Genomic DNA, 72,089 nt, shown 5'->3' with positions numbered 1-72,089 from the left:
TCTTCTCTTCTGATCACTGCTGTTTTGCTTTGCTCAGGAGAGATTAACCTGTTTTCGCTGGCCTTGGCTGAGCTGTTTAGTCAAGTCTAACCCACTGCTTTCTCTCTGCTTCTCTGTTGTGGGTTTGGTGGGGTGGGAGGGGAAAGGCACACAGTGGACCAGCTACCCTGGTCTCCGATCAGGGGGATTTTTGTGTTTGCCAATTGTAAATACCTGTACAATATTGTAACTCCTGTATATTTTGTACACATTCATTGCATTCCAGTGTAGAGTGTAGCTCCTGCTTGTAAATACAGCTTCATTTGCTTCTGAGTTGGTCTTGCAAAGTTAATGTTGGGGGGGGGTAGGGGGGAGGGGCAGAACTTCAACCCACCACACCACATCATAAATAGAATAGAATAGACCAGGTTGGAAGAGACCTTTAAGATCATCGCATCTAACCCATCATCCAACACCACCTGATCAACTAAACCATGCAACCAAGCACCCTGTCAAGTCTCCTCCTAAACACCTCCAATGATGGTGACTCCACCACCACCCTGGGCAGCACATTCCAATGGCCAATCACTCTTTCTAACATCCAGCCTAAACCTCCCCTGGCACAGCTTGAGACTGTGTCCTCTTGTTCTGGTGCTGGTTGCCTGGGAGAAGAGACCAACCCCCACCTGGCTACAACCTCCCTTCAGGGACTTGTAGACAGCAATAAGCTCTCCCCTGAGCCTCCTCTTCCTTCTTGTGCTCCCTATCCTTCCCCAGCTTTGTTGCCCTTCTCTGGACACCTTCCAGCAACTCAACATCTTTCCTAAACTGAGGGGCCCAGAACTGGACACAGGACTCCAGGTGAACTGCTACAATAAAAGTATGAGGTGATAACATCACAGATGTTCGAGTCTTTGGAAAAGGAAGACATGGAGGTTTAGAAATGTGCTACGTTCAGGGTACACAGACTGAATTACTCAGGTGTTTAGGCTTGTGGCTCAGTCCTCTGTTCTCAATGCATCACCACCATAGTTCTTAAGAACATCACCCTAAGAGGATGAAGAGTGTTTGACATCAATACCTGCTGCTGAAAACAGACTATGTTTGTTTCCAGATGTTCTTATACAAGTGACTATTTCTGAAATACACTGACTTCTTGGGAAATACTGATTGTTAATAGGTCAGCATTTTGCCAGATCATAGAATCAATAAGGTTGGAAAAGACCTCAAAGATCATCAAGTCCAATCTGTCACCCAACACCTCATGACTACTAAACTATGGCACCAAGTGCCACGTCCAGTCCCCTCTTGAAGTCCTTCTTGGTGAAGAACGGAGAAAGACCTGATAAAAATTCTGTCAGACTGCTACAGATTACAAAACTCAGCTAAAGAATTCCTAATTTTAGGCAACAGAAAATGCTAAACACTATTTTCCTTAACTATTTCAGCTCAAATGTAACTCTTTGTATGAAAGGCTACTTTGTGTCTACCAATTTGCCCAGCACCATCACACATTTCAAAGATGTATTTGTTCCTGAGGTTGTTCACACCAATATGGTTTATCACAGTATCGCCAAAGTTGGAAGAGACCTTGACGATCAAGTCCAACCTGTAACCACAGACCTCACGACTAGACCATGGCACCAAGTGCCACATCCAATCTCCTCTTGAACACCTCCAGGGACAGTGACTCCACCACCTCCCTGGGCAGTACATTCCAATGGCCAACAACTCTCTCAGTGAAGAACTTTCTCCTCACCTCCAGCCTAAACTTCCCCTGGCGCAGCTTGAGACTGTGTCCCCTATGTAACAGTATTGCCAATTATAATCACCTCCAGCTGAATAACTTTAGAATAGATAGCTTGGATACCAGTAAAACACTTGCTAAAGAAGCACAGAACATGCAAACTCCTCAACAGGGTAAGTTATCTTTAGCCTTACTTGATGATACTGCCATTAAAATTGCTTTTTTGTTAACTTAGTTTTTAATGAGCTTGGGCCAGGGGAATTCAGGGGACCAGCACTCTTTGAACTAGCCACTCCAAAGAAAGGAGTCAGAAGATATATTTGAAAATGTATATATACACACATACACATACACATACCTACCAGTAAGAAGAGACATCAGCAGAAGCCATAAAGCAATAAACATGGAGCAGAAGCAATAGAAATTAAGGCGTATTTTCAGGCTGGAGAAAGCAGGCACATAAAAATAAAGACGACCACCGTAAGAGGATAAGGAACTACAGGAGCAGCTTATTTCCCACCAGGCCTACAACGCTTAGTACTCCCAGAATGGAAATACTAAAGTTGGTTGAAGTCATATGTGGACAATTTTCATGCAAAATAAAAGCCAGTCTTACTGAAACAAGGCGTAGGCAACAAACACAGCACACCACTTGTGTTTTTCCTATAGGGAAATGAATACAAACAATTGTCTTTCAAGTGTTCTTTCAGAGTAGAATTTTGAGTAGTTGCCAGTAAAAGCTAGCAGTAGGCTCAAATGCCTACTTTCAAAGAAGCGTGTGTATCATGTAGGCAACCAGCAACAGAACAAGGGGACACAGTCTCAAACTGTGCCAGGGGAAGTTTAGGCTGGAGGTGAGGAGAAAGTTCTTCACTGAGAGAGTTGTTGGCCATTGGAATGTGCTGCCCAGGGAGGTGGTGGAGTCACCGTCCCTGGAGGTGTTCAAGAGGGGGTTGGACATGGCACTGGAAGCCATGGTTTAGTAGTCATGAGGTGTTGGGTGACAGGTTGGACTTGATCTCTGAGGTATTTTCCAACCTTACTGATTCTGTGATCATTCCAGTTCTCTCCATTTAAAAGTTCCTGTTCTTCCTGCAAGTTGTACAGGATGATGTGTGCTGTGTCTTACATGGACAGATGTACAATGACATCATCACAGGCTAATGCTTTGTAAATTCAAGTATACATCACTGCTTTTCTGAGAAATGGGACACATTAAACCAATGCAAGGCTAGGTTTCAAAGGATTATAGTTACTTGAAGTTTGTTGACAAGAACAGCATGAAGCATCTTGTGAGGTTTCAGAAGTCTAACTCCTCCTGGACAACATGTTAACTTGGGATAGCCCACAGCTGTGAGTAGGTTACTGACAAATAGCTCCAACAAGGACAACACAGGCAGATGCTTTTGTCCTTAGGCTTTGTAAAATAATCTCTTCAAAGGGATAACAAGAGATCACTGCAGCATACCATACAATTATCCCAGCATAGCACAGGTCATCCTGTGGTATGTGCTAGTAACCAACTTCTTCCTCATCTCATAATGGTACTGCTTCTTCCTCTGCTGAACTGATTGCAAGATCTGCGGGCATTAGTTCAAAGTACAAAGAGAAGAGGTTAATGCCTAGTAGCAATCAGGTAGGAGAGGAACAGCTAACAATCTAGGGCAATTAGAACATTGCACATGAACCCTATAGTAGGTCAGTGCTACTATCAATACAATAACCACCATGGGGAAGGAGGGACGACTGCAGTGTTTTCAGTGTTTTCTTCAGCTACTGCTTGAAGTTATTTCTGGGTCAGAAAGAACCAAAAGACCAAAGCAGGATCTCTGATGTTGGTGGAGTTAACATTTTTCTTATTGCTCATTCTTTGAAAATAATACAACGAAGACCAAAAAAAGGATAATATAAATACTGAGGAAGAACCAAAGCTTGGGAATAGTTCCAAGCAAAACCATACAATCCTTCATTAGGAAATGGTGGCCAGTGCTGGCAGTGTTGCACACAGGACAATAACTGCTTTTAAATAGGAATCTAACCCTCACTGCAGGCTGGAGTCAAGAACTCCTATGTCTTCACTCTAGCTCTCACAAGCACTTTATTGTCAAAAAGCCCTTTTAATATTTTTTTTCCTGCCATCATGCTTACCTACCCTAAAAAGATTGTGAGATAGACTTTTTTGCTTGGATACTTGTGGATTACAGACTAGCTTCAGATGAAAGGGGATAGGGATGCATTATGTTTGCAGCACACAGCAACCATTTGTTGTTCACAAAGCATTAAGATTATACATTTCAGCCACTCAACTTTTCTTCACTTTGAAGACTAGGACACTAAAAGCAGAGACTGAGGTCAGCAACCTATAAAAAACACTACAAGCATAAAGTGGTAACCACACAAACACAGACTGAGTAATTATGTACAAAAATGACCACATACAGTCACATATTTAGGATGACTGGAACTGTCTGCAAACAATTAGCTCTTTATCTAAATCAAGAGTTACATGAAAATACTTCGTTTCACCTACTTAACAAAGCATACTTGTACAGACACGGATGACTAAGCAAGCACTGAAAAAATGTTCAGAGTTAACCGTCTCCTTGAAGCGCAAATGCGAAGCTCAAATGCATATTTGTGGTAGACTGATGCCACCTCCTGGCCATTTTGATAACTCAGACAAGCTTCTGTATCTAGGCCTCAATCTTTTTGTTTTTAAAAAAGTTCCTTTTATTGTTGAAAGTCCTCAATTTTTTTGTTTAAAAGGCAGAGGCAGCAGCTCATTGGCGTGCAAAAAATACGTACCCATTAAGTTTCTCTATTGTCAGCTAATACAAAGAATATGCCTGACAAGCATCAGCATGTAACAATCAAGTTCTTCCAAGACGGCCAGAGGTACCCAAAAGAGTATAGAATAAGCCAGGTTGGAAGAGACCTTCAAGATCATCATGTCCAACCTATTATCCAACACCACCTAATCAACTAAACCATGCAACCAAGCACCCTATCAAGTCTCCTCCTGATTACCTCCAATGACGGTGACTCCACCACCTCCCCAGGCAGCCCATTCCAATGGGCAATCACTCTTTCTGTATAGAACTTCTTCCTAACCTCCAGCCTAAACCTCCCCTGGTGCAGCCTGAGACTGTGTCCTCTTGTTCTGGTGCTGGCTGCCTGGGAGAAGAGACCAACCTCTGCCTGTCTACAACATCCCTTCAGGTAGTTGTAGAGAGCAATAAGGTCACCCCTAAATCTCCTCTTTTCCAGGCTAAGCAACCCCAGCTCCTTCAGCCTCTCCTCATAGGGCTTGTGCTCCAAACCCCTCCCCAGCTTTGTTGCCCTTCTCTGGACACCTTCCAGCAACTCAGCATCTTTCTTAAACTGAGGGGCCCAGAACTGGACACAGGACTCAAGGTGTGGCCTAACCAGTGCAGTGCACAGGGGCAGAATGACCTCCCTGCTCCTGCTGGCCACACTGTTCCTGATGCAGGCCAGGAAGCCATTGGCCCTGCTGGCTGCCTGGGCACACTGCAGGCTCATGTTCAGCCTACCATCGACCAGTACCCCCAGGTCCCTCTCTGCCTGGCTGTTCTCCAGCCACTCTGACCCCAGTCTGTAGCTCAATCCCACCTCCACAACCTGGCCAGGAATTCCAAAACTTCTCTACTTCCTCCTGTTTTGCTGCAGAGCCTCAGGTCAGCTTTGCAGAGCTCTGAGGCCATAAGCTGTTATTTGTTCCCCACTACCAGCCATGTACCGCTGCTGATCCTGTGCGGATATAGGAGCCAGTAATTCAGCAGAAGGCTGAAGGCATCTGTTTATTCTGAGCCACATCCTTGCTGAAGCACCCTTTTCAGAGTTAGCACCCCCTTCAGCTTTACACATGGCTCAGCCTGTACCACAAAGTAGGAAGTCTTAAATTATAGACTAGAAAAGAATTAACCGGGTTGGAAAAGACCTTCGAGATCATCGAGTCAAACCTATCACCCAACATCATCTAATTGACTAAACCATGGCACCAAGCACCCCATCAGTCTCTTCCTAAACACCTCCAGTGATGGTGACTCCACCACCTCCCTGGGCAGCACATTCCAATGGCCAATCTCTCTTTCTGTGAAGAACTTCTTCCTAACATTCAGCCTAAACCTTGGCCAGAACATCCAAATTGAACTGGAATGGCTCTGCAAGTGTCCAAATTATATTCCCTGTAATACCTACGTGAATGAGTAGCCACAGGGCACTGAGGAAGCCAGCAGGCCCTGGCACTTCAGGAATAGGAAATGAAATAGGAATAAGTGGGACAACACAAACTTCTCTTAAAAGTTCAGTACGGCTGACTAGAGATTAATAGCCTTAGTGTGGCCTAACCAAAAAGGGGCAAGTATCACACCTCCATTTTTGAAGAAGGCTAGAAGACCAGTAAGATTTCTGTACAGTGTACTTCCATGCCACATTACCTCATGCTCACCTACATGAGTAAGGAGAGTGTCCGGTAACCAGAATTGTATGAAAGCTGATAGATAAATCATGAGGACCATTACCACCCCTTTTTCATGCAGCTGGCCTGTGACTCGTGAGCAAAGAGCATGTGGGAAGGCCTTTGGAAGGAAATCAACTGCCTCTTGAAGATCTTTGTCTTTCCATGATCTTCTCAGTGTTTCCTGCCCCTGAGCTTTAAGTCTGGTGCACAGGCTGCCCAAGAACTGCTGTCAGGCCTGTGACAAGCTTTAAGTAACTGACCAGGGCTGTCTCCAAGTTCTTCCTTCTCCATTCCCTTCTCACTTTTGATTTAGACCACAGTTATAAACAACGTGCCTTTCAGCAAGGCCTCCCATTAGTAATCAGCTAGCTGAAGTTCTGGTGACACAAGCTTGCCTACCTCTCATTAGGCTGCTATACATTTGGAATTAAATCATGCCAGCAAGCAGAACATATCCTTTCTCTCCCACCACCCTGGAGGCTCTTGGCCTGCAACCAATCTCTGCACACTGCCTACTGAAATAGCAGCTCTGTATCTGACATCCAAGCCTCTAATCCTAAAGGGGGACACAGTGGTGCGGGACATCTCCTCTAGGACAAACCTCATGCTGCTGTTCCCTGGGCTTGACTAAGGGCAGGCAGACATGAAAACCTTTCAGGCTTGCTGAAATGTGAAGGGGAAGGCCATTACTGCAATGTCAGCAGGTAACTGTCTCTCATTCCAAGTAAACTACACTTTGACCAGTATTTGCCATCACTACTGTTCACAGGGCTGTGTGCAGTGTCATTAGATCACACCCTGCAGGATTTATGGAGGAGAAGAGGTTGAATTGCCTCTTGAAGGTTACAGAAGCATATGATCTTTATGAGCAGTGTGCTTAGCTCTTCAGACAGGCCTCACATGGCAGGAAGTCAGCACTTCCAAACTGTTCCATGGCAGATTTCTCCTATATTTTCCAGCCATATATAGCTGCTTTTAAAGGCCTAAACCAGCCATCATGCTCTGATTGCAACTCACCGTCTCTCCACACGCTTGGACCCTTGCATGCCTGTAAGTCCCCCTCTACCCTAACAACATACATAGGGAAGCACTATATACATTTGGGTTGATTTCTCAGCTGCTACAAGCCCAGGAGGCTATATTGCTTCCCAAAAGAACTGTTCAGTATCATTGTAGCATGAACATGTGCTATGACACCTATAAATCTGTTTGCTGCCCTGATCTTCAAGAATACTTCTTCCACCTTCTCAAACTGCACATGTATCCGAATTGCTGGACTTCTAGTAGCCAGTGACTATTGAGGTACACAGACTCCTCTTAGTGATACTAGGTTATCCAGACATCAAATGTTTTAGTCCTCTCATGGCAGACTGTTTGTAGCCTAGAGGTGCTACCATGTCAAAATTCCTGGGAAGCCAGAATGGACTTTAACACCACTAGACAGAAAAGCAGTCAAGAGAGAGACACCAAAAACAAATTTTAAAAAAATCAGAGCAACAGGAAAGAAAAGGATAGCAAGGAAAATGTTGGCTAGATTGTGGAAGAGTAGGCTAACACACTTCAGTGAGACACCTGACAGTATAAGAAGCGCAGATACCAGTCTGACTCTACACAGCACACTTTGGTTTGGTCGCTTAGATCATTGGTGCACTTTGGTCACAATAATCCCGTGCAGTGCTACAGGCTAGGGGCAGAGTGGCTGGAGAGCTACCAGGCAGAAAGGGACCTGGGGGTACTGATTGAGAGCTGGCTGAACACGAGCCAGCAGTGTGCCCAGGTGGACAAGAAGGCCAATGGCATCCTGGCCTGCATCAGAAATAGTGTGGCCATCAGGAGCAGGGAAGTCATTGTGCCCTGTACTCAGCCCTGGTTAGGCCACACCTTGACTCCTGTGTCCAGTTCTGGGACCCTCAATTTAAGAAGGACATTGAGACTCTTGAACGTGTCCAGAGAAGGGCAGTGAGGCTGGGGAGAGGCCTCGAGCACAAGCCCTACAAGGAGAGGCTGAGGGAGCTGGGGTTGTTTAGCCTGGAGAAGGAGGTGGCTCAGGGGAGACCTACTTGCTGTCTACAACTCCCTGAAGGGAGGTTGTAGCCAGGTGGGGGTTGGTCTCTTCTCCCAGGCAACCAACACCAGAACAAGAGGACACAGTCTCAAGCTGTGCCAGGGGAAGTTTAGGTTGGATGTTAGGAGGAAGTTCTTCATAGAAAGATAGATTAGCCATTGGAATGTGCTGCCCAGGGAGGTGGTGGAGTCACCATTACTGGAGATGTTTAGCAAGAGACCGGACGGGGTGCTTGGTGCCATGGTTCAGCTGATTAGATGCTGTTGGATGATAGGTTGGACTTGATCTCAAAGGTCTTTTTCAACCTGGTTAATTCTATTTCAGAGCAAGGAAGAAACACTGAAAATTTTCCCTATAGCAAAATGTGACTTTTCTACATTTTGCTTGGCAGCTCTGAGCTCAATTCAGTCTGCCAAGTTTAAGAGAAATAAATTTGCACATGTAACTGAGGTAAGCCTAGTTTCAGTTAAGCAAGTTCTGAGTTATTATGAAGCCACGCACTACGCATGTACTCCAGTACTGATCAAGGGATAAGGTTTCCACATCAAACAAGTGCAGGATAAACACGTATCAGTTCTGTTGCAACAGCTTTCATCCACTGGCCTTCAACCACTAGATGTCATCTGCACACTAGACCAGATCTAAACATGAAGAAAATTCTGTCAGCTGGACTGCAACTTTTTCTGTTAAATTCTATAGCATTAATGTAAACAAGGCATATTAAGGAAAACAGCAGGTCCTCTTACTCTAAATAGTAAAAGCAAAGCAAAAGCCTCTAGGACTACCACATCAGTTGTTTGTTCTTGTACCCATAAGGCAATAGCTTTGACTAGGAAAAAATTAAGTAAGGTGCTTGTTCTCCCATCATTGCTTCAACAGAATGTGCCTGAAATCTTACAGCTCATTCTCTTAACCCAGCCTCCTGGAAACAAGATGCAATCAAGATGCAGTTATGATGCCCATTAAAATGTAATTCTCATAACACATTCCCTCTCCCAGCATTCCACTGAACTCATGCATGTTCTGTCTTTGTGGAAGGTACAAGAAGCTGCTCGGGAAGAGCAACCTGAAATGCAAACAAAATATTCTGGAGTAGTTAACGGCAAATTGCTAATTTATACATGCCCAGAACCTTGACTTACACAGGAACTGCAGACACGCTGCAAGAAAGCAGCCGCAGGGAACAATCTGAAATGCTTGTAACTATTTTCACATTAGGCTATGTTGGTGGGTGTTGATAGGACTTCAAAGTGATGAAGAGAAACATCTCATCAGTACATACTTACTTGCCAGGGTTGCCCTCTGCATTCACCAATGTTGCACGCTCCTGTGCTTCATGAGCTGCACCCATTTGTCAACAAGATACACCATGTCTTTCTTGATACACTTTTCCAGTAATTCATCAGATAGATCCATGGCATTCTTTCTTGCCCCCTGAAGATTCAAACCTTTACAGCCACGTGAGCAGGCAGACCTGCCTACCAAGGGGAAAATCTGCAGCTTTCATTAGGTTTGCAGAAGGCAAAATAACTATTGCTATATGTAAGAGAGTAGAGCAACTGCAATGCTGCTCATTTACTTTACTTTCTCCACTGAACAGTAACTCAGGTTAAAGTAAAACACTGAAAGTTAGCATATGGGCATGCCTATCTTATTTCAAGTGGTGCTTGTTTCTAGAGCCCTGTCTGAGACTTTTTTAATCTTTAACATAAAGCTTGTATCTACAGCTCAATATACAGATTGGCTTTGGTTGATCTTTGTTAGCAGCTGGATCTAGTTAGCATCTGCTTTCTGAAAAAGTGATTTGCCCAGGGAGGTGGTGGAGACACCATCACTGGAGGTGTTTAGAGACTGGATGGGGCACTTGGTGCCATGGTTTAGTTGATTAGATGCTGTTGGGTGATAGGTTGGACTCTATGACTTCAAAGGACTCTTCCAAGTTCTTCACCAAGAGAGTAATTCGTCATTGGAATGTGCTGCCCAGGGAGGTGGTGGAGTCACCATCCCTGGAGGCGTTCAAGAGGAGACTGGACGTGGCACTTGGTGCCATGGTCTAGTCATGGGGTCTGTGTTGATAGGTTGGACTCGATGATCCTCGAGGTCCTTTCCAACCTAAGTTATACTGTGATACTGTTAATTCTATTCTGATAGAGTTTCTTCTAAGACTGACTCCACAGTAGGCCAGTGGGCTACAGATTGTGTTAACCAATGCAGCAGAAGTCAGGAAGAGGGCTGTGCTAGGCCATATGCAGGGCATATACTCTGCTAGAGCTCCACCTATTCAGACTTCAAGGCAGCAGTACATGTACTATGGAGCCTCTATAGAGCCACTACAGAACCCTAATGAGCCTCTATAGTCCTATGTATCCTCTATAATGCTCCATGGAGCCCAAAGGAGCCTCTACAGAGCCCAGTGGAGCTCTGTGGAGCCTCTACTGTGATGAAGGCACATTATGCCCAAATATTGAATCTTGTCCCAGCATGTGGACAAGTTCCCCTTCCTTCAGGAGGAAGACAAAAGCCAAGGCATTAGCCAGGCTTGCACGCACCCAGCGCATGCAGTGCTTATGCTGACACCAAGTATGGGCATAACTCTAGCTTCATGCTTTCTATAGGCTGAAGCCAGTTGCTTATGAGAGTGCCCATTGGTCGAACCCAGCCTTGAGGAATCTATAAGTATCGCCCTAGTTGGTAAACAAGTTGCCCCCTCTTTCACTTTGTCTCTGTGCTTGCTCGAGAGAACAACTCTCGAGCCATAGCCTCTGCCATTAAGCTTACTGTCGTTAGCTTCTGTCATACATGCACGCATACTGAAAGCCTCTGCATCATGAGAAGCAATCGTGAGGATCATCTCCACAGGGAGGACCTTCGCTGTGCCTGAGAAGCCCAGCATCGTCACAGCCAGTCATACCGACCAGGAGAGCCCACCGTGCCACCAGACGACTGGACCAACCCCTGAGGGTAAGATCTGCCCAGTTGCCGGGGAGAAAGGACTTGATCAAGACTGAGTCTACATATGCCCGGACCCGCCGTAGCGGGAGAGGAGCTGCCACGTGTGCCACTCTGAGCCCTGTGAACCTCAGGGAAGACTAAAGCATTGTTCGTGCCTATACTGCACCGAACCCAGGACCACTCCGAGAGTCCCGCTATTCTTTTAAACCCAGTAAACGATAAGCCACTGCCTAACGCAGCCTCACTCTCTCCCCGAGGCTGTTTGCATCAGCCCCGAGAATCGTCGTGGTTGGGCTGACCCCCGTAGCTTTGCCTGCTGCCGTGTCCTCCGAGCCCGCCTACCGGCAACCGTCGCCCTGCCCTGTTGTGCGGACCGACTCCGAGAGCCGACCCCACGGGCCGACCCCGACCAGGACCGATCCCTGTTGTCTGGAGGGAATCGACTGAGTTCTGAAGGGAACCTGCTCCCGAGCTAAGCCCAGGTTCCATTATTCCCTCTCCACTGCTGTGGAGAGAGGAGACAGTAACCCAACACCACAGCCCAACTTGACTAGGAACCAGTCCAGCGACAGTAGTCCGCCAGCCCCCCACCTTGCTACAAACAACAGCTACAGAGTATCTTCCACGTGCTTTCCACCCACTCGCACTCAGTTCAAAGTATCCGCGTCTAGCAGAGCAAGCGCTGACGCATAGAAAGATTATAATACTGCTGTATACAACCAGAAGCCACCCGCGTCCCGCCGAGTCGCCATCTAGTGGCCAAGCGGCAGAACTGCACCCTTTGTTATACAAGTATAGAAATGGTCCATAGATAGTTTAATTAAGTTCTAATCATAACACTGAGCCACTTACAGAATGTATTTCACGAACGTGCACTCGAACGTGTATATGAGGTGGTGATTCAACGGTTATTAATGATTTGATAATAAAAATAATATTTTCGTAACTCGTATTTCATATTCATAAATTTAATAACCTCTTCACAACACTACAGAGCCTCTGGCAAGCCACTACAGAGCCCTAAGGAGCCCTACAGAAACTCTATAGATCCCTATGGAGCCACTTTAGAGCCTCTATAGAGCACTATGGAGCTTCTATAGAACCCTAAGTAGCCCTAAGGAGCCTCTATAGAGCCCTGTGGAGCCTTTATACAGATTCTATAGACCCCTATGGAGCCTCTATAGAGCCTCTCTGGAGCCCAAAGCAGCCTCTATAATGCCCTATGCAACCTCTATAGAGCCTCTACAGAGATTCTATAGAGCCCTAAGGGGCCTCTGTAAAGCCCTATAGAGCCTCTATAATGCCTAATGGAGCCTCTATAGATCCCTGAGGAGCCCTATGGAGCCTCTGTAACATGCTAGGGAGCCTCTATAGATGCCTGTGTTGACAGACAGAGCCTACCCTACTCTAGCATAGACTACCACACTCTAGCCTGCCCCACCCAAGACTAGCCTAGCCTACCCCACCCTAACCTAGCCCTCAGGAGCCTCCATGGAGCCTCTCTAGAGCATCTACAGAGCCCTGTGGAGCCTCTCTAGAGGTCTAAGGAGCCTCTATACAGATTCTATGGAGCCTCCACAGAGCCCAGTGCAGCCCCTATAGTGGCCTATGGAGCCTCTATATTGCCCTATGGATCCTCTATAGAGCCCTAAGAAGCCTCTATAGTGCCTAATGGAGCCTCTGTAGCATCCTATGGAGCCTCTATAGAGCCCAATGAAGCTTCCATAAAACTCTATGGAGCCCTTTTAAAGTCTCTATAGAGCCCAATGCACCCTCTATAATGTCCTGTGGAGCCCCATGGAGCCTCTATAGAGCCCCATGCAGCCTCTATGTAGCCTTATGGAGTACTATGGAGCCTCTTTTCCCTGAATAAGGTGACTGTAAGCACATTTTTGGCAAGGTTTGTGACAAACTTATTTTGCATTATGGTTTTAAATTATCATTTCTTAGGAGACATAGGTGCAGAGATTGAGTTTGAATAGAACACTGAGCAAAAGAATGATGTTTTGTCTTTACTACCTATTAACATGTTGAGATTATGATTATCTTAACAAGGCACACTAAGATATACAGAACAAATAACAGCTTTGAGGGATCTGCAAGGAAGATGCTCAGGTACTACCAGTTCCAGAAATTCAGGAAAGATGAGAACCTGGCAGATCCATAACACCACAAAGTACCCAAATGTTTGTCTTGTCTTGGTAATTTATTTACTGTCCCAACACGTGATTTTCCAACATGGCCTGAGGCTTCTTCAGCTTTGATCATCTGATATATGCAGTGAGAATAATACTTTTAAGCCCACAAGTTGGATGCAGCCACCTGGTTAGATACTCTCATCAAAACCTCGATCAACATTGGGAATAAAGCAAGCAAAATCAATGTATGACCCAAGAGCAAAAAGTATACAGCTGTAGTGAGGGTGAGCTTGAACGCTGCTACTGCTCATTAGCAGGAGCAAACATATGATGGTAGAGGAAAAAAGAATCTAGGGCTATGCCTGAGCACCCCAAGCCTGTTACTGATTTACTGTATTCCTTTTTATTGACAAGAATGACTGTGTGCATGAATCTCATCTTAACTCTGTTTTGTATTAAAACCCCCCCACTGGTCTTGAAAGCTTATTATTAGCCCACATGGACTCAGAGACAATACACTGTGCAGTGGTCATCTCTGCTCCAGCACAAGGGCACAGTCTCTTGGACTTGCTTTTTCACCAGCCTATTTGAAGACAAGTATTTATGTTTATCCTCATACACATTACAAAATAGACAGATGCCAATCACAAATCAAGTTACAGCTCAAGTTCAAAAGTTTGCTAAGCTGTAATGTTACCTGTCAGGTTTGTATTAAATGTCTTAATCTTCAACAAATGTGATAGCAAGGTGAGTACCAGAAACACCAGCCATGGATACAATATTGACAGTTTGCCAGGAAGAAATTAAACACCCAGTTACAAGCTAGGTTCTTACAACTATTATCTATACAAGCCTCTACAAAGCAGGTATCCTTTTCTGTTAAACTTTGAGCATTACACCAGAGGCCAAGCATGGGATATTTGTGTTTATTCTCCATACATGTCAGTAACTCCAGCTATCAGAAATAGAATTCCTCTCAGGTCACCTTCACAGTATCACAGTATCACTTAGGTTGGAAAGGACCTCGAAGATCATCGAGTCCAACCTATCAACACAGACCCCATGACTAGACCATGGCACCAAGTGCCACGTCCAATCTCCTCTTGAACACCTCCAGGGTCGATGACTCAACCACCTCCCTGGGCAACCCGTTCCAATGACGAATGACTCGCTCGGTGAACACCTTCCTCCTCACCTCGAGTCTAAACCTCCCCTGGCGCAGCTTGAGACTGTGTCCCCTTGTTCTGGTGCTGGTTGCCTGGGAGAAGAGGCCAACCCCTTCCTGTCTACAACCACCTTTCAGGTAGTTGTAGAGGGCAATGAGGTCACCCCTGAGCCTCCTCTTCTCCAGGCTAAACAATCCCAGCTCCCTCAGCCTCTCCTCATAGGGCTTGTGTTCAAGGCCTCTCACCAGCCTTGTTGCCCTTCTCTGGACACGTTCAAGTGTTTCAATGTCCTTCTTAAACTGAGGGTCCCAGAACTGGACACAGGACTCAAGGTGCGGCCTAACCAAAGCAGAGTACAGGGGCACTATGACCTCCCTGCTCCTGCTGGCCACACTATTCCTAATGCAGGCCAGGATGCCATTGGCCCTCCTGGCCACCTGGGCACACTGTTGGCTCATATTCAGGTGGCTGTCAATCAACACACCCAGGTCCCTCTCTGTCTGGGAGCTCTCCAGCCACTCCGACCCCAGCCTGTAGCTCTGCATGGGATTGCTGTAGCCAAAGTGCAGCACTCGGCACTTGGACTTGTTGAATGCCATCCCATTGGACTCTGCCCATCTGTCCAGTTGGTCAAGGTCCCTCTGCAGAGCCTTTCTACCCTCTAACTGACTAACATCTGCTCCTAACTTTGTGTCATCTGCAAACTTGCTGATGACTGACTCTACCCCCTCATCCAGATCATCGATGAATATGTTGAAGAGGACAGGGCCCAGCACTGATCCCTGGTGACTGGCCACCAGCTGGATGTGGCACCATTCACCACCACTCTCTGGGCCCGGCCCTCCAGCCAGTTCCTAACCCAGCACATAGTGTAATGGTCCAATCCACGGGCTGACAGCTTAGCCAGCAGTTTGCTGTGGGGGATGGTGTCAAAGGCCTTGGTGAAGTCCAGGTAGACCACATCCACAGTCCTCCCCACATCCACCAGGCGGGTCACCTGATCATAGAAGGAGATCAGGTTGGAGAGGCAGGACCTGCCCTTCCTAAATCCATGTTCAGTTCAACTATATTCAACAAGCAGTACTGTCTTCTACATTTCAATTACCTCAGAACAAAAAACATGTTAGCTGACCCCAAACTAACCACATACAGCTCGGGTAACTTCATATGACAGCTTCCACAGTATGTTGGTGATATCCTCTGGGACTTACCAAAAGATAAGCCACAGAGGCACATTTCTTCATATGAAAGTTACCATTAACTCCTACTTGAATAATCTTTTGCCAGGAAATGACAAAATACCTATCTTTAAATGACCCTAAAAAAGGGATGTAGCCTATGAATCATAAAAGCAACTTTCTACTACAGATCTGAAGAATTTCCATAAGTTTCCCAGGCAAGTAAGCATACAGCCCTGCACTGAGACACTACAAGCCATATTCATACGTACCTATGAGCTCCTCTCTCAGAATACAGCACAAACACAAACTGTCTTCATAACAGGATCATGGAGCTGGGTGACACCTAGCAGCAGTGCACTTGCAGTTAATCATAGCAAGTTAGAAGCAAAATGACCAACTTGGACTTCAGCCACAAGTACTTCTGTGTGTCCAGGTGCTGCAAACTGAATACAATCCACTACTGTAAGACTTGTTTTGATTTTTTCAGTGAGTTTACTTCTACAGCACATTCTGGAAAGCTATCAGGTCACTACAAACTCCACCTAAACAGAAATAGTGTTCAAGGTATTAGAGCAGCACAGTAACCACAACTACATGAAACATTGCTTTCCTCCTCCTTTAAAGCAGCAAACGATGACATTCCACGCACAGAGAACACTGAGCACTATGAAGAACTGAAAAAACCAACAATCTCATCTCAACCTACACAAGAGAAAGTAGCAATCTTTGCAGCAGTTTTAAATTAAAGCAGGTCCTTCTCTAGTATTAGGGAATCACTGAATGCCTGTCAGCCAAAAAGGAACACGACAAGAGGTTATGTGCCAGTTTGTACTCTACTATGAAATCAGGAATGGCTAATACTGTCAGATAAAAGGAACTGAGGGAAGAACATGCAGAAATCTCTCTCAGGTGCTCTCTACAACTACCTAAAGGGAGGTCGTAGACAGGTGGGGGTAGGTCTCTTCTCCCAGGCAACCAGCACCAGAACAAGAGGACACAGTCTCAAGCTGCACATGGGGAAGTTTAGGCTTGAGGTGAGGAGAAAGTTCTCCACAGAGAGAGTTGTTGGCCATTGGAATGTGCTGCCCAGGGAGGTGGTGGAGTCACTGTCCCTGGAGGTGTTCAAGAAGGGACTGGATGTGGCACTTGGTGCCATGGTCTAGTAATCATGAAGTGTTGGGTGAAAGGTCGGACTTGATGATCCTTGAGGTCTTTTCCAACCTTACTGATTCTATGGTTTTATAAGCCTCTTAACAGCTTGTTTGAAAATCCTGTGACACTGTGCCATTTAGCAGCATTTTAGGCTTGTACAAACAAAATATTTACATGGTGAAGTCTTATTAGCAACTAAGCCACTAGCAATTTCCACAGAAGCAAGAATTCATTTTCTGAGTATATAATGAATATATTATTAGATACAGGTTCTTTTTTCTACCTCTTCCACAATGTGCAATAATTAAAAATACTGAAGACCTATATGAACATTGTCAACTTAAGCTGAAGGGGTATGGCAAGTTAAGTACCTGATGCTTCTGACCTGCTTTTAGTTTGAAATATCAATCATCTCTGTAGAGATAAGGTTATTGAAGAATGTCATTTTTTCTGCAATATAGGATGATGAGAGATGTTAGCAGATGCCCAAGCTCTGCAGAAGGCAAAACTGCTTTCAGTTCCTTTGCAAACAACTGCTGCTGTTAAAACAGGAACTCTTCAGAACACCACTATCAGATCTGGCTTTCTAGTACCACAAAACAAACTAAGAATTTCCTATTTCTTTAGGACACATAAAAAGGCCTGAAGACTTTATTAGACATAGCATCTGTAATACAAGCAAGCATGTTAGGTACTCCCATAACACACAGCTTTACACTCAAACGTTTTATGATACAAAGACATTTTTCCAGAAACTAGAGGGGAAAAACGGAAGCGAGTTAATCAAGACTTCTGGTGACAGGGTGATTATTATAATAAAGGCTGGCACTTGGTAAAATCCAGCACTGTCAGAATTTGTAAAATTAAACCAAGTGAGCAATGATGTACAGCAGAAAGTTACAGACCAGATTTGATTAATTACCTTGTCACAAACTGAAGTTACGCTCACACAGCTCTCATCACTGACGTTCAAGAACAAGTGTCTGAGCAGTATCAGAAGAAATCCGCATTTCATTCTGTGTATTGAACTCTGGTGTTTGCTTCAAGGTGGGGTAAACTAAACCACTGTTCACACACCAATCCAATATAAATCAGTAACATTTATATACACACTAAGTAGTTTGGGTTTTGCTGTTTGTTTTTAAAGAACCAAACTCCACACTACTGGAGTAACAATAAGGTATGTTCAAATAAACCAGTCAGACTTCATTTAAATGAATTAGACAACTTTTACTAAATGAAAAAAACCCTACATTTAAAATATGTATTTAAACCAAAATGGAATTAGAAAAGAGACTTAAATCCATTTTAAAAGAACTCACTCACTGTGTCAGAAATCAATATACCTCTTGCATTAATGTGCCAGTTCATAAAACCTAAGTTACCAGAATCTTCAATTTAACATGTTGAACAACAATACTGAAGTCAAGAGTTTTACATCTACTGGTGCACATTTAGAATGGTACAAATCTGAAGCTTTCCCCCCAAAACCTTATATACTTGACAAAATTCAGTAAAAGCTTGTGTAGTTATATCCAGTACGTATTGAATCCTAAATCATCACAAATTCGTGCCTTTCGTTTAGCCTAGTTTTGTATCTTCTCTGTATCCTGCCATTTGCCAATGTTGACTCTTTTAAGAAAGGAGAGAACTGAAAAGAAATACTGCATAACTCTTGATCATGTACAGAAGTTATTGCTACTATAGTACACTACAAAGCAGAAGTTTATACAATAGTATATGAAATTCGATCATGAAAATCCAAAGGATAAAATCTGTAGTGACATAAGCCTTATGATCATGTTGGACATTCCTATAGCATTTGCAGCTCACCACTTATCAGCTAGCCTACTGCTCACTGATGAACGTCCATTTAAACGTATCTTCTCATGAAAAAGAAGGTCAGCACTCAAAGGCTTAGCAAATAAGGATCTTCATGTCCTGTGGAACTATATAAGATGAATTTTGATGCAGGTAGGGAGTTACCTGGAAGCTAAGCATGCCAAAGGGTGTTTCATGCTAATAAAAACTAAAGCCAAGGTACCACATAATCAAGTTACCAACTAATAGGCAATATCATTTTCATCCTAAATTAACTGAAGTGCCATAGCACAGTGTAATGTCAATAATTTAAAATAGTGTAGTGCACAAATTCCATGTGGGACAATTTGAATTAAAAAGTCAAGACAGGTTTCTGCCTCAATTCATGTTGGCTGTCAAGCTGTCCAGTTTGGGCATTTTGGACTCAAGTTTACCTTTTATTCACTATCCGACTATAAATTCTGCATTATAAATGGGCACTCATTTGGGCAGCATTATGATGAACGACAGGGGGCTAGAGGGAGGATAAGGATCAATGGCTGTTCTAGAAAGCCCCTTTCTCATTTCAATTTGAGAGAGAGGGCCAGGAAGTAAGACTACATACGACAGTGGCATCGTTCTAGCTACAAAATAACCAAAGTAAAAGCAATCAGGCAACAGTAAGACCACATTACACAAATGGAACATCATGCTCTCGTCTGGTTTAACTATTACATCAAGGTTTAACTGGGATGTTGGTCAACTTTAGAAACCGTGGTAGATGTGAGTATGTAGTTGCAACAGTTGTTTGGGTTTTTTTTTTTCCCCTAATTTTGTTTTTACTCTATGTTGGATGTTAGAAGTTGGAGTTAAACTTGTTACAATACAGCGTCGCACATCTTTCTACTAGGAGGAAAAGAAAAATAAACCAATAAAGATCCTTTACCCGTCTCTTTTAAGTTAAACGTGTGACATCATAAAGGGTGTCAAATGGCTGGATGGTTTTACAGTGCACACTTATTATATACTGTAATATGGAGTTGTCCTTGACAGATCTGGTGGCGTTTCTACACGATTCCTTTCTTCACCTCTTCTTCGGCGGATTAGCTGTCCGAGGTGGAGTGACTGGACGCCCAGAATTCAGTCCACCATACTGGTACTTGGCTTTCTTTTCAGATGGTTTTAATATCTTAGAGAAAATGAAGAAGTTTTTTTGAGCCAGTGACACGTAGGAACATTTCAAACACTGTTAAACTAACATGGAATCTCATTCAGCAGAAACGAAAGGGGTGAAGTGAGGTAGAAACTACCTTTCTATACATATTTCTTTTTATCTTACATACATCAGTAATAGCATTTCTAAATACTTCTAGTTCTACCACTACATTGGGGTGGGAAATGGAAAGAAAAGAGACTGAAAACACGTACAGGAAGGAGTAGGGATTAAAATCTCAGAGTAACCACACTAAACCAGTCCCAAAAATCATTAGCCTGCATAATTAAGATACTCTGATAATCACAAGAAATGACTAAAAGTAATCACCTAATTAAAATTTGAAATGAGCATCTGAATAGAGGGAGTAACTTAATATGCAGCAGTTTGGAAAACAGCAAATCCCACAGAGTTCTCAGGAGAACAGCTGGTTTGCCATTCTAATTGTCCACAAACACCAGCTTGCTGTGCAGTCCTTTCTGCAGCTCAGGTATATTATCTTAGTATAAATGCCAGGTTCTATACATTGGCCACAACCCCCCCCCCCCCCCCCCCGCAATGCAGTGCTACAGGCTGGGGTCAAAGGGGCTGGAGAGCAGCCAGGCAGAGGGGAGGCCTAGGGGGTACTGGTTGACAGTAGGCTGAACATGAGCCAGAAGTGTGCCCAGGCAGCCAATAAGGCCAATGGCATCCTGGCCTGCATCAGGAACAGTGTGGCCAGCAGGAGCAGGGAAGTCATTGTGCCCTGTACTCAGCACTGGTTAGGCCACACCTGGAGTCCTGTGTCCAGTTCTGGGCCCCTCAGTTTGGGAAGGATGTTGAGCAGCTGGAAGATGTCCAGAGAAGGGCAACGAAGCTGGGGAGTGGCCTTAAGCACAAGTCCTATGAGGAGAGGCTGAGGGAGCTGGGGTTGCTTAGCCTGGAGAAGGGGAGGTTCAGGGGAGACCTTCTTGCTGTCTATAATTCCCTGAAGGGAGGTTGTAGTCAGGTGGGGGTTGGTCTCTTCTCCCAGGCAACCAGCACCAGAACAAGAGGACACAGTCTCAAGCTGTGTCAGAGGAAGTTTAGGCTGGGTGTTAGGAAGAAATTCTTCACAGAAAGAGAGACTGCCCATTGGAATGTGCTGCCCAGGGAGGTGGTGGAGTCACCATCCCTGGAGGTGTTTAGGAAGAGACTGGATGGGATGCTTGGTGCCAGGGTTCAGTTGATTAAGATGGTGTTGGATGATAGGTTGGACCCAATCTCAAATGTCTTTTCCAACCTGGTTAATTCTATTCTATTCTACTAGCTACTACTCACTGCATTGTATTATTAGCTTTACTATATTGCCTTAGAGTAACCATACGCACATCATCAAGCAGACAAACTCAGTTCGTGTAACTCTGCATATGAAGTAACACTAATGTAAAATATATCATACCTGAAAGGAACACATTAGAGTTTCATCCACACTCATCATGCCCCCTGCATTGTCAAATTCTCCACAGTAATTTGGAGCTGAGAACAGCGTGACCAACTGCCGTTTAGCAAAGAATTCATATCCATCTTCAACCACCTGTCAACACCAGACAAATCAACACAGCACACAAAAACAAAGGTGAGTTTTGAAGAGAAGAGCCAGACTTGAGGCAAACAGGATATGTTTTACAGAGATAGAGAGAACTCATCAAAAACGTATTTTATGTCTTGCCTTTTAGACAATCGCTTCAGCCATTTTGTTTTATTCTGGCATCAATGCCAAGTCAGGTAGCTGAACCACTCTGACACTCCCACCGTTAAATGTACATCAGTTTGACCAGGATTTTCATGCTTGGAAGCCCCACGACAGTTGAGGAATTCCCAGCCTTTCACAGCTGATATTCACAATTAGGTGTTAGACCTGTTATGTACTGTTCAGTAACTTTATTGATGATTGGGATGAGGGGATTGAGTCAGTCATCAGTAAAACTGCAGACGACACCAAGCTGGGGGCAGGTGTTGATCTGTTAGAGGGTGGAAGAGCTCTGCAGAGGGACCCTGACAGGCTGAACAGATGGGCAGAATCCAACATGATGACATTCAAGAAGTCCAAGTGCCAGGTGTTGCACTTTGGCCACAACAACCCCATGCAGTGCTACAGGCTGGGGTCAGAGTGGCTGGAGAGCAGCCAGGCAGAGAGGGAACTGGGGGTGCTGGTTGATGATAGGCTGAACATGAGCCTGCAGTGTGCCCAGGCAGCCAGGAGGGCTGATGGCATCCTGGCCTGCATCAGGAACAGTATGGCCAGCAGGAGCAGGGAGGTCATTCTGCCCCTGTATACTGCACTGGTTAGGCCACACCTTGAGTCCTGTGTCCAGTTCTGGGCCCCTCAGTTTAGGAAGGATGTTGACTTGCTGGAGCGTGTTCAGATAAGGGTAACAAAGTTGGTGAGGGGCTTGGAACACAAGCCCTATGAGGAGAGATTGAGGGAGCTGGGGTTGCTTAGCCTGGAGAAGAGGAGACTCAGGGGTGACCTTATTGCTCTCTACAACTACCTGAAGGGGGTTTGTAGACAGGCAGAGGTTGGTCTCTTCTCCCAGGCAACCAGCACCAGAACAAGAGGACACAGTCTCAAGTTGCACCAGGGGACATTTAGGCTGGGTGTTAGGAAGAAGATCTTCCCAGAGAGATTGGCCATTGGAATGTCCTGCCCAGGGAGGTGGTTGAGTCACCATCACTGGAGGTGTTTAGGAAGAGACTGGATGGGGTGCTTGGTGGCATGGTTTAGTTGATTAGATGGTGTTGGACGATAGGTTGGACTCAATCTCAAGGGTCTTTTCCAACCTGGTTTATTCTATTCTACATCTATATAGCAAATTGGTAGCAATCTTGATCATCAATTTAGAAATATTAGTATTCATTCCACACATTCACTACACTTCTCTAATATTTCAGCAATAAAATTTCAAGACGAACATTTAAGTGATCTGATAGCATATACAAACCACAGACTGACACAGAATAAAAAGCTTATTTTTGTTTCACAGCAGGGGACAGCTTTTAAAAATTACTGAATAATGGAAGTTATGTGTTATTCAGGAAAGGGAAACCTGTCTCCACCTGGCTGGGATGCACGATTAACCTAATGAACACAAAGAAAAAAAGAAACCAAACCACACACAGAGAAACCCAAAAAATCCCCCCAAACCAACCAAAGAACACACCAACAAAAAACCAGAACAAGTGCACTTGGAGTACTTAGTGATGATAAAAATAAAACTAGCCTTCTGCATGTTTCAGTAGGTCAGCCTGTGCCAATGCACTCTAGATAGCTGAACCAAAATGAAGGCAGCAATAAGAGCTTTTATGTACTGATTTTGTTTCAGAAATGTTCAGAGTGCATTTAATACTTCCATGACGTGGAAATAGTTTAAGCCAAAACTACCAGAGAACTGATTGCTTCTGAAATGTAAGGCCTCTGAATCTTCAGTGTGAATCTCAAATTCAAGTCACACTGCCACTTGAAACCTGGACACTTCACCTCTGAATGTTCAACTATTCAACTATTTCCACATCATGGAAGCATTAAATGCACTCTGAACATTTGATCTTTTTCTTTTGTATTGTCTGTTTACTGTTAGACAATACAAAAGATCAAATGAGGTAATCCAGTGTTAGTCTTATTTAACTGACGTTAGACACTCAGTTCAACATGACACAGAATGACATGGCCTTATCCCTTTATTAGGAAGATTTTTCTTCTAAGAGTTTCAAATATAAGCAGCACCAAAGAGGCATAAAGTCTAGACAGAAAGGTTTTAAGCAACAGCAACATAATTCATACCTGGTGAGCTCGACAGATCAAATCCAGATCATGACGGTTCAGGAATTTACTGACCACATCAGCACCGAAAGTGAAAGAGACACCGCGATCATTTTCACCCCAACCTTGCACATCTTTGTCTGGATCAGACCACAGCAGGTCACACAGCAAGCCTTTGGAAAACAATACAAGTGAAGATACTCGTCTTAGGAACTATCATTCTACAGTGTAAAACAGTTTTATTGTAATTACCAAAGCACCTCTCCTAAAGAAAATAAGCCTTAGCAACAAATTCAGCAACACTTAAACTGCACGCCCAACAAAAGACGTGGCTTGCACAAGTCTGGAGATTTTTTTCCCCTGCCTCAGCACTGACAGTACCTTGAGATAACCAAAATCAGAGCCAAATAATTATTTGAAACAGTGTTTAACAGTAATATTCAACATGTTCACAGTGAGCATTTGAGGAGTTTAAAAATACCGCAGTGAGTGCACTTTAAAAAGAAACCATCCATTTCACAGCTCAACAACAAAGCTTAGTTTGAAAGGTGCAGTAAATTTCAAGTTCCTATGCAAGTCCAGTCATAAAGACAGCAAATAAACTTCTACCACAAGCTTAAGAACACGGAACAGCTTTGAGTCTTACTTTTCCAAACACGAGTGAATAACCTTATGTGACTAAACAAAAACCTAACATGGCAAAATCCTGTTACGTTGCTCAGGCAGCACTTTCAGTTTGCTTGGACTAGCACTGCGTTTTCAAAGAGTCTCATGCCAAACAGTCTGGGACCTAAACTAGAATGACAAACCTCTCTGGCTTTTTAATACTGGTCAGTATGTTTTTTCTGCTGCCAATGAAAGGTCAGCTAACTCTGGAGTTAAAACTGGGTACTAGAAAAGAATTTCTATAGAACTGCAATGCCTCTATACATAGAACTTTCAAAACACTTTCACATGAGAAGAAAACAGGCCAACTCAACTACACACAAACAAAACAACAAAGCACTCAAAATGCATTTCATAGTTTTCCTTGAAGTTGTATTTTAACTGTGATGACTAACACTGGCATTAAATATTTAAGACCACTATTCCATAACCTGAAAGAGATGCCAGCAGGCTCCTTTCTCTGGCAATCAGAAGTTTGATTTACAATTATGTCTGGTTATTTGCTGAACAAAATACTGAAGATGCTATTTCTTAAAAACCAGATCCCTCCAGTTGTAACCAAGCCCAAAGAGTGATGGTGAATGGTGCCACATCCAGCTGGCAGCCAGGCACTAGTGGTGTCCCCCAGGGACCAGTGCTGGGCCCCATCCTGTTCAATACCTTTATTGATGAGCTGGATGAGGGGATTGAGTCCATCAGTAAATTTGCAGACAACACCAAGCTAGGGGCAGGAGTTGATCTATTAGAGCGTAGGAGAGCTCTACAGAGGGACCTTGACAGGCTGGACAGATGGGCAGAGACCAAGGGCATGAGACTGAACACATCCAAGTGCTGGTTCTACATATTGGCCACAACAACCCCATGCAGTGCTACGTGCTGGGGTCAGAGTGGCTGGAGAGCAGCCAGGTAGAAAGGGACCTGGGGGTACTGGTTGACAGTAGGCTGAATATGAGCCAGCAGTGTGCCCAGGCAGCCAAGAAGGACCAGTGGCATCCTGGCCTGCATCACGAACAGTGTGGCCAGCCATCACTGGAGGTGTTTAGGAGGAGACTGGATGGGGTGCTTGGTGCCATGATTTAGTTGATTAGATGGTGTTGGATGATGGGTTGGACACAATGATCTCAAAGGTCTCTTCCAACCTGGTTCATTCTATTCAAGCAAAAGTGATGTCTGAAATCTATTGTGAAACTAGACCATTCTGTATTTACAGCCATCAAACCTCTTCTGTACCAATCCCTCTCTAGCAGAGGTTTCCATTTCATTTGTTTTTAAAAGACAAAGAACAGAGCAAGTGCAACTGAATTTCAGATACAGTATCTATCTAGAAATACACCAAATAGTGTATGACAAAAGCTTCACTGAAATTTAGTTCTATATTGAGTAATATGTTTTTCAAAATAGTTCAAAATAGTTCAGAATAGTTGTGCTACAATCCCTGATGGTTACTTACATGAATAAGAGGGGACAGAAGCTGCTCATCTCAGATGCTTAGGGAATGTTTCCTCTTCTATTCTCTTCCCCCCAGATCAAATAATCTTTAGGGCTATACACAGTAGACAAACCTGTGCTATAATCGTTAGCAGTGGTGTAACAGAACCTCACAAGTTTGTCTAAACTAAGCTGCTCTGCTGAATTAGGTTTGCATTTAAACGTGTAACATCTACCACCGCAATAGCTTCACCTGACCAGGAGTAAATCACAACACTGCTGATACAACATACACAAGATCACACAAGAGAGGGGGTTAGTTTCCTAATAAGGAAATAATTGGCAATGCTGACCAAAATGTATCATTTATAGCCTGGCCTAACAAAACACAAATATTCTTAACAGTGACTTAAGTAGAAATACAAAGTCAGACTTGAGCCAACAGCTTCCAAACCCCATTACTGTACCTCCAAGATAAACTGCAGTTGAGGTTGAAAAAAGCTTTTCTCATCAGCTAGAAGAAACATCATAATGATTTAATCTTCTCAGCATATGCTACACAATCATCTACTAAGAATTTCTGTATCAACACAAACATTCACCAAGTGGCATCCCTTCACAATGGGATATCTATCAAGGACGTGTGCCACTCACATGGGTGAGACCCTTAAGTGTATTTTTCCTTGTCCACAAGATACACTTCCATTCTGTGATACAGGTTGTTTTAAGTAGGTCCAAAAGGCCAAGACTTTGTCACTGTACTGTACACACACATCTCTGATGGGACACTGCAGTTTACCTTCAGTAAACATCTGATTATTGCTTTTGAAAGCAAAAGTAAGACTGCAAACCATTCTGTAAATCAAATGCCTGTAAAAAAAAATTAAAAGCCTCTATGTTTATTTTCAGGAGGTACTAAGAATATACAGGATTTCAGTGGAGTGTCCATGGAAACCAGAACTACGTTTTACAAAAGCATTCCTGAAGTGGAGGTGGCTCAAGCAGTAGTATTCAACCTGATCTCCTTCCATGATCAGGTGATTGCCTGGTTGATAAGGGGCAGGCTGTGGATGTAGTCTACCTGGACTTCAGCAAGGCCTCTGATACCATCCCCCACAGCAAACTCCTGACCAAGCTGTCAGCCCATGGTTTGGACAGCAGCACACTGCAATGGGTTAGGAACTGGCTGGAGGACTGAGCCCAGAGAGTGGTGGTGAATGGTGCCACATCCAGCTGGCAGCTAGGCACTAGTGGTGTCCCCCAGGGATCAGTGCTGGGCCCCATCCTGTTCAATATCTTCATTGATGATCTGGATGAGGGGATTGAGTCCATCATCAGTAAATTCGCAGACGACACCAAGCTGGGGGCAGGAGTTGATCTGTTAGAGGCTGGAAGAGCTCTGCAGAGGGACCTTGACAGGCTGGACAGATGGGCACAGTCCAAGGGCATGAGATTGAACACATCCAAGTGCCAGGTTATACACATTGGCCATAACAACCCCAGGCAGTGCTACAGGCTGGGGTCAGAGTGGCTGGAGAGTAGCCAAACAGAAAGGGACCTGGGGGTACTGGTTGACAGTAGGCTGAACATGAGCCAGCAGAGTGCCCAGGTGGCCAAGAAGGCCAATGGCATCCTGGTCTGCATCAGGAATAGTGTGTCCAGCAGGAGCAGGGAAGTCATTGTGCCCCTGGACTCAGCACTGGTTAGGCCACACCTTGAGTCCTGTGTCCAGTTCTGGGCTCCTCAGTTTAGGAAAGATGTTGAGTTGCTGGAACATGTCCAGAGAAGGGCAACAAAGCTGGGGAGGGGTTTGGAGCACAGCCCTGTGAGGAGAGGCTGAGGGAGATGGGGTTGTTTAGCCTGGAGAAGAGGAGGTGCAGGGGAGACCTTAGTGCTGTCTACAACTCCCTGAAGGGAGGTTGTAGCCAGGAGGGGGTTGGTCTCTTCTCCCAGGCCACCAGCACCAGAACAAGAGGACACAGTCTCAAGCTGCATCAGGGGAGGTTTAGGCTCAAGGTGAGGAGAAAGTTCTTCACAGAGAGAGTTGTTGGCCATTGGAATGTGCTGCCCAGGGAGGTGGAGTCACCAATCCCGGAGGAGGCTCTTAGTGCCATGTTTTAGTTGATTAGATGGTATTGGATGATAGGTTGGAGTTGATGATTTCAGAAGTCTTTTCAAACCTGGTTAATTCTGTTCTATTAGACTACTGAATACATCTTTTTCTGAGAGCTGCAATAAATGTAAAGAATGACTCTTTTGTACTGACATTAATCGTGCATTGAATAAGTAGCACAAGAGGAAGAACAGTGTAGTAATCTGTAGAACAGAAACACTCACCAGTCTAGTAATCCCTCTCAGTATCAAATATATGTATACCATTTTGCATAAATGTTTTAAGGGACAATATACTTCTGTTAGTTTCTGAATTGCCCCTATGCAGCAGCACTGCAGAATATTACAGCCAGTAGAATTTTCTTCTCCAATGTTTAACTGCAATTGTGTGTTTCAAACTAGGTTTAGATGTGTTATCTCCTCTGAAAGTTAATCTCAGACCACCATTGAGATCAACACTTTAAATAAATATCCCACGGTCTCAACAGTCTTTATGAAACTTCTCAAGAGATTACCAGCAGCCCTTTCTGTCCAACTTACATCCTACATCTAAATAGAAAGACTGTATTAGAAGAAAATTTTAGGGCTAGCACATTGATACAAGCAATTGACATCCTAATAGCAGCAGGGCTTGTGAAGTGGGAGCTATAAGTCAGAATATTAAAGAGGAAGACGACATGGCCCCAACTGTAGTGAAGCCCAAACACTTATACTCAGCAAGCTTTCAAAAGTTATGTTTTTTGATAGACTAAAAGCAAGAAAAAGAACTATTTGTTTGGTTTCATTTGATATTTCATTACATTTCTAAGGCAAGCTATGTGTGTAACATACCCAAATTTGGGTATGTATGCTAGTCTGTTACAACAAGCAAGAGTAGCATGGACAATAGCCTCTAACATAGCTCAGCCATAATGAGGAACATGAGTCACACCCCACACAGACATTGTGTTAAAGTCACTGCATTTCCGGTACAGAAATTGATTAAATCCAGTTCACCAATTCAGACCTATCCACAGTAAATTCTGTGTCACTCACCTGTGTCAGGAACATCTGTAGGTCTCATAATTCTCCGGATCTGCTCCATTGACTGGAGATCTGGAGACAGTCCTGTAAGTAGAAGAAAACATGTGACTTAATGTTTTTTACCTGTAAAAAGGGTTCCAGAGAACACAGAACTAGAGGCTCCAAGTCATACAGAATCCATTGTTTCCACTGTAATATAAGCAAAAGACAGTCTGCTATAGACAATTAAGTTCTTGAACAGAGGCACAGAGAATTATGCAAGTGAAATTGGCAAGAGGTTTTAATTGGTTTTCTACCTTCTTTTTAGCCACACAAAGAACTCTGAGGTTAAGTATGTTCTGCTAAACAACTAAACAGAGAACCAGTGAAGGATAGCATTCACATTATCTAACACAAACTGGGTGCAGACAACCTTCATTACAACCACTTTACTTTATAAAACCTAAAGGTATATCTCCTACCCCTTTAGAAGGCCACAAGCCAAAACAGACTGAAGGTGTGACTGGAATCAAGACACTAATTTCAGCTGAACGGCCTTCAATAGATACTGTAAATACTAGAGTGTGAAAATACAATAGAAAAGGAGAACAAAGGTGGTCATCTATATCTACTAAACTCAGTGGCTTAGTCACTTATAGAATCATTGTACCTTGGTTACTCGAAACCCCAATTTATTATAGACACAGCACTTTTTTATATAGTTTTGCCATATTAACATGCAACTGCAGACAAAGCACAGAATTAGAAGCCCACTCTTGGAACAGTTCAAATACACAATTTAGAGCTTTTCTAATGGAGGAATACAAGCATGACAGAAAGCCTACCAGATGCTTTAGCATTTTAACATCTCCTTCAATAAGGGTTCTAAAGTGTCTTAAATGACTCAGGTCAAGGTTACCTAATTAAGAAAGTTGCCAACTTGGAAACAGGGCATGAAGACCTAAGCTGTGTTGAAACATATTTCATATTAACGAGCCATATCCATTTGACTCAGTTCAGACCTTTGCCATAAGAAAATCTGTCAGTGGAGTCACCATACAAACTAAATTCAGCTGAGAGAGTTTGCACAGTGGCAGCATACATGCTAAAGGAACAATGACTCCAAGGCATTTGGTATAAAAACTTCGAGGAACTTTCTGTCAAGCATTAATATTCTAGATTACTTTTGTTGAAGCAGTCTTAGGATAAAAGCCTCTATCCTCATCAGCTTGTTAAGTCTTCACATTGTTACTTTGAGGTTGTGAAAGATGGTAGAAATCTTAACATCAAACAGCACATCACAGGAGCTTTAAGTCAATTCTACTTAAACACTACCGAGATACCAATACAAATTCAAGCGGACAATTTGGGATTTAAACTTTGACCAACCTATGACTGTACCTCTCTCAAAACTCATCTATTTGCATGCAGATTGTGTTAGCACAAAGGTATGTGGAGTCTACTCAACACCACACCCCAAGATAGTGATGGAGAAATCCGAGCGAAGTAAGAGCAACCAGTTTGTGAACTTCCCTGAGGTCACACACAGCTTTCAGCATTTCAGGCTGCACCCAAAATGTGAAGTTCTTTGAAAGAATGTAAATTATTTTTACAACCATGCCCTAACCTTATAGCTGTTACATTTGGTGCTATTTTACATAACTGTAAAATAGCAAAGATCTACAAAACTGCCTGTGTATAAGCAGACTTCTCTGTAACCACCCAAGAAGCCTGTTCCCCCAGCATCTTTCTAACTCCCCCTACGCACCAAAGAAATGTGTCAAATTCAGGTCCACAGACAACGGGTGCACATGAACAGTATTAAATGAAAATAAGAATGCAAACACAGGCTACTCAAGCTGCATGGGAAGATTCTCCCCCTCCAGTGACTGCTGCAACCTACTGTGTACTGAAAGACAACTGAAAAGTCCAAAACTGAATTCTCTCTCACATAATGGCAGCTAAGCACACAAAAAGTATCATTCTGGGTACTTCCTTCCTGAACCACAAAAGCACCCTTTCCCTAAGGGAAACTTCAAATGAATTGCCACTGCTCCTGGCAGACCAATCAAATCAAGCCTCTGCATCTGAATCACTCCTTTATTATGCAGAATTGGTAGTGAGTTATGGTTACTTATTTTTATAGTGCAGTCCAGGAAACTCCTCAGGTATCTTTGGACACCATGCAAGATTACCAACTAGATGTCAAGATACACTGTCATTGGTGTCACAAGTGAAACAGAATTCCAATGTGTGCAGGTTTAGGCTGGACATTAGGGAGAAATTCTTCACAGAGACTGACTGGCCATTAGAATGTGCTGCCCAAGGAGGTGGTGGAGTCACCATCACTGGAGGTGTTTAGGAAGAGACTGGATGGTGTGCTTGGTGCCATGATTTAGTTGATTAGATGGTGTTGGGTCATAGGTTGGACTCGATCTCTAATGTCTTTTCCAACCTGGTTAATTCGATTAATTCAGTATTCTGCTAAGCTAACTTAACTCCCACATCTCAGAGCTTAAACCCAACGTGGTAAGACCAATGTGTTCCATCAACATGACACTACAATATGGAAACTTGAAAGTAATCACAAGAGGTCTCTAAAGAAGACAGTGGGATCATAGATAAGAGAACAATGCTGTGAAGAATATAAAAAGTAAAATGGAGAAGTCAGGAATGGTCATAGAATAAGGTTTAATGAAGCAGGAGACACTTGAACGTGTCTAGAGAAGGGCAATGAGGCTGGTGAGAGGCCTTGAGCACAAGCCCTACAAGGAGAGGCTGAGGGAGCGGGGGTTGCTTAGCCTGGAGAAGAGGTGGCTCAGGGGAGACCTCATTGCTCTCTACAACTACCTGAAGGGTGGTTGTAGCCAGGTGGGGGTTGGTCTGTTCTCCCAGGCAACCAGCACCAGAACAAGAGGACACAGTCTCAAGCTGCACCAGGGGAAGTTTAGGCTCGAGGTGAGGAGAAAGTTCTTCACTGAGAGAGTCGTTTGCCATTGGAATGTGCTGCCCAGGGAGGTGGTGGAGTCACCATCCCTGGAGGTGTTCAAGAAGGGATTGGATGTGGCACTTGGTGCCATGGTCTACTCATGAGGTGTGTGGTGATGGGTTGGACTTGATGATCTTTGAGATCTCTTCTAACCTTGGTGATACTGTGATAAAGAGCAAAGTCAGAAGTCAAGAAGACAGCCTTAAGAAAAGGCCAAAATGTAACTTGTGTGAGCAATATGGAAAGACAGGGGTAGAAAAGATACAATGAAAGAGCCTTTCAGCAGCACAAACATTTAGAGACAGGGATGGGAAGAGAGGTTTGACTTATATTGCAAGAGAGACCTCAGCCCTGGAAAGTCCAGGTAAAAAAAGCTGACTCAGGATTCCGAGCAATAGTAGACAGGCTACTGGGGTAAGTTAGGTGCCTTTTATTTTACTATGTTATGCGGTTTTGCAAAGTTTTATTATATATCCCAGAGGACAATATTTTTAAAATAAACTATGCAAAAATGCGCAATATAGTAAAAAAGGCACCTACCTTAGCTACATGCTAGCTTCAGCCTCCCGCAGAGCTCAACCGTTTAGGTCGCTGCCTCAGTGTTTATGACAGCAGTAACACCATGAAGGGGCGCTGACCGTCCATGACTTCATGGGATCTGGAATGCAGTTTAGATAAGATTGGAGAAGAGCAGAAAGAGGGCAAGGCTTTTCATGTGCTGAACGGCCGCTTGCATTTATTAGGAGCACACAGCACATTCAGTAATCTTTTAACTTTGTTTCACAGCTGCAGGTCAGCTGTTGAGTGACAAGTCATCTCAGTTACAGATGAGGCCTGTACAAGTTCAAGGGACAATTATCATATAGTAAAGTAGTAAATACTACATTTCCTGAGAAACTCTTAGCCCTGGCAATCCCTCAGCTTTATACTGAATATGGTATACAGGGAATGAAAGACCTTGTTGGTCAGTTTTGATGCATCGGTCCTATTTCTGCACCCTCAGCATGATACATAAGATTTAGCAATGACCTTGGTCTCCACAGGAGCAAGTATCATAGTATCATCACAGTATCAGTCAGGGTTGGAAGGGACCACAAGGATCATCTAGTTCCAATCCCCCTGCCATGGGCAGGGACACCTCACACTAGATCAGCCTGGCCAGAGCCTCATCCAGCCTGGGCTTAAACACCTCCAGGGATGGGGCCTCAACCAATTCCCTGGACAACCCATTCCAGGGTTTCACCACTCTCATGGGGAAGAACTTCCTCCTCACATCCAGCCTGAATCTCCCTACCTCCAGCTTCATTCCATTCCCCCTAGTCCTATCACTAACACTGAGAAGTCCCTCCCCAGCCTTCCTGTAGGCCCCCTTCAGATACTGGAAGGCCACAATTAGGTCACCTCGGAGTCTTCTCTTCTCCAGACTGAACAGCTCCAACTCCTTCAGTCTGTCCTCATAGGAGAGGTGCTCCAGCCCTCTGATCATCCTCATGGCCCTTCTCTGGACACCTTCCAGCACCTCCAGATCCCTCTTGTAATAGGGGCTCCATAACTGGACACAGTACTCCAGGTGGGGTCTCACCAGAGCTGAATAGAGGGGAAGAATCACCTCCCATGACCTGCTGGCCACACTTCTCCTGATGCAGCCCAGGATCTGATTGGCTTTGCGGGCTGCAAGTGCACACTGAGAGCTCATGTTGAGCTTCTTGTCCACCAGCACCCCCAAGTCTCTCTCCTCAGGGCTACTTTCCAGCCAGTCACTGCCCAGCCTGGATTTGTGCCTGGGATTGCCTCGACCCAGATGCAGGACCCTGCACTTGGTCTTGTTGAACCTCATGAGGTTGGCTTGTGCCCACCTCTCCAGCCTGTCAAGGTTCCTCTGGATGGCATCCCTTCCCTCCAGCGTGTCTGCTGCACCACACAGCTTGGTGTCATCAGCAAACTTGCTGAGGGTGCACTCAGTGCCACTGTCCATGGCACCACAAAGATACTGAACAAGCCTGGTCCCAGGACTGATCCCTGAGGGACTCCGCTTGTCCCTGGCCTCCACTGGGACATGGAGCCATTGACAGCCACTCTTTGGGTGCAGCCATCAAGCCAGTTCTTTATCCATCTAGTGGTTCACCCATCAAACCCATGTTTCACCAGCTTGGAGACCAGGATGTGGCATGGGACAGTGTCAAAGGCAAGAGCCTTTCTGCATACTAATCCTTGACAGTTACTATAAACATCAAATATTATCACCTCTCAAAGCAAACACTGGTCTGCAAAAATATGTTGCCAACTATAGAAAGCACAGTCACTCAGAAGGGATTGAGCTGAATAGCAAAAAAATCACTGAACAGAGCTAGTTCTAACTCCAATCAGGACAGCCAGAAACACAAATTGTATTTTGTCACCATCCATTCTCTACAGTTTTCCTAAATACAAAATTTACAAGAGCTACAATGAGAGCAAAGCAGGAATTCCTTCACCATCTTTTTCTGGATACAGATTTGTTACATGATTTTAGCCACTGATAACCACCTATCTCAGTGAACAAGTGACTTTGTATCTCATTCTTAAACTGTGAGATCTGGATCATAAGATAGGTATTGAGCCTGAAAAAGCCTGCCAGGCATGAAGGTGAACACTATTTCCATTTCCAAGTGGATGTTTGGTCAAACTAGCGGTTTATGCAGTGCTCTCAGTTCTGCTAGTCTCTAATTATCTCACTGCTGCGTGTGACACCTACCAGCTTCTCTCTGGATAACTGTGCAAAATATTAAGTTGCTTATTAATAGACATAGTTGCAACAATAGCTGCTGGAAGGCAGGATGGTTCTTACTGTAGGTAATTTGAAATTGTTGCCAACTGTTTGACTCTGCAAGGTCCTGAATACCTGTTGCCTATAAAAACATGGGGCATCCCCTTCTACCAAGAAGGCCACCCAAGCAAGTTCCAATACTCACAGAAGCCTTGGTTAGATCAGCACCAAACACTTTTTTTACTGTAGTAACAAGTCAGTACTCAGGCAGAAATCCATAGAATGCAGATTTTGGGGTTTTTTTTTTAACCAGCATGGCTGACATGCTCTAATGTCAACAAATGTCCCACTTCACACAGTAGGCTTGACTAGATGACCTCAGAGGTCCCTTCCACCAACATCTTACTAAAACAGCAAACTAGGGCAAGATTCTAGAGTTCAGTTTATTTATGAAAGCTCTTTTTTAAATTCACTCCTAGGGAAGCCAGTGTTGGCCAAGGCTGCACTGGTGCTAATGGTAACAAGTCGTGACAAATCAGTAAGAGTTCTAGCATTTGGTATCCTTCAGAGAGGGACATACTGATGTGAATACTTATAGATGCACTCGCCCCTCAGGCAGAGGGCCATATCTATTAAGTAAGGTTGACATCTTTTTGCTGCCAGATACACAGAAAAGCACAAGGCTTAACAGCAACCTTTACAGATAATACATAGTTAAACATCTCCAGCTAAATACGAGGTATGCACATTCACACTCTATTTGGTAGAGCATTAACTCAAAGATCAGTTTAGAGACAGCTTTTAAAAGCAGTCATCAGCTTACCTCCATGACAACAGAAGATCTTCTCATCCACAATGGCTGCAATAGGCAGACAGTTAAAACAGTCTGTGAAGGTCTTCCACAGCTTAATGTTAAATCTCCGCTTGCCTACAAGATTAGGAAGAGAAGGCTGTTTTAAGTCAACCAGCAATACCTGTCACAACCTGGCCAAAAACGTTAGCACGCTTTCCTCACAGGGCTTTATTTCTGTTAGTGTACTTAGGTTTCAATCTCCTACAATGGCATTTCAAGGACAGCAGAAGAGCAAGCAACTCCCTACAGTGACTTGAACCTTGATTTGAAATGAACTTTTAGGAAGTTCACAGAATACTGATATCCTTGTACTACTAGAAGTGCCTCCAAAACTCAGCAGCAGCCTGTTGCAGTCTTTCACAAGAAATAGGTTTTGCTTACATTCATCGTAGAATCCATAGATCCGGTTGATGCTAGCACACTCATGATTTCCTCTTAAGAGAAAGAAGTTTTCTGGATACTTGATTTTATATGCCAGTAATAGGCAAATGGTTTCCAGAGACTGTTTGCCTCTGTCTACATAATCTCCAAGGAAAAGATAATTAGCTTCTGGTGGGAATCCTCCATATTCAAATAATCGAAGCAAGTCTGTATACTGACCATGAATATCACCTGCATGAGAAAACATTTACCAAGGATTAGTGCAATAACAAAGGGTACACAAATCAAGAGCTTCAGCCAGCTAATCACATCTTATTAATCGATTAATCTGTTTTATTAATATTTTCTCTGAAAACAGACTGGCAATAAGCATCAGAGGGGTGAGAACCGTGTTAACATTACAACCTGAAGCATGTAGTAGATGTAAATAACCCATGGTATGTGCAGAAGTGCCATGTCACTTATGGAGCCAATATAAAAAACAAGAGTCATGGAAGTCTTCAATTAAGCACAAGCTTACTAACCAAATTCTAATTTGTTCAAACTAAAACAAGGTCAGAAAGTCAAACTCTAATTGACCAGCTACACTGCTAGGAAGCAAGTGTATTAAAAAAGTTAAGTTTCATTACTGATTATAAAACAGATCAGTGAAGACTCTGGATAGAAACTGAATGTTGTGCTGGCAGAAAGAACTTCATTCACAGGTCAATTGCCTGTCCTCACATAACACTGCTGTACTGAGGTGGGCAAGAAGGGCGGCAACGAGGCTGGTGAGAGGCCTTGGGCACAAGCCCTACGAGGAAAGGCTGTGGGAGCTGGGATTGTTTAGTCTGGAGAAGACGAGGCTCAGGGGAGACCTCTTTGCTCTCTACAACTGCCTGAAGGGAGGTTGTAGCCAGGAGGGAGTTGGTCTCTTCTCTCAAGCAACCAGCACCAGAACAAGAGGACACAGTCTCAAGCTGTGCCAGGGGACATTTAGGCTCGAGGTGAGGAGGAAGTTGTTCACTGAGTCATTCACCATTGGAATGTGCTGCCCAGGGAGGTGGTGGAGTCACCATCCCTGGAGGTGTTCAAGAAGGGACTGGACGTAGCACTTGGTTCCCTGGTCTAGTCATGAGGTCTGTGGTGACAGGTTGGACTTGATAATCTTTGAGGTCTCTTCCAATCTTGGTGATACTGTGAGATTTCCATCCCCTGCTACTTAGGATAGCTCATTCTTGGATGCAATTATTCACATAAAAACATTACACTCAGACTGATATCCCTCACGAGATATTCAACCCTGTAGGTGTATCTTAGGACAAATAACTGTCATGGTACTTATGACACTGGTAGTTTTAAAATTAAGCAGGCTTCCCATGGAATAGCTCTGTGCAGCAACTAGAACACCACAGCATATCATCAGACTAGCCAAAACTAAGTTTCTGGGAGCTGGACGTAAGGTCAAAGACAACAGAAAGCTGTAACTTGTAGAATACATGCTACATATTCCATACAGACATAGAATTCATTACCAAAGTGACTGAATGCAAAAAAGCTATGCAGGAAGCCTTCAGTACAAGCTGTAGGCTGTTTAAATTTAGTATCTCCTGGTCCCTTAAACTGAGCATTCCATACATGCATTTTCACTGTTGCTGCTTTTTCACTGACATAATCCCAACTTATATTAAGCACACCTATTCTTCATCTCTGAAGGCCATAGTAGCCATAAAAAAAACCCCAAACAACCCCCCACCAAAACCAACACCCAAACAACAAAATCACAGCAGGGCAAAAAACCCAACACCCACCCCCGCCCCCCCCCCGCAACTTCTCCCATCTTACAGGTCCCCAAACCTGTATACTCTCCCATTCTTAAAGAATACAGTGGCAAGAAGAGCACATAGATACACTCCACTCTTTCCACGAGAAATGCAGTTATTCCCCTCCTTTAGGCAGTATTCTTCTGTAACTATTTCTCACTCAGGGAAGAATCACTTCCCAATTTTCTTCTGATAATGGGGAACACTATTACCCAATTTAGACACAATCTGAAGTTCCACTGGCTAAAAATCATTATAATTTATGTTTCAAGAATAATTCCTACTCTACTTGGTATTTAGCAATCTCCAGGTCAGAAGATAATATAAGACTCCTCCACAAGTCATTGTTATGCTGGATCTAGTACTCCAGAACTACAGTATCTATACACTCCCCAGACTTCACCATAACTAACTATGGAAAGGATATTGTAATTGTGTGCACTGTATAGAGCTATTTTCAGTTAGACACGCTAGCCAGAGGGACCAAAGCACCTAAAGAATCAAGGAACATTTTATTGAAGCTATTTTGTAAAGGCACCAAAGCATTCACCATTCTATTCAAGGCACTTGGCATTTTAAAATATAGCTTCATATGGGCACAAGTTGAAGACTTCAAGATACAAAGCCTCACAGTAAAAACCACAGCTATTTTAAAATGGATATTTACATAAGCATCTCTTTCATCTTACATTAAAACAGCCATCCAAGATGTGAAAGTTTACTCTGAACTGATTTTATTACAAGAAAATCCTAGAATGGCTCCTCAGGCATTGCCTGAACACACTGAAATCGTAGTTCAAAGCAGTACAGCTGCATATTTTGCTTTTGGGGAAAGTAATCATCTGTGTTTCACTTTTAACTAAGCACATCTTTGACAATTACTCTAATGTTAAATTTAGATGCATGTGACACTTCCTGCTGTTATACCTGTGTCTGGCATTAAATTCCAAAATAACAAATGCTATATTTCTGTGCCTTTGCCACCGTATAATTGCGCAGCTAAGTGCCCATTCAAGATACAATACTAAGACCATGTTTGCCTTTAATAACTTGAAGGATGATTACAAGCCAGTATTTACAATATTGCATACCTGTTAATAGCAACACACTTCTGAAGTAGTCTAGAATCTAATAGAGGCTTTGAGAGGTGAAGAATACAGGTGTTTAAGTTTATTCCTATTTTACAGTAAAAATAATGCTTGCTAAAACTTGCTGTAAAGCTCAAGGAATTTATTACATGGAAATTAAACCAAATTTAACAGTCTGCATCAGGTTTCATTTTTTCAACTGAATGACTAACAATGTCACTGCAACACTATTTTTGAAGTGTTCCATCTCACAATGTGTAAACATTTTTGTATTGCTTATGCTTTGAAGGGAGAAACTACAATATTACACATTAGCACCTTTTTTTTATAGCAGCTAACTGCTTTTTGAAAGCAGTTTCCAAAAGAATAACAGCTCTGTGCAATTGGTCCCTAGGAAAATACAAGGGACTAGACTAGGGCACAAGCAATTCATACTGCCAACAGAACTTGGTTCTATATAGGAACAGGAGCATCAACCTCCCAGCTGTAAGCTGCCTTTTCTCAACAATTCAATGTAAATTGAAAATTACAACTAAGATATGGAAAACCTCACTAATCTCTATCACCACATCCAGCTGGAAGCCAGGCACTAGTGGTGTCCCCCAGGGATCAGTGCTGGGCCCCATCCTGTTCAATATCTTTATTGATGATCTGGATGAGGGGATTGAGTCAGTCATCAGTAAATCTGCAGATGACACCAAGCTGGGGGCAGGAGTTGATCTGTTAGAGGGTAGGAGTGCTCTGCAGAGGGACCTCGACAGGCTGGACAGATAGGCACAGTCCAAGGGCATGAGATTTAACACATCTAAATGCCAGGTTCTACACATTGACCACAGCAACCCCATGCAGTGCTACAGGCTGGGGTCAGAGTGGCTGGAGAGCAGCCAGGCAGAAAGGGACCTGGGGGGGACTGATTGACAGTAGGCTGAATATGAGCCAGCTGTGTGCCCAGTGGCCAAGAAGGCCAATGGCATACTGGCCTGTATCAGGAATAGTGTGGCCAGCAGGAGCAGGGAAAACATTGTGCCCCTGTACTCAGCACTGGTTAGGCCACACCTTGACTCCTGTGTCCAGTTCTGGGCCCCTCAGTTTAGGAAAGATGTTGAGTTGCTGGAACATGTCCAGAGAAGGGCAACAAAGCTGGGGAGGGGTTTGGAGCACAAGCCCTGTGAGGAGAGGCTTAGGGAGCTGGGGTTGCTTAGCCTGGAGAAGAGGAGGCTCAGGGGTGACCTTATTGCTGTCTACAACTCCCTGAAGGGAGGTTGGTCTCTTCTCCCAGTCAGCCAGCACCAGAACAAGAGGACACAGTCTCAGGCTGCCTCAGGGGAGGAAGTTTTACACAGAGAGAGTGATTGCCCACTGGAATGGGCTGCCCGGGGAGGTGGTGGAATCACCATCACTGGAGGTGTTCAGGAGGAGACTTGACAGGGTGCTTGGTTGCATGGGTTAGTTGATTAGGTGGGGCTGGATGATAGGTTGGACACAATGATCTTGAAGGTCTCTTCCAACCTGGTTTATTCTATTCAATTCTATAGCATACAACTAGATTAAAACACTTATATAAAACATACAGACACAAAGCTTACATACCACAAATTTTCAGAGGGGCCTCTAGTTCCAGAAGAATAGGCTGGCTAAGAAATATTTCCCGTGATTTTATGCACAATCCCCGAACTTCTGCTTCAGTCATCTGAACAATCTTCCCAGGTCGACATCCTCGTACTGAAATGAGATGTGCAACAATTGAAGGTAACTATCACATAGATAGACAGCAATAAGTGCAGAGGAGCTGCATTTGAAATCTGTTTGACAAAAAGCCCACAGCACACTCCGAGACACCTACCCAATGGGTTTGAATTTTATATTCCAACAAATTCTAACATTTCTGATACTGCAGTGATCTGTGCATAAAGGTCCATTGCATTTCTGTTAGAGCAGGCTCTCAGAACAATTTAAGCCCTGCTTTTGTCCCTATTTGGATAAACAGCAACTTAAAGAAGCAATTAAACTAACAATCCCATTATGCTAGAATATTTACAATAAGGAAAAAAAAATACTGAGAATGAAAATCCTGGAAATGCTTTCACAATAGCACAAAAACTTCTTTAGAACTGTTGAGTTCAACAGAGCTAGCCGAATACAAAAGAAAAACCACAGGCATGGTTATAGTTTTGGCAGCTGAAAAGTGCCATATGAGGAATACCACTCCAAAACCCAGCAAAGTTTGATGAAACCATCATTCATACATTACTCCTGAGTTACTGGAACCTTTATATCAAAAGAAAGACAGTCTTATCGGAATGAAATTGAATTCCTGAATTAGTAAAATTTGGGTACTCAAACCTATATATAGCACCAAGTTTTTCAAAAGCATTCACATGCTGTTGCACTCCAGCCAACATCCTCTAGCAAGTTTATCTGCAGCTGCTTCTGTCCACAAATATCTGTATGATTCCTCCTGTCACAGGCTTTCATATGTCTTTAATGAGGCAGCAAAATAGAACACATGCATCTGCACTTTGGGTGATCCAGTTCAGTCTTGCATCTCAGCATAAACCAAACTTCAGGGTTCCAACTAATAAACCAGAAAATATCAGTATCTACAACAAGCAACATCCTGTTCTTCCATCTGCTTTAGATGGAAATATTAAGCATAACATCACCCTATACAAGAGAAGGTCGTACAATTCTTTGAAAGCATTGGGATTTGAACTGCTAAACTCAAACGTAGTAACAGAAACTTTTAGCTGCAACTTTAGGAAGCCTAAGACAACAGATCTTGGAAGAGAATAGCAAAAGTAGTTCTTCATACATGAAGCAATTTTCTGGCTTTCTTGCTTCCCCTCTCCAAAACATAAAAGCAAGCATGCAGCAAGTTTTGTTGGTGGGTTGGTTGTTTGGGTTCTCTGTTGATGGTTTCTTTTGTTGTGTTCTGTTTGTTTGTTTTAAAGTAATGTAACCATCCTTTTCCTTTTGTTTTCACTTAGCTTCTATAAAACATGCTTTATGGAGATCAGTATCATTATCCACATGGTGCAATGGGCATGTAAGGCTATGAGGGGAAACAGTTTGTTCTAGGTCACCTAGTACTACAGTCCAAAGTGTTAAGCTCAAAAAGCTTTGATCTGGTTATCACTGCGTACTTCTCCCATGGAACTCTACATCTGACCATGGGTTATTGATGTTAATTTTTAATAAACACCAGACGCAGAAACTGAGGTTAGGAAGACATGAAAGGTAGAAATGAAGAATGATTTTCTTAAGCAAGGAAGAGATGTGAAATTTGATCCTCGGACAGCCACAGTCTGAGTATCAAAATAGCAGGAGGACTAATCTATCTCCAGTGAGCACACACTGGAAATACTTCGCTCATTAGAATCCCATGAGAACAAGGCTGTGGCATACAGGACTTCTTTCAGTGAAATTCTCAGTCAGCACCAGGTGATCTTTACCACATGGTAGTTGCATTCCTATTGCTATTTAAGATTTCAACTGTACTTGAGAAAGCAAACAGCTTGTTAGTAATGCTTCTTTTTCCTCTTCATGCATTAACATGGCTTACATATTAGAATAAAGGCAGACATCAGACACAATCAAGGCAACTAGAGAACAATAAATGGCTACAGGCTTCCATTTCATCACATCTCAATACCTACTAAGTGATGTACTTATAGACAGATCTTCAGCTCCATGAGGATTATTAACAAAATAATAATAGTAACACATCTCAGGCTTGACAGCTTTGCACAGGACTATCCAGTTTGCTCCAAAAATCTCCACCTTGTCAAATGGTTGCATTCTAGTAGCTTATAGCAATCCTTCTCAGAGACAGAAAATCATTTTGCTAGGCACAATAAACTGTTGCTATATATAAGAAAGCTCCCCCTGACAAAGCAGTCTTAATACCACAACGGCTATCACCTTCTTGAAACATTTTAAACCTATGGCTTACAACAAGGTCACCCTGAAGAAGCATGCAGCACAACCAGCTTTTCACTCACATTTTTCTTCTACAAACTGTACATCCTTGTAATCTGTTTTGATAAGCAATGAAAGTCTCCTCCGTGTTTAACTACTTTCACCATGTTCCACAACACCAGAACTAAGCCATTTCATGCATATTAAAACCAAGAAATGATGTAACTGTGCCTCTTGCATACACTCCAGTTTCGAACTTGAGAACAGGGAAGTCCATACCCATAATTAATGTTACCATATGTAGCACCAGACCAAGCACAGAGTCCAACACAGACAGGAGGGCACTCAACACTTAAAATAACTTTGATCCAATCAGTATCTCTTAGAACACCAGCCTTTAGCTCACTAAAACTCATACACAGGTTTAAACATGGAACAACTGCTTTATAGGATTGAGGCTTTAAGTGCTGCTGTATTTTTGCACTGGAAGATCCAGTGAACACGCAGCTCCTGACTTCAAAATATGTAAACTGCTACAGTCAGCATGTCTTGAGTTAGTTCTTTACTTTTTACAGTACAGCCCTAAATGTTGCAAGCCCATAACAGGCAAACCAAGAAACAGGGTAGTAAATTACCACACTTTGTATTCTCCAGATAAGAGAAGTTTCTACAACTATGGTAAGTATGTCACTCTCAGAAGAGACAACATGCCTAACGAGTGTGGTTATTTCCAGCCCTCTGGAAAGGAACAAATCTGGGCCACCACCTCTTTGCAAAGGCACCCTCCATCTCAGCAGCCCAGCTCTTTACAGCAAACATGTAAGCTCAGTTACATCTGAAGAAGTACAAGGCTCGGGGTTTCCTGAAGAATAATTGTCAATATAACTAAGAGAAAAGAGGTTTTTCTCCCACAATTCCCTGATCACCAGTAAGGGCACTACACATTGAACAGTGAGAAGCTACCCTAGAAGCCTCCTCTCTTGATTGGATTCACAAAGGGACTGAAAGGTTTGCTAAGCAGTCACTTGGAACAGCTATGCCACAGCTGTGGTACACATACATAGCAAGACTCAGCACGTCTCTCACCAGCTTAGACTACGACTAGAACTACGTTCAGGTTTCCTTGACTCAGCTGAGCACTGTACAGATTGTAAACAAGAGCATCTCTCAGCACATTTGGTTTTTCAAAAGTGAAATTCCCAAGAATGGATTAAAGAAGAGGCTATGAGAATGCAACCAGGACTGTAAATTGGTTTTTGGACTCATTTACAGATCACCATAGCTAGCCATTCTTAAAACATGTAAGTCATAGCTGCATGCATTGTAAAACCCATAGCTCACAAAGCCTTTTGACAGCATTATGAAAACCATTTCTAATGGTTGTCATTTAACCAGAGCAGAAATAGCATTTCATCATTAGATGTAAATGAATTCTCTTTAATCAGAGATGCAGATGCTGTAAACAAGCTTTGATTTACATAGAAGCCCTCAGTAGGGACAGCAATTCCCAGTGTAATACACAATCCCATGTGTACGGTGATATGCCAGAACAAGCCTCTGCTGCAAGGAGCTTAAAGCAGAGTGACACTGCAGGGCACAAAGAGAATTGAAAGTATATGCATTGTACTGACAGGCTATTATTTTAGCACAATAGATTCTGCAGAAATCCAAAAGGTGCTCTGATTAATATTAAAGCAGTCTCTACGTCTACACAACCTGTGATAAACAACCTTAGCAAGTCTAACAACAACTAGTAATCCAAGACACGAGCTCATAGTGGCAGGAAAGACAAGCTTCAGTAAAAACAGTATCTTTTATTTTTAATCCCGACAAATTACTGCAAGTGAGTAGCAGATTATGTAAGGCAATACTGGCTAGGTAGAAAATAAATAGCATTAAGGAATCATTAAATCATTAAGGTTGGAAAAGATCTCTAAGATCATCAAATCCAACCATCAACCTAACACCACGATGCCCACTAAACCATGTCCTGAAGTGGCATCTCTACACTTTTTTTAATGCCTCCAGGGATGGTGATTCCACCACTTCCCTTGGCAGCTTGTTACAATGGTTGACCACTGTTTCAGTAAATACATTTAAGCTATTCTGTCACACTATTTCTGGTGTGCCTCTCGCTCAAATTATGCTGCTCATTTTGTGGCCTCGCTAATATTAATGTCCTCAATCACTACATGAGTTGTAGTACACACAGCTGGCCTAAGCATTTGTACTGTACTCTCCAATATCACACATGTCCTGTGTATGGGACAACACTCACAATTTTAACACTAAAACTCAGACATGCTGCTCCTAAGCCTCAAAAAATTGAGCCAGTGACTGGCCATTGGAATGAGCTGCCCAGGGAGGTGGTGGAGTCACCATCCCTCGAGGTGTTTAGGAAGAGACTGGATGGAGTGCTTGGTGCCATGGTTTAGTTGATTAGATGGTGTTGGATGATAGGTTGGACTTGATCTCAAAGGTCTCTTCCAACCTGGTTAATTCTGTTGTATTCAGAAGCAGCTGCCTCCTTTCCCTACACTCTGCCTTTTTTTTTTTTTTTTTTAATGAATATGCACTTGTGGCCACACAGCAAACCAGATCAGGGAACTGATTTTTTTTTCTAGTGCAAAGACAACAAAACAAAACTGTAATCTAGCTAGTTGTTCAAGCTGAGAATGCATTCGCTGTGAATATGGGCTAGAAGCAGTTAAGGAATCAGCAGCTGCTTCACAGTGCCTCCAGAAAAAGCTTATTTCCGAAATTATGGCTTTACAGATCTGTTTTGCCAGATTATATCTAAAAAAAAAACCCAAAAGTATCACCGTTACTACAACACAAGGCTGCAAGCATGCAATTTTATAAATTGCATACAAGCAATTCCCACATGCTTACACTCCTGCTCCCCCACCATCCTGTGGAGTGTGTAATGTTTTGTGATAAGACATTTAACTATATTTCTTGTACTTCAAAGTATTTTGGTAAATTTGACAATTGGCTGAACATGAGCCAGCAGTGTGCCCAGGTGGCCAAGAAGGCCAATGGCATCCTGGGCTGCATCAGAAATTGCATGGCCAGCAAAAGCAGGGAGGTCATTCTGCCCCTGGACTCAGCACTGGTTAGGCCACACCTTGAGTCCTGTGTCCAGTTCTGGGCTCCTCAGTTTAAGAAGGACATTGAGACTCTTCAACATGTGCAGAGAAGGGCAACGAGGCTGGGGAGATATCTCAAGCAGAAGCCCTGTGAGGAGAGGCTGAGGGAGCTGGGGTTGCTTAGCCTGGAGAAGAGGAGGCTCAGGGGAGACCTTATTGCTGTCTACAACTTCCTGAAGGGAGGTTGTAGCCAACTGGGTGTTGGTCTCTTCTCCCAGGCAACCAGCACCAGAACAAGAGGACAAAGTCTCAAGCTGTGCCAGGGGAAATTTAGGCCCAAGGTGAGGAGGAAGTTCTTCACAGAGAGAGTTGTTAGCCATTGGAATGTGCTGCTCAGGGAGGGGGTGAAGTCACCGTCCCTGGAGGTGTTCAAAGGGGGACTGGATGTGGCACTTGAAACCATGGTTTTGTAGTCATAAGGTCTTTGGTGACAGGTTGGACTTGATGATCACTGAGGTCTTTTCCAACTTTATTGATTCTATGAATCTTAACCACCCTCTCAATAGCAAGAGCAGGATGAATTTAGAAGCCAAAGGTGGCATTAATTATGACTTCAACAAACAGTCTTCACACTGCCGCAGAAACATGTTCTGAACTTAACTGCTCTCCACATCCAAGTTACTTGTTTTCACATTTTTAAGTCAAGAATCCTACACTGGATTTTAATAATGTCCTTCATTTTGGAAAGCAAAACCTGCACTTCCTCAAAATACTTTGTTCCTTAAATTGTTCAGCTGTTATCCAAAACCAACCACTTCCTATCCTACAGCGAAACACAGAGTTAAGCCAGCAACACAAGTTTTCAGTTTCAGAAATGCTGCAACGGAACTAAGCTTTGAATAGCTTTGACTCGTGTTACACTGGTGGACAACAATAATCTAAAAGAAGCCCCATCACAGCTTTGCTCAATTCAGTAACAAACATATTTGCTAAATACACAGCTTCTCTGTGTGTTGTCTGCAGCAAAGCCCAGTACCTCTCCTAGGGTTCATCACCCAAACTACCCATGAGTAAGAGGTTAATCGGCTTCCTAGCAAGTTTTTCCTAAAGATCCATGCTTTTGTAGTCAATTATCTTAAAACCTTACTAAATTTCCCTTCACTGGATGTTCTTGATATTAAGTGTTTTGCTGAAGAACCCAGCAGTTGTTTATGAAGTCATTTTAGGAGGTCTCATTTAACATTAAATGCAAATTCACTGCAGAGTAAGAGACTGCCCAAGCCTCTAATTTCTAACCATGAAAATAACCAAGCAACAAAATAATGCTGTTCTATCCAAACTTACTTTCTTAAGATACATAAAAATTAAAGCTCATGGAGAATGACCTTCATTAGAAACTAGCATGTAGAATTGCTTCGGGGGATGCCCAAATAAGCCCATGAAACCACACAGCGCTGCCCCTGTAACTATCTTCACTTATTAAATTTGCTTTTCATGGACCACCTTGCTCTCTTACACAGAAGTTTCATAAAATAACTGATGGCACCAGTAATTCTGTAGAATGTGTAGTTCCAAGAACTGCTGAATTCAAGGTTGAAGGACAAGACGACATTCCTTAAGTAAAATGTGTAACCCTAATGCTTGTTATTGGTCTGCATTTACTGTCTGCTTAATTACTTGCTTAATTAAATGAGGATGCTGGGGTTGCTTAGCCTAGAGAAGAGGAGGCTCAGGGGAGACCTTATTGCTGTCTACAACTACCTGAAGGGGGGTTGTACCCAGGTGGGGGTTGGTCTCTTCTCCCGGGCAACGAGCACCAGAACAAGAGGACACAGTCTCAAGCTGTATCAGGGGAGGTTTAGGCTGGAGGTGAGGAGAAAGTTCTTCACAGAGAGAGTTGTTGACCATTGGAATGTGCTGCCCAGGGAGGTGGTGAGTCACCATCCCTGAAGGTGTTTTAAGAAGAGACTGAATGGGGCTCTTGGTGCCATGGTCTAGTTGCTTAGATAGTGTTGAATGGTAGGTTGGACTTGCTCTCAAAGTTCTTTTCCAACTTGGTTAATTCTATTCTACACTTGAACCTAGAACTCATACAATTAGCAAAGCATAAGGTAGAAGCCTCTTTCTATGCCCCATTATTAAGAAGTGGTTTTGGTATACTTGAAAGGGTAAGGTAGTATAAAAATCTCATTAAACAAAAAATGGCATCTTAAGTTGTTTTTTGCTTTTTTCATTAAAGCAGCACTAATGGAAATCCTAAAATTTAAAGAAAGCAGAGGCAAATCAAAGTTAGTTCATAAATCCTGAGAGAAGCGACTAAGTTGTAATATAACAACCAAGGGTTTAACACAACTTTTGGACTTCAGCTTCTCAGGTTAACTAATATGGTTATGCAGGCTATACAAACAAAATCCTTGTATCAAAACTTGGTATTAAAATAATACAAAACACACAAGATGGTGCTGTGCAACCACAATGACATAGCCTATGTATTAGAACAAATCATACAATACTATGAGAAGGCAGTAAACAGGCTCATTTCGATGTCCAAATTACAATCTACATATATACATCATTCTAGAGCCACCTCAGGTTGTAGCTGGATGGATTTCCCTATACACCCTCCCTCCCCTGCTTCACCAAATACAGCATCTGACCTTACTGAGTAATAGTAAATATAGTATGCTTGACTTCACAGTGATCAACTGTATATGGTGTTTTGACTGTGGGTTGGTTTTTTCCTATTAAAAAAAATTAAATACATATATTTGGTGGTCACTAATGAGCATTTAATTGCAACTATGAAGTATTTTAAATCCTCTTATCTACATTAAATAAAGACAGTGTTTTCTCCTTTCCTACTATGACTTAGCTGTACTGTGAGCAAGACACTGGATGACTCAAGTGAAAACTGTGCTGCTGGATATCTAAATGAAAGTAACTGAATCATGTAGGCTGCAAGTGGCAAAACAGCCAGACAGAATAAAACACCACCACCACACTGCTTACTGCAGGGTTCTTGGCCCTCAGTGCAATTTTTCAAGCCAACAATCCTATTCGTCACGCACTTTTAAAGCTAAAGATCAACTGGCCAATATCTGCACTGCCATACAAACCCAGAAACAAGCATCATTCTTCTTTTCATCCCTTCTCCTTGTTTAATACCTACCTTCCTAGAAACATATGAAACCTATTTTCTCTCTAAAGAGTATTTAAAAAATACATCCTTTGCAAGAAGCTCCTTATTAAGTTCTCCATGCTTATTTTTCTAACAGCTTAGCATTCAATAGTTTCACATCAAAACAGGTAACAACCCTTGTTTATTCAAGGTTCACATCTATCATTTCCTTATATTGCTCTTCAACAAATCTGCAACAAATTAAGGTCTACTTTTCTTATCTGCAACTACCTCACTTCTTCAGTATCAGTTACGGAGCCTGTGGAACTGCCAACACTACTACTGTATCACACCGCAGCATCAGGCTGGCTGGAAACGATAATTAAGATCATTAAGCAAACAAGAAACATCATTGAACAAAATACATTAGATCAAGCTTAGCTCAGCAGCTAGTAAGGAAGCTCTATTTCATAAGCATTCAGAATCCAACTTCCATTTGAAAAAACAAGTAATATTCAAGTTTTTATCTTGATCACAACCTGCAAGATAGAAGAAAAAGGTTGCAGCTTTCTTATAAAACACAACATGGTGAAAACACTACACAATCACCTTTTATTAAGGCAATCATACAGATCACAGTCTGAGCTGAAGACTGATCTAAGCATTCTCCACATCTACCCAAAGCTTGACAGCTCTTCTTGGGCATGTATTTCCCAGCTTTCTTGGGTGGAACAGTACTATCAGAACTAGTAGCCCTCCTGGCTTCACCAAAACCAATTTTGGTTTAGAGCAGATCCACACTGAGTTCCATCAAATGGAATCAAATTGTTATTTTTAAATAGCTAGATATTGGCAGGGGCTCTTGCTTAAACAAGGTTAATTTGTTTGCACAGCTATATTAACAAACCCTTTCCACAGAAATCCAGCTTGTATTTAAGGCTACTATGTATCAGGGTTTCCCCAAGTGCATCCTTTCTTCCATATGGAAAACCGCTTAGTGTTTACCCACACGGATATATGTATATCCGAAGGGGCATAAAGTCCAGTCGGGTTGTCATACATTCAGAAAATATAAGAGACATGTACAGCACAGAAACAAGCCCAATACCCAGACCAAAAGAAAAAAAAAAGCTGTCTTTAACACCATCCTCAGCACTCTTTACAAGTTAACCCATCACAAAGGGTCACCACCTAACCCACCTCCCTTGCTCTGATATAAAGGCAACTTTTCCACACGTCTCCATAGTTTAAATTTGCTTAGAGTCTGCAAGCCTAGCTAGCTCAGCATTGCTGCAAATTCAACACATTTCTGAGAGGAATACACAGAGTGCTAAAGGAGGCAAAACATAACACACTAAGTAGCAATTTCATCTATGAGATTAAGAAGAGTAGCTTCTCTGCTCATCCTGGAGAAGAGGAGACTCTGGGGCAATCTTTCTGTGACATTCCAATACTTAGAGGGGGCTTATAAGAAAGCGACTTTTTAGCAAGGCCTGTTGCAACAGGACAAGAGGCAATGGTTTTAAATTAAAAAAGGGCAGATATACACTAGATAAAATGAAGAAAATGTTTTGTTTTTTTTAAATGAGGGTGGTGAAACACTGAACAGGTTGCCCAGAGATGTTATAGAAGCACCATCCCTGGAAACATTCAACAGCAGGCTTCTCTGAAGTCTAAGCAAACCTATCTAGTTAAAGATGTCCCTGCTTACTGCAAGAAGGTTGGACTGGATGACCTTCAAGTGTCCTTTCCAACCCAAACTATGATTCTATATTCCACATCTGTGGTACACATGACAGCCTTATGTGTGTGCACACTCCTGTGCTGTCCACAGCTAGAATGGACCGGGAAAATCTATCCACAAGATGGCATAGCTGGGAAGGTAGGAAGGAAAAAAGAACAAAAAGGAGTCCACACACTGAAGCAAAAATGAGGCTGTCATCTTTTTGTGTACCACAAGGCAACTAAGCCTGACCCATGCCTAGAACTCTGAATACCAGTGCAAGAAGCAAAGAGAATTCAGACTAATTTGGCTTATCAATGATCACAGATCAGTCCAAAAGTGTTTCAGCAAAGCTGCAGAGTTTTGTTTACATGACTTGTAAATCTTTGCAGATTCACTTATGAGTGATTTATCAAAATAAATTATTTATGAAAATAATAGAGCTTAAAGTATCTCCAACAACAGTCAGGCACACATCTAAAAGCACTAGTGTCTCCCTCACTCCTCACATCAAGAAACAATAATGGAATTCAAATCATGCATACAGTATGCACTTCAGTTTTACTTTTCTCCAAACAGGAGTTTTAAGGAATCACTAGGTAGCAACCAAGTACTGGACACAAATTGCAAGAAAAGTCAATTCAAAACAAGTTCTCACCATTCCTAAACTCACCAATAAAGAGGGTAAGAACTTGATATATGCAAAAGAACATGGAAATTAAGAGCTTATGTCCTAGAAGACTATTGTCATGCATTACACTCTATAGTACCACTGAGTCTCTCTGAAAACGATCCCTGGTTTAACTCAAGAGAAACAATCTGCCTTTCAGCACTCAGATGATCGCTAAAACAAGTACTCATTCACTATGCATGCATGCATACATACTGAGGATTGAGATTATATTCTTTGTCAATACTCCCAAGCAGTCTGGATATAGGGCTACCTCACACTGATATCTCAGAAAGAAAATAAAACTAAAACAAAAAGCCTACCAAACAGAAAAAAAAAACACCACAAAAACTATGGGAGGGTGAAGGCAATCTAAGCAGGTAATTCCAACCAAAAGGCAGGTTAATGTGTCATATGACCCAGAAGATATGTAGTCTGGAGCAACAAGGGTAAAACAGTTAAAAGTAACCTAATTCAAGGAAGAGCAAGAACACGTAACAGGCAATACCACAACCTATAAACAGGTGTCATCAAGCATCAACCCAATGACAGCAAGGTAGCTGGTATAGGTGATCCTGTTCTGGCAGGGGGGTTGGACTACATGATCTCTCAAGGTCCCCTCCAGCCCCTAACATTCTGTGATTCTGTGACGTGCCCTGTTGCTGTGACTTCTGATACCTTTAAAAATACATGTACAGCAGCCACTGAGACAGTTGTATACTGCTATTCCGCCTCAAAGTCAGCAGTTTCACTTAAAGTACCCAAAAGGTCTAAATATATACTGCATGACATTTCACAAAAGTCTCTATCATTTCAGTGTGCATTTTCGCAGTTCAAAAGCTACTTTTTCTTATCCTGTAAGTCAGAATTGAAGTGTAAATTGCAAGAGTCAAACGTTTTGCCTTTAATTAATTGCTTCAGAGATAAGAGTAAATTGACATTTTTCTGCACAAGCAGCATGGGATTCATACTCACTTTACCAGAATAGGTCAGCTAAGCAATGGCAAGAGCTCCAGAATGTGAGCTGCCAATTGTACAAAAGACAAAGCCTCATTTTGAAACACTACTATTCAAACCACAGTTGAAAATATTATATGCTAGCAGTACGACAAATAAAAGATGTTAAATGGAAGTAAAAACAACTCATACACACTGCATTATTTAAACAATCTTGCCTTTTAGATAAAAGATATTGTACAAGGTTTGTAGGTGATGAGCAGAAAATCCCCCATCCCTTTCCCTTAAGAATCTTTCCAGTCTCTGGAAGAAAAACAAAGGTGAAAAATCATACACAAAGCTTGGCTCAGAAGTTGCACATATATATCCCTAAAGAACTACGGAATATAAAGCACAGATTAGGTTGCTCAGACAAGCTATAAAGTTGCAACTGAAGTATTTATAGAACGTGAGAACGGTATGGAATTCGTATTTTAAAAGTCTTAGTTAAAAAAGGATAAGCAAAGTAATATAGAAGATAATGGAGAGCTGAACAATCTAACAAGTGGCATACCAAAACACTGTAGAATCCTCTTACAGCACTCAGGATTTAGGTAACTACACTGAGGAGCAAAAAAAAAAAAGTAACTTTCAAATATTTTAAGTGTTCAAAAATTCACCACCAGACATATACATTCATTTTGATGACCACAGGGGAAAAAAAATCTGCACTGCAAGCCAAATGTTTACTAGGTTACTATTGCATTTGCCTTAAAACCCTACCTACTAATCTGAGTTTCAACAGCCAGAAAAAGTTTTATCTGTATCAGTGATCAAAGATAAAACTTTGACTGATGATACCTGCAGGTTTCTTCATACTATACTACAATGCATAACTTAAACCATAAATATAAGCACGATTGCCAAAGCCTTTTATATATCATCTTATTATTCATAATTTTTACTCCTAAAAAGAACAGATGGCAACTAACAACACAACAACAACAAAAAATCCTCAAAGACCTAAAAAACTCTGCTTTGGAGTAATTCAGCCAAACAAAACTTTCAGCCTTAAAAAACTTGCTTCATTTACAGAATAGTGCATACTCCAAACATTCCTTCCTCTAAGCCTTCTGCAAAGTGATCCAGCTATCCCAGGAGTATAGCAACCAAGTGAGTTAAAAGCGCATACCCGTGCATGTCCTCTCAACACAGCAGGTATTTGTCGATTGTGGAATGATAGATTGATGGGAGAAGAGGCCTAGGAACACTAAACATTAATGACATAAATTAAAGTGCTAGCAATAATCCCTTAGCTTCTTCACGAGCAGGGAGTCACTTTTCTCCTTACTTTAAAAGAAAAGGCTCACTATACAAAGCCCTTCAGAGCTGCTCTTAGCCATCCACGAGAGCGACTTTTGGAGACTGCCCCATAGGCAGGCAGGGGAATGTCAGCGCACTAAAGCCTTCTGCCTCCGCTGACACGTACGTGTAACTCCATACCTAACGCTGCCGGCACACGGTTTTAAACGCGGACGACTACGACTAACCCAACCGGAGAAAGGGATAAGGTCGCCCATAGCTCAGCTAGCCAGGCTTGCCTAGCTCGCCCCTCTGTCAGGCAGCTGCAGACGTGTGTAAAAAGGAATAAGGAAAGGCAGGCGCTTTTTCATCTTTTTTAAGAGGAAGGCAGACACTTCACCTAGACAGGGACGACGCATTCCCGCTCACACCAGCACCGACAGGACGCTTAAACGCGCCCCTCCAAGGGACCCCGCAGGACCGGACCCAGGGCTCCGGGCAGCGGCGAGGCGCGCCAAGCCCCCTCCCGGCCGCCACCCCAGGCCCGGCGGTGCAGGGGAGGCGCTGCCCCGGCTCCGCCGGCCGCAGCGCGGGACAAGCCCGCCCCGCCCGCTTCACCCCAAACCGGCGTCAGCCCCAGCTCCCACAGGAAGGGGACGGCACCCTCCCGTCCGTCGCGTTGCGGGCGCGGGGGTGGCAGGAATGCGGAGCTGCCCGGCGCCTCGCTCACCTTCCAGCAGACGGGTGATGAGGCTGTCCACGTTCAGCTCCCCATCCGCCATTTTGTGGCCACCAGACTCGGTCCCGGGCGGGGAAAGGGCGGGGTAGAGGGCGCTTCACAGAGGAGGAGCAAGGAGCGGTGGCTACGGCTACAGTAGCTCCCCCCACCCCCCTCTAACAGTCCCCTGCGACCGCCCGGCTTATCCCGCACTGGTAGCCGAAAGCGCCGCAGCCGCTCCCTCACTGCTAAATGGGGAGACGCTGCCTCCCCTCCTCCCTGCACCTCCTCCCCGTCTCAAAGCCGCCAGCACGCATGCGCCTCCTCAGCCCTGCCGCCGCGCCCGCCGCCGCGGCTCTCCCGCTCCGTGCTCCAGGCACCGCGCAGGCGCCGCAGGTGCTGGCGGGCTCCGGCGCGCACGCGCAAAGCGTCCCCGGCCTTGCCTGCGTCGTCCCCCGCGGGTCTCCTGGTAACCGCCGGGCCTGCCGGCGCGGTGGGCGTCGGTCGGTGGGCCGGGTCGGGCTAGGCAGGGCAACCGCTGAGCCGCAGGACCGGCAGCAGGGAGCTCCTCATCCCCTACTCCCCGCCCCGGCCTGCCCTAGCCTGCTTTCAGCCCGGCTCGCGGGACTTCTGGGTCCGATTCTGAGTCAGGCCCTTCAGGCCTCCGCAGAGCTCAGGGTGAGGAAGGCTTTCCTGGCACGGCACTGTAGCGAGCGGCCGGCTGTCTTTCTAATTTGAGGAGCAGCTCGGTGGACATCATTGTGGATGTTGGGATTCTTAGCACTTGCACGGTGCCCCACTTTTCTCCTAGCGCGGTAGTGAAGGGAGTGGCTTTGGTTTAGGAGGTTACGTTGGCAGTCAGATTGGTGGACAGACGGCGTAGAGAGGGTCCTGCCTTGCTGCCCGTGTCACCCATCCTTCTGATGGGGCTGCGCCTGTGAAAGCTCGCAGCTTATTACAAAAAAACAAACCTGTCAGAACTGGAATGACAAGTTGAGCTCTTTATAGCCCTCTTCTAACAGTTGTCAGAAAAAGCGCCTTACAAATGTGGTTTGCAGCTGGGTTGGGTTGCAGCTGGACCTGCTGAGAGTACTTTTGGTGTTTTCTGAAGCACTTTTAAGATGAGCTCTCTAAAGACACCTTTGCATACTTTTGTGAACAGTTGCTTGCCATGGATGGACAGAGAAGTGCTTTAAAATGTAGGTGGTGAAAACTTCTTGTGAACTGGGGCAGCAGACAGGTACATGAATGTTGGCAAAGTGCAGATGTTCTAGAAAAACAGGCTGCTTATTTGTATGCCTAAATATAGATGTTGATGGAGAAACTTGACTCTTGAGCTTGAATTTGAATTTTTCCATCAGTCCGTTTAAGCCAGCAACACTGGCACATTAAACAACTTCAAAACACAGCGTTTTATCTCTTGATTAGAAGAAAATAAGGATCAGCGGAACAAAAGCAATTAGGACGAGGTGGGGCAATGATGAGGTGTCAGATGTCAGGCTGGGGTCAGAGTGGTTGGAGGGCAGCCAGACAGTAAGGGACTTTGGTGTCTGTGTATGTGTGTGTGTGTGTGTGCATATACTGATTGACAGCCGGCTGAACATGAGCCAGCAGTGTGCCCAGGTGGCCAAGAATGCCAATGGCATCCTGGCCTGCATCAGGAACAGTGTGGCCAGTAGGAGCAGGGAGGTCATTGTGCCCCTGTACTCAGCACTGGTTAGGCCACGCTTTTGAGTCTGTGTCCAGGTCTGGGTCCCTCAATTTAAGGACATTGAGACACTTGAACATGTCCAGAGAAGGGCAACGAGGCTGGGGAGAGGTCTCGAGCACAAGCCCTATGAGGAGAGGCTGAGGGAGCTGGGGTTGCTTAACCTGGAGAAGAGGAGGCTCAGGGGAGACTTTACTGCCCTCTACAACTACCTGGAGGGAGGTTGTAGAGAGGTGGGGGTTGGTCTCTTCTCCCAGGCAACCAGCACCAGAACAAGAGGACACAGTCTCAAGCTGCACCGGGGGAGGTTTGGGCTTGAGGTGAGGAGAAAGTTCTTCCCAGAAAGAGTAATTGGCTAGTGGAATGTGCTGCCCAGGGAGGTGGTGGAGTCACTGTCCTGGGAGGTGTTTGAAAGGGATTGGACGTGGCACTCGGTGCCATGGTTTAGTAGTCATGAGGTGTTGGGTGACAGGTTGGACTTGATGATCTCTGAGGTTTTTTACAACCTTATTGTTTCTATGATTTTATGAATCTAGGTGTCTGGACAGTTAGGTAAAAGAACGTTGTGGTGGGTTGAAAATTCCCCCCAACATGAAATTGCCAGACCAGCTTAGTTAGAGAGCAAATGAAGTTGTATTTAGAAGTGAAACTACAAACACCAGCACAACAATTGATAAAGTTTCACTTCATAGACTGAAGGAAGAGGAATAAAATGCAGAAAATAACACAGATTTTGTACCTCCATTTGTAGGCAGCATATAAGGAAATGTAATTCTAATTCATCTGCTGAAAGTACGTGTAGCTATCCTTTCTTATTTTCAAATTTTGCCATTACAGAAAATATATTTTAAAAAATCTTACAGGGTTTTTTGTTTGGTTTGTTTTTTTTTGTTTTGTCAAACTATCAAAAATAATTACTTGCTTTTAAAAGGATTTTCTTTATCCAACTACTTCACTGCTGCCAAAACTAATAGATCCACAGTCCCTCTTGAGCTTGTAGGAATTGTCCCAGTTTTCATTTCACACAACTGAACTGCCCTGAAGGTTATTTTAAGCCATTGCAACATCAAGTTCAGACATAATAGTATTACATTATTACAGGACATTCTGCATTGACAACAAAATGGAGATACAAAATTCTCTTTCATTGTGGCATAAAGATATAATTACTGCCTTCCCAAACTAGGTCCTGCACTTTCGGATACACCGAGTAGGACACAATTCCACAACAACTGCTTTTGGTAGGCATGTCAGCATGTGCCATAAACAATTCAGCACCACAGCATAGTAACAATTTAATAATTTGTGGAACAGAACAAGATGAAAAAACTGCCCCACTTCTTTCCTTGAAGATTCTCTTACTTTACCCCATTGCACCTGAACCCACACCGACCTGTCTAACTTGTGTCGTTGCATTATTGAGAATCTCTGGTAAATACAAGAAGCTTCATTCTTTTTCTACTTCATTTCACTACTTCTCTATTGTCTCAGTTTTCTGAAGGGTAGCATCATACTGGGTCATACAATGTACCCTTGATGTCAGAAGTGTGACACTTCATGGGACACCTCTTGGTTCCTATCACAGCTACATCCCAACTTGCCCACCTCAGGATGCCTTCCCTCCTTCTCCATCAGGCCATGCAGTGGGAGCATAACTGGGTGATAGAGTCACTCTCCAGCTGTAAAAGGGTTGTCAAATGGGAGGATGGTCACCTCACTGTACTGCCTAACCCTGTGAAGTTTGCTCCTTTCCCCCTTTATTGCTTCATAGCTTGAGCAGGAAAATGAATATGAGAGTTTCTCCCTCCCTGGATAAAACTTGACAGGCCCTGTGGTTTCTGCTCACATAATCCCAGCACAGTAAAGAGAATTAAAAGACCAGAGAATGAGGCCCATTGTCCTCTGTGATTCATAAGGAAATAATTAATGTGGACTGAATGCATTTTCTTTGATGAAGGGGATATGTTCAGTGATTTTTGGCAATATACCATGTACAGATACAGGCCAAAGATACCTAACTAGTTATTCAAGTAGCAAGAGAAGCAGAATGTCACCGATGCCTTTGGAAGATCCATAATAATGCTCCCCTTTCTAAACTTCCTTTCAGTTATTTTGAAGTTTCCCCTTATGTCCACCAGCATGGCTTGGCTTCTAACTTCTCCCTACTTGTTTTCAGAATTATTTACCCTACATACACTGTATGTCAACTTTCCTCTCCCTATCTGCATGCCATTTCGAGGTGTCCTGTCATTTGCTCTAATCTTCTGCTGATTTTATATTTTAAGGACAGACACTCACAAAGGTGGCAAAAATAGTATGTTAGTATCACTCCTTTAAATGTGGCTCTCCAGAGCTGAATTCTCACACTGCTGTAAATTTAACACTCTGGCATCCCCAGCTACAGAGCGCTCTCTCAGCATCTCTGACATCACCTGCTCTTTCCTAGTAACCTTACTAGTTGGTTCAGCCAGTACTGCTACTCACTGTACTTTAGTGTGCAACATTCATTTTGAGGTTATTTACTACACCATTCTAACAGCTGCTTTCAAGAAACCACGGCACCAGCTACACTGCCTTCCAAGGTCTTTCATCAGTTACCTGCTGGACAGCACATGGCAATATTTTACAGTGTTGTCCCATCAGCATAGCTTGTTTTTAATGTACTCTCACCTTTGCTGACTGTAACTTGGGGCTGACTGCAGCTCTTACGTGCGTGGGAGGAGGAAGCCATGAGGAGCCATGTGGTTAGTTTTCCAGTATGTAATTAGGAGCATGTTCTCTCTGGGTGGTGATAGCTGAACAACTGCTGCCTCCACAGTGGCATTTTTCAGTTTCTGACTTGAAACAGCGATTAGTGATCCAAATCAGCCATGTATTTTCTTAGGAAAGTTGGTTTACAAAATACTCACAGGTCCTGCAAGACACTGTATTGAGGTAAAATATACAAAGCCTGAAGATAAATTATCACTGTTTTGTCCCAGAGGCAGGTGTGGAAAATCAAATGGATCACACTCCATAGCACTTTATGACCTTTTCCTGTTTTTTGGTACTTGAACTAAAGCTGGGTAGATAGTAGGGTTTCTTACCGTCTTTTGAGACTTAAAACAAAACAAACAAAACCCCCACAAAACCCACAAAAAACAACCAACCAACCAACAAAACCTCAACCAAACAAACAAAATCCAGAAACCCAAACAGAACTCTTCTACACTGACCTAGAACCAAGACTTTCTCAACTTCCCTGAAAAATTAGTGAGGGAGGAGGAGAGTCACAAATGAGCCAGTGGTTTGGAGGCGTGTGCCTAGGGTATGAAAAACGCTCCTCTGAGCTGCTGTGGCCAAGACAGGTCTCTTGGTATCACTGTCTGGAACTGCAATACTTTGTATAAATAATTAAATATCCACTGGGGGAGGGACTTGAGCCTGGATCTGTGTCAAGTGACTGCTCCAGTCATTGAGCCATAGAGCTGGTCCATGTCTCTTGATGTAGCTATTATGGTTTGTAGAAATAGTTAAATATGAATCCAGCCAAAGAGGCAAGGTGTCATTAGGGGTAACACACTGTAAGTGTTTTACATACATTTTGCACTTACTCTTTCCACTTCAAAGACCTAATTGGTAAGTCCAGATTCATCCTCTCCAGATTAATCCTCACCAGATTCTTGTCAGACATTTGCCCATCATTATTTTGATGAGCTCTCAGTTTTAATTCCCACGTTTATAAAATGGGAATAATAACATAAGTGAACCTTTCCAGGGACTGAAAAGGCATAACTGAAATACTTGAAACGCATCACAAGATCTTTGGTTGATACACAGATATGTTTGCTATAACCACCAAAGCTTCAGCAGTAGTATTTTTTTTGAAGAACAAGAGTAAGATTAATGCTGGCCCTTGATTCCTGTGAATGCAGTTATGCCCTCCTTGCCTTTTATACATAACTCAAAGGCAGGGCGGGTCTAGATGTTCCCTTAGCTTTTCTGGCTGTTGATGTCAAGAACCAGTGCTGAAACAGTTGAAAAAGTTCAAACAAGCCCAGAACAGAAATTTCAGTCCAGTGTGAGTGTAACTTTCAAGTCTTATTTTCAAAAGAGCAGCTGCCTCTGCCCTGTCCTGATACCGCCCAGAGAATTAGGCAAGCTGGGCAGGACAAGCACTGCCTTGAAGACATGGGAGAGCCTTCTGGGAGCCACATGCAAAACAAGGACAAGGTGAGGTGTACCCAGTGTTACGTATCACAGATTACTTCATCTCTCTGTGTTAGAACTACTTAAAAGCATGAGGAAAGCTTCTTTAAAAAAATACACTTATTAGCATATGATACAATCTCATTTCTCCTGGCAGCCTGTCCTGCTGCCCACAAACTATCAGAAATACACAACACCTGCTGTGTTGTTATTCCCCGAACGAAGAAGGGGGAAGGACTTCTGAGGCAAAACAAGGTAAATAATTTGGGCGTGCAGGATCTGCAGTTTGTGGAATGTCAATCATGCTTACTACTCCTCTGCTTAGGAGAGAAAAAAACGTTCCTTATTTCCTAGGAAGAAACAGATGTCAGAACTGAAAGTGTCTGCATCCATTTTCCTAAGTAAACATGGGAATGTTTAGTATCAGCAAAACCAGATGGCTTATGCCCTGTGAATATGCTGGCATTTGACACCAGCAGCCAGTTTCACAAAATGTGTGAAGAGAATTAGAAAGAACTCCTTTAAACTCAAGGACCCGACACAAGAAATGAAAGCTGTGAAGGTAGTAATAATATGACTGATGTCCCACCCCCTCTACTCCCCTACCCAGGTGGCTAATGGCATCCTGGCCTGTATCAGGAACAGTGTGGCCAGCAGGAGCAGGGAAGTCATTGTGCCCCTGGACTCAGCACTGGTTAGGCCACACCTTGAGTCCTGTGTCGAGTTCTGGGCCCCTCAGTTTAGGAAAAATGTTGAGTTGCTGGAAGGTGTCCAGAGAAGGGGAACAAAGCTGGGGAGGGGTTTGGAGCACAGCCCTGTGAGGAGAGGCTGAGGGAGCTGGGGTTGCTTAGCCTGGAGAAGAGGAGGCTCAGAGGAGACCTTATTGCTCTTTACAACTCCCAGAAGGGAGGTTGTAGCCAGGAGGGGGTTGGTCTCTTCTCCCAGGCAACCAGCACCAGAACAAGAGGACACAGTCTCAAGCTGTGCCAGGGGAGGTTTAGGCTGGATGTTAGGAAGAAGTCCTTCATGGAAAGAGTGATTGGCCATTGGAATGTGCTGCCCAGGGAGGTGGTGGAGTCACCATGACTGGAGGTGTTTAGGAAGTGAGTGGATGGGGTGCTTGGTGCCATGGTTTAGTAGTCATGAGGTGTTGGGTGAGAGGTTGGACTCGATGATCTCAAAGGTCTCTTCTAACCTGGTCTCTTCTACTCTACTCTACTCTATTCTACTCTACTCTACTCTACTCTACTCTACTCTACTCTACTCTACTCTGCCTTTCCACCCCCCTGCTTTTATCTAGAGACCTCTAAATGCTTTCTAAATATTATTAACTAGACTACATAACAACTCTCTGACTGTCTGGTTCCTAAAGGTGTTTAGCCTTAATCCACAAATTAGTGCATGGAATAATTAAATTTTGATACACATTTCTCACTGAAGGTTGCACTAAAGATGAAAAGGTAAATGAGTTTCTCTGGGTTGCACCATGAGTCATGGTCTAGTCTCCTCTGTGCCCTGACTATCCACATGTCTCTTTCCTTGCTAATGTGTCTCTAGTGTGCTGTGTCCTCAGCTATATTCCCAAGACATGATTTTTAAATGTGAAACCATTACTGTTAATAGCACAGGGACACAATTGCAGTGTATGCAGCATGCATCACCATAGCTGGGACATCTGAATGCTCTATTGGGAATTTATAACATGCTGAAGAGATTTGTGAGCAGCCCTCAAACCTCTTGCTAATGGCATTTGCAGTGGGTGTTAAGTGTCTGAAGAAGCTTAATTATTTGGTGATTTCTATTGATTTGTATTGTTTTTGCTTAACATAACTCTGTAATAAAAGGCATGTCTTTTCTACCAATTTGAACGTGGTTTTCAATCACTCAGTAATTAAACTCTGTGATTCTGATAGGTACAATGTTTGGTTGCACTACTGGGAGGCTAATGTAGTTTGCTCATGATTCCTCCTATTTCAGAGAATGAGGCTGTGGGGGCTCAGGCCTCATGGTCACTGATGGCTGCAGCATGTGTTACGGAGCCAAATGCAATCCTGCTGACTCCCTGTTGTCTGCTCCATGTAAAAATGGGCTTGGGAAGGATTTCTTTTTCACTTGCAATTTCAGAGCGAACTTGCTCACAAAACCACATCAGTTTTCTGGATCACTTGATGAAATGCATAGTTATTGTTAATCACCAGGTACTGCTTCCACGTCTTACATCTGTGAAACCTAAAGTGTATCCGGGTCAAGGGACACAGTAGAGTTCTAAAATGTCTCCTTGGGCATTGGTTTCCTTCAAGTTTTCAGAAGAGAAGCTGTGTTGTGCTCTAGTTTATCCCATTGTCCACATGACGGAGGGTGTGCCACTGAACACACCTGCTCTGCAGTTGAGGTAATGCTATAATTTAATATCCTTCATGATCAGCATTTTAGGAGTTTGATTTGCTAGTTTCCCATTATGTAATTACATAATAATAATAATAATGACAATTTAGCTAAGACAGTGTACATGGAGTTCTGCTGTTGCTTCTTATGTAAATGTGAGATATTTAGCAATGTTATGAAATGGATACCTGTATTTCAGACTACAAACTAAAGAGGTTACTTTGATTCAGGAAAAGAAAAAGAGAGTGTCCAGAAAACCTAAAGGAAGAACTATTTCCATAAAGAAAGAACTACGAAGAGTTAAAACTCCCCATCCTGTTCAATATCTTTATTGATGATCTGGATGAGGGGATTGAGTCCATCATCAGTAAATTTGCAGATGACACCAAGCTGGGGGCAGGTGTTGATCTGCTAGAGGGTGGAAGAGCTCTGCAAAGGGACCTTGCCAGGCTGGACAGATGGGCAGAGTCCAAGGGCATGAGATTTAACACATCCAAGTGCTGGGTTCTACACATTGGCCACAACAACCCCATGCAGTGCTACAGGCTGGGGTCAGAGTGGCTGGAGAGCAGCCAGGCAGAAAGGGACCTGGGGGTACTGTTTGATAGTAGGCTGAACATGAGGCAGCAGTGTGCCCAGGTGGCCAAGAAGGCCAATGGCGTCCTGGCCTGCATCAGGAACAGTATGGCCAGCAGGAGCAGGGAGGTCATTCTGTCCCTGTATACTGCACTGGTTAGGCCACACCTTGAGTCCTGTGTCGACATCTGGGCTCCTCAGCTTAGGAAAGATGCTGACTTGCTGGAAGGTGTCCAGAGAAGGGCAACAAAGTTGGGGAGGGGTTTGGAGCACAAGCCCTATGAGGAGAGGCTGAGGGAGCTGGGGTTGCTTAGCCTGGAGAAGAGGAGGCTCATGGGAGACCTTCTTGCTGTCTACAACTACCTGAAGGGAGGTTGTAGCCAGGTCTCTTCTCCCAGGCACCCAGCATCAGAACAAGAGGACCACAGGGGAGGGTTTGGCTGGATGTTAGGAAGAAGTTCTTCCCAGAAAGAGTGATTGGCCATTGGAATGTGCTGCCCAGGGAGGTGGTGGAGTCACCATCACTGGAGGTGTTTAGGAAGAAACTGGATGGGGTGCTTGGTGCCATGGTTTAGTTGATTAGATGGTGTTGGGTGATAGGTTGGACTCGATGACCTCAAAGGTCTCTTCCAACCTGGTTAATTCTACCCTATCCTATCCTATCCTATCCTATCCTATCCTATCCTATCCTATCCTATCCTGTCCTGTCATGTCCTGTCCTGTCCTACCCTTTCACTATCATGGCAACTGCAGAGCTTCAAGGTGTTTAAATTCAAAGAAAAGAACAAATCCCACAGTATTTTCTGCCTTTTAACAGAAATTCAGATACTTAATATAGATTCAAAAACTGCAACAAGTGAGGAATGTGAGCCTGAATTTAGATAAAGTAATATGAATCACTAACAAAACATTGAGGAAATAGCTCACCTTTGGGTACAAAAGAAGATTTATTATCAGCTTCTGATACTAAGAAGCAGATACTCTTTATGTTTAGTACATGCCAGGAGAATTAAAAATAAATGTAAAGTCAAATTTAGGTATCAAACTATGTCAGATGCCTTGACTCCTACCATATTGTAACACATGCTGCTCATTCCTATTAACTTATGTGGTATTTTTAATATCTATCAAGCAATCCAATTTATCCCTGTAGTTCCAAAAATAGTTCATCTGCATATAATATAGCTCAGAAAAGCAGGAGCAGGGAGAGACTGCATCGCTGTGACTAGAAGCACTGGCTCACACCAACAGGTTTAACCCTCAAGACAGCAAAATTTAGACTTGCTCTGACAGCCTGGGTGAGCTTGGCTAAAAGACTGTCCTATGGGGGTTTGGAAGTTGCACGCCGTGCCCCCCACAAATTCATATCCTGGAAGCACACGTGTTTGGGGCTGGCTACACAGCAGTTTCTTGGTGTGGGCAATGCTGGCTGAAGGTGATCTCTTCATGCTCTCACTGTTCCTCCCCATTGTGATTTTCCATCCTTGCAGTCAGGCAGGTGTATTTGTGGGGTTGCACTGCAAGCCAGATACCCACAGTGATCCAGATGAATAACAACACCCTCTGGCTTTCCAGGGAGCACTAGTTTTAATCCACATTGCTTTGAGTGATCTGGTCTATATAGCACATCTCTCAGATACAAGTGCCTCAGCCCAGATGAGAAGACTGAGGACACGGTATGAGGATGTACAATGGCACACCGTGGAAGGAGACTATCAGAGCAGCTTCCCAAAGCAATGGTGTGGCACAGCTGTACCTGGCAGCAGGCTAGCAGGGAAGCTGCAGCCCCAAGATGCTGTTCTTGTGTCCTACTGAGTCATTGCATGACTTCAGACAGGCCATGTGCTTTATCGTGCCTCAGCCTGCCAGATGCAAATCAGTGATAACTACATTCAAATAATTCAGAAGAATGTAGCAAGGCTTAATTGAGGTTTGTAATACGTTTTTGACTCCTTACATGCTACAGCAGTGCAGCATTTGAGGTGTCATTGTTACACAGTGTGTTGCTAGCAGTGCTGCCTGCCTTTAACATTCTCTGCAATCTCCCTTTCTTCCTACTTTCATTATCAGTGCTTGGCTTTGGTGTCATTGTGTTGCTTGGACACCTTCTAATTTAAATTTCATATTTTGATTCCTGGGTGATAACTTCAAATACCAATTTTCCTCTGTTACGCTGCACAGTCTTTCCTCCATTTTAATGAAACCCTGCAACCATCATGTAAATTGGAAATAACTACAGCCCATTAGACCATTGAAATCCCTGAAGATTTGAATTATTCACTATTAACAGAACTTGTATAATTATAGGTTAAGATATCACTTAGGCATTTAGCACACATCAGCTCCACTGTTAATTTTTAGCTCTTGATCTGTATTAGTAACCTCAGCTTGCTAAATTAAAGGATATGCCTCCAATTAGCCTAAATTTATCATTCAAGAACACATCTCTGGTGGGATGATGCTTATAAGTTTAGAACATCCAGACAATTTCAGCTGAGATACTGAGGCCTTATCACAAGTGGAAGAGAAAACATTTTCTTATAAACACTTCTACGACTTTCACAGGGGCAGAAGTAAAAGGACAAAGCTGTATTTTGTATAAGGCCCAAAGCCAAAAGAGTGACAGGACTTGTAGTCTTCTGCCCCTCTAGGGAACCCCAAAAAGGCCTGTAACCAGGGAGAGGCAGTTGGGTCATGGAATCACACTATGAGAAACCAAAATACTGCGTGCAGAACTGCCTAACTCAGGCAACAAGATAATATTGAGATACAGAGAGAGAGAGAAAGAAGAGAGAGAGAGCTGCTATAGTTACTAAAAAACAAACCAAACCCTACCAACCCAGCAAAAGATCTTTCTTTCCCTAAGAATCTTGCCTGTGTTTAATACAGTGGGCCTGGGTAGGTATGTATTAGGCATGTACTATGCTGCAAACAATTACAGCACCTGTGTGATGCATGATCATTTCAGAGTTTGGTGGTCCATAAACAGTGTTCTTCACACGACAAGTTTTGGAGTTAACCAGTGTAAATCCCTCATTCAGTGCTGAGCTTCTTTTTGAGGCTATGCCCAGGAATTAAAATAATAATAATAATAAAAATTAATTACTTCCTTGAGTGTCTACTTCCCAACTAAATGACCAGAAAGGTTAGTGTGACACTCAAAACTTCATATAGGTTTCACATACTCACTAAAGTATGAGCACTTCCTAATCAGAATAAACTGTGATTTGTTGGTTAGTGATCTTGACAAAAGGCCTTCAGGAACCAGTAGGTAATTTTAACTCCTTCCCATGAGTCAGAAATATTGCTCCAGTACCATAGACAGGATTTAATATTTGTCTTCTGAGAGCAGTGAGCTGACTTCCTGTTTGCTAAAATAGGACACCTAGGACACAGGACTCCAGGTGTGGCCTAACCAGTGCTGAGTACAGGGGCACAATGACCTCCTGCTCCTGCTGGCCACACTATTCCTGATGCAGGCCAGGATGCCATTGGCCTTCTTGGCCACCTGGGCACACTGCTGCCTCATGTTCAGCCAGCTGTCAACCAGTACCCCCAGGTCCCTTTCTGCCTGGCTGCTCTCCAGCCACTCTGACCCCAGCCTGCAGCACTGCATGGGGTTGTTGTGGCCAAAGTGCAGCGCTTGGACTTGTTGAATGCCATCCTGTTGGACTCTGCCCATCTGTCCAGCCAGTCAAGGTCGCTCTGCAGAGCTCTTCCACCCTCTAACAGATCAACACCTTCTCCCAACTTGGTGTCATCTGCAAATTTACTGATGACTGACTCAATCCCCTCATCCAGATCATCAATGAAGATATTAAACTGGACGGGGCCCAGCACTGATCCCTGGGGGACACCACTAGAGCCTGGCTGCCAGCTGGATATGGCACCATTCACCACCACAGATTGTTAGCTCGCTCTGCATAATTCTAGGTAATCACACTTCCACTTCTGGCAAGCTCTTTTAAACTGTGTATCTAGAAAATTATTTATGCTTTTGTGCAGATGATCATGAGTCCATTCGTGCATGCTGGTCAGAAGTTGAACTGTAGCGCTAAACCTTTTCAGTCGTGGCTGAAACCCTGAGAAAAGTGCTGGCCAAGATACAGCTTTCTACAGTGTCCTCTCATATATGCATAAATTCAATAAAATATACTTCAGTAAGCATCAGTGAGCTTGTTAATCAAGAGAAATGCAGGATTCTTGGTTGCTTGTATACTTGTATACTAGGTACTAGATACTTAGATAATTGTATACTAGGTATAATTTTTTTAATGGTCCTGATTTAGTCAGCTGAACATGAGCCAGCAATGTGCCCAGGTGGCCAAGAAGGCCAATGGCATCCTGGCCTGCATCAGAAATGGTGTGGCCAGCAGGAGCAGGGTGGTCATTGTGCCCCTGTACTCAGCACTGGTTAGGCCACACCTTGAGTCCTGTGTCCAGTTCTGGTCCCCTCAACTTAAGAAGGACATTGAGACTCTTGAACGTGTCCAGAGAAGGGCAACGAGGCTGGGGAGAGGTCTGGAGCACAAACCCTGTGAAGAGTGGCTGAAGGAGCTGGGGTTGCTTAGCCTGGAGAAGAGGAGGCTCAGGGGTGACCTTCTTGCTACCTACAACTCCCTGAAGGGAGGTTGTAGCCAAGTGGGGGTTGGTCTCTTCTCCCAGGCAACCAGCACCAGAACAAGGGGACACAGTCTCAAGCTGCACCAGGGGAAATTTAGGCTGGAGGTGAAGAAAAAGTTCTTCACAGAGAGAGTTGTTGGCCATTGGAATGTGCTGCCCAGGGAGGTGGTGGAGTCACCATCCCTGGAGGTGCTCAAGAGGGGATTGGATGTGGCACTTGAAGCCATGGTGTAGTTAGTCGTGAGGTGTTGGGTGATAGGTTGGACTTGATGATCTTTGAGGTCTTTTCCAACATTATTGATTCTATGATTCTAATACAAGTGTCTCCATAGGAAAACCCTGGGTGGTAAGAAATCCTCTAGTTGGGAAATCTTCATATAAATTTGTAATGGGAACAGTTACAAAGCAGGGAGAAAGCAGTAAAATGGAAAATACTATTGAAAATTGTGCTGGAATCCAAACGGTTCCAGGCTTAGTCATGATTCTCATACAGCAAAACTTGCCACAAAGTACGGATTTCATTGGAAACAACGGGAATTCAAAGATTATACTACTAATGCCAGGCTTTGTTGTACCCAGAACAAATGAAAAAAACATACAAGATTTTCTGCTTACAGCACAATAAGGGAACTTTCATAGCTTGCTTTCACCTAGGATACTGAAATCTATCACCTTTTGTCATGTAAAACAGTCACTGCATTTAGATCTCAAAAAATATGTAGGTGATTCAGCCTCAAACACTTCCTTTTAGCGGTGCCATATTCCAAAACTTTGATGCCCATGGTTACCCTATCAGCTTCCAAAGTGAGGCTTTGGCTGATAAATCCCAGGTTTGTTTCTTCCTCCCTGTGCTTGCATTCCTGTTTATGAGCATGTCCAGGGATGTTTCAGCACATGCTGTACAGATACCTCAGTGTCTTGGATTCATGAAGGTGCATTTCTTTCTGTTGTTTGTTCCTGATGCCAGAATTATTTGTATTCTATATAAAGATGCCATGTAAAATAAAAATCCATTAACAAGTCTGAGAGTAAGGGCCAAAGCTGAGGTGCCCTACTATATGGCAGGTTGCGCTATCTTCTTGTATAAGCCCCACCACTCTGGCAGCCTAGCTGCCTACAGACCAGCTTTGCTAGCAGTTCCTTCTTTCTCAGACTATGGTGCCCCATCCAGCTGGCAGCCAGGCACTAGTGGTGTCCCCCAGGGATCAGTGCTGGGCCCCATCCTCTTTAATATCTTCATTGATGATCTGGATGAGGGGATTGAGTCAGTCACCAGCAAAATTGCAGATGACACCAAGTTGGGAGCAGGTGTTGATCTGTTAGAGAGTTGAAGGGCTCTGCAGAGGGACCTTGACAGGCTGGACAGATGGGCATTCAACAAGGCCAAGTGCTGGGTGCTGCACTTTGGTCACAACAACCCCATGCAGTGCTGCAGACTGGGGTCGGAGTGGCTGGAGAGCAGCTAGGCTGAAAGGGACCTGGGGGTACTGGTTGACAGCCAGCTGAACATGAGGCAGCAGTGTGCCCAGGTGGCCAAGAAGGCCAATAGCATCCTTGCCTGGATTAAGAACAGTGTGGCCAGCAGGAGCAGGGAAGACATTGAGACTCGACTCCTGAACGTGTCCAGAGAAGGGCAATGAGGCTGGGGAGAGGCCTCGAACACAAGCCCTATGAGGAGAGGTTAAGGGAGCTGGGATTGTTTAGCCTGGAGAAGAGGAGGCTCAGGGGAGACCTTATTGCTGTCTACAACTCCCTGAAGGGAGGTTGTAGCCAGGTGGGGGTTGGTCTCTTCTCTCAGGCCACGGTTTAGTAGTCATGAGGTGTTGGGTGACAGGTTGGACTAGATGTTTTTTGAAGTCTTTTCCAACCTTGTTGATTCTGTGATTCTATGATTCTATGCTGTAGACTGAGGATTACAGCATGCCCTGGGCTGTGTCATATATCTTGATCCCAAATCCTGTTTACTGGGTCCCACTTTAGCTGATAGGTCATTCTACAAAACTGCCCAATCACCACAGCCCTGTTTTAAAGAGTAAATCTTACTTGTGCTAAATATTTAGCTAAAGAGAGGAGTTGATAACTATCATGCAAAAGAATCAACCCCCCCAGCCTCCTGAGCAGGATAAGAATTCAGCAAGGTGCCCACTACCTAAGGTTGCTCTACTTTGAGCTGGGAGAAGGGACCCAATGACCCCCAGATTCCATTCAGTCTAAACTGCTCTCTGTATACCTCAGCATAGTATAGGTAGCTACAGACTAATTCAAGGCAGCTTCATGGTTAGCATGTAGGATTTTTCATCATTCTTTGGAAGATACTTATTCTATTTTTCAGTTGTAGAGGATGTCTGCACATTTTTCTCTCAAGAGAATCACCCTACATGGGCATGGAGTTGTTGCTCAGCCTTTGCAATGCCTCAGCAGAGCTGCATAAGGGTCTTAACCTCTGCCTTTCCTTGTCTGGTTTATCTCTGAACCCTTGCAAATTGCTCTTTGAAGTTGTCAAATGCTTAAGGAGTTTGAATTTCTGTCATCCACTCTGGAATTTTACCTTTAATGAACAAAGACTTTTCCCACTCCAATTAAACACCTTTTGCCTCAAGTGTTGACTATCTGTGGCTTTGCATGATTGTTTAGTTGAAAGATGTTTAAAGCATTTCCCCTTATGCTTTTTCAGATGACTTGCTAGTGACAGCATTCACGCCTTTGGTTCTGTTCTCTCATTAAGCCTGTGGATTTCCAAAATATTTCTGGAATGTGATGTTACAATTTTTAATATTTTTTTTTTTTAAATCCATTTTTTGCAACCCAAATACCAGGAAAACAAAAATAAGTAAACTAGGTGCTTCTACGTCTGCCCTGAATTTTTTAGGGTGACAAAAAGTGGAATGGGTAAACACAGAGCTCATTAAAATCGTGACGGCAACAGTCAGATACACAGGTACAGTACTGCTCAACTGCTGTAATCCTTTAAATTGGATCTTCTGCACAGCCTTCCTGCATACATCTGCACTGTCAACTGGAAGAATGATCTAAGATACCAATAACTGCAGCTGGAGTGCTTCCTCACACAGCATGGTGCAGGTGCAGTTTAGCCACACCAGCTCGTCTACAGACAAGGACAATGTTTCATGCAGCTGGTTATGGCAGCCAGAACAAACAGCTGTATCCTGCAAAGGAGAGCCTGCTCTGTGCAGGGCACAGCTCACCCGGTGCCCAGTTAGCATCTCATGCTGTTTTCATAAATCCCTTTTGTCCCAGCAGCTCTCATACACTGCTTAGTCAGGAGATCAGAGCTGGTGTGTGTTACACGGGGAAGTGTGAGAAGAAGTTGGATGAATGTGTAAGTAGGACAAGGACAACTTTTTTGCCAGTTTCTGTACTTCCCAGAGGGTTGTGTTTCTCATTATACCACCCTCTACTAGCAGGCAAATTGCATCAGTCCAGGTTTCCTATGAAGGAGCACACCTGGTCCTCCCTTTATGATGAGCTGGTATCCTGCTGCTGATTTCTGAGGAAGGCGAGAGTCAGATCCGGTTTGTGGCTGGGGGAGGGGAGGCTTTGGAAGACAAATGATACTTTGTTAAGTGCTTCAAAGACATACAGACTTAAATAAATGCTAACCTCCTGTTTACACTTTAAAGCTTTGTCATGATGGTGTAGTTATGCCAGTAAACTCCTCCTACATAATTAGAGTGCCTTTTGCCTGTAAAATACATTCCAGTTTGGCAAATGATACAAGCCATAACCTCAAAACCCCCTGGTGTAATTGTGTTTACACTAGAGCTTTTGTTAAGTAGTTATGTCATAAAAAACACCCTACACAACACAAAGCCTTCATGTATAAACTGAAATCTTTAGCTCTGTCAACCCAGACAGATATTACTGTGTTCTAATATGCTTGCAGAAAATCAAGGTGGATTTTTTAGAGCATTCTGACCACACCTTGGTGGGCAGCAGAGGCAAATTTAAATCCCATTCACCATCCTATTAGCTAACCATATACCCAGTGGGGTGTAATCTAATCTGGTTTTTCCATAGCTGTGTTTGAACAGGGACCATTCAACCTGCCTTAAACTAATTCGTGTATTGATTGGGCTGGGGTGGAATTTGCTTTATTTCAGCTTATTTTTCACTGGCTTTACCAACACATTCCTTCCAACATATGTTACTTTGGTTGTCATCTCAGATACGTGCCCTTATTGGTCTTAGGCTTTTTGTATTAATTTTCCTTTTTTCTTTCTTTTCTTTTTTTCACTACTGTGAACTGTAAGCATACCTAAGATACCAATGAGAAAGAGTTGTCTGCTATTTTGATGGATAATCCTCTGGACCTTTAAATACAGGCTCCCTACATTATTTATTTTTTTAAGTTGTTTGACTATTTGCAAGAATTAACATAGTGGATAATCAATGC

At 43.6% G+C, this 72,089-nt stretch overlaps 1 protein-coding gene across 1 annotated transcript; it reads right to left on the bottom strand.

Moving 5' to 3' along the window:
- Positions 1-18,069: 18,069 nt before the first annotated feature.
- PPP1CB (protein phosphatase 1 catalytic subunit beta) lies at positions 18,070-54,492 on the bottom strand. Its single transcript, XM_068158825.1, has 8 exons — positions 54,208-54,492; positions 40,312-40,443; positions 35,832-36,062; positions 35,421-35,525; positions 28,896-28,967; positions 23,676-23,827; positions 21,294-21,428; positions 18,070-19,849 (listed from the first exon to the last, which is right to left on the bottom strand). Exons 1-8 carry the CDS (start codon positions 54,257-54,259, stop codon positions 19,745-19,747), a joined length of 984 nt encoding a protein of 327 aa, XP_068014926.1. The 5' UTR covers positions 54,260-54,492; the 3' UTR covers positions 18,070-19,744.
- Between the last annotated feature and the right edge of the window lie 17,597 nt (positions 54,493-72,089).

Source organism: Melanerpes formicivorus, unplaced genomic scaffold (assembly GCF_026170545.1).
Source record: "Melanerpes formicivorus ecotype bairdi unplaced genomic scaffold, bMelFor1.0.p_v2 SCAF_43, whole genome shotgun sequence".
NCBI lineage: Eukaryota > Metazoa > Chordata > Aves > Piciformes > Picidae > Melanerpes > Melanerpes formicivorus.
This window is presented reverse-complemented; position numbering and strand designations above follow the sequence as displayed.

Excerpts from the sequence above, each read along its gene's own strand:
- PPP1CB (XM_068158825.1), bottom strand. The coding sequence starts at position 54,259 with ATGGCGGATGGGGAGCTGAACGTGGACAGCCTCATCACCCGTCTGCTG. Across the intron at positions 21,429-23,675 it reads TGATCTGTCGAGCTCACCAG|GTGGTTGAAGATGGATATGA; the intron begins GTATGAATTATG and ends TGGTGTTGACAG. Across the intron at positions 19,850-21,293 it reads CTCTAATGTGTTCCTTTCAG|ATATTAAAACCATCTGAAAA; the intron begins GTATGATATATT and ends ATTTTCTCTAAG.